Source organism: Pteropus medius, unplaced genomic scaffold (genome assembly GCF_902729225.1).
Source record: "Pteropus medius unplaced genomic scaffold, Ma_sr-lr_union100, whole genome shotgun sequence".
Lineage (NCBI taxonomy): Eukaryota > Metazoa > Chordata > Mammalia > Chiroptera > Pteropodidae > Pteropus > Pteropus medius.
The window spans coordinates 14,178,787-14,250,875 of NW_024352786.1; positions in this window are offsets into that span (position 1 = coordinate 14,178,787).

Here is a 72,089-nt window from a genome sequence, read left to right on the forward strand (position 1 = left end):
TCGGACCAAGACAAAACTGTGCTATAGTTTGAATTGCATACAGTAGGTCTTTCCATAAATATGGCAAAATATTTTACAAAGGCAAAGTTTAGAGAATGCCTTTCCTTTCATCTTTGCACATTATTATTATGTCTGGACTACTCAATAGAACATAAATATTGACTTGCCTTTGTTCCTGTGGTGCCATCAATGTAATTTTTACACTTTTTTTTTAAAGTAAAAGTTCTTTTTTTGCTACCTGCACAGAATATCTGACATTTAACATATAGTATTTATTGACTTCACTTAATCAATATAGTAAATTAAACATTGCAATTTCCAGTGTAGTTTTGGAGAAATTAAGCAAAAATGGAGGATTATAAAAATATATACTATTAAGTTTTAATTTCACTATTAATAGATCACATTTTTGCATGACCTAATGTTCTGACAGACTGATAAGTAAGATTAATAAGTGTGAGGATAACTACCACAATTCATCAATGTTTTGTTTCCAGTTGCTTTTCTAACTTGTATCAGTTCACCAGTTTGAACAGATGCTTACAAATGCTGTTAATTACTGTACATACACAAAACTACACTCCTTCACATAGTTTGGATACATCTAGAGATTTATTTTAAATAAAATAAATATTAATAAATATTAATGATATTACAAATTATTACCACATAAGGCCAAGAGAACAACCTAGTTAAATGAATTTTTTCCTTTTCCACCTGCTAATTCATGGGAAAAAAAAAATTGATTGATAAAAAAAGCCATAACCTAAAAAGTCTTTCTTATGACATATGGATTTGGATTTTCTTGGGACTCAAATAAGAGGATCTTGAAAATTTTAAAGAAAAAATGTTCCCTGGATTGTAAATCAAAGCTACACTTGGTTTATATGGAATTTTCTTTTCCCAATCTGAGAAAGTTAGGCTTGGAACTTGACTCTCTAGAGGTAATGTATTCGAATGTGCTGTTTTGTAGGAGCTTCACTGTAAAGAAAAGTGTAAGTGTTCAATAATCATGTTAGCACTACTGCCTTTACCTACCTGACCACTGACAATTGATAAACTGTCAAAGAAAGAATGATATCTGTTTTGATTATGTTACTATGAGGTGGCTATGGAAGTAGAGATATTCTGTAGGTAACCGAAGAACAAGATCAATCAAAATCATTTTGAAAATACAACTTCGAGAATCATAAACATGTATACAACAATCAAAGTTATTGGAATGCACAAAATGTTTAGTGTTATACCGAGGACTAAGTTAAAGAACCATGGACTTATGCTGTAGTCATCTGTTTCCTTGATAATACTTCATCATCTCCAGCCCACATATTAAACAGTTGGACTAAGCCAGAGTTAGGTTTTTCCCAAATGGTTCCTGTGAAAATAATTCAGAATCAATAATGAGAGAGGAGTGATTCAGCTAAAGACCTTTTAGAGAACAACTAAAGACCTTTTTAGTGAAAATGGTATGGAGTTGTTAAAAGAAGAGGATAACAGAGGAGCCAAGGGCTAGAGGTGTCAATTAATTCATAGACCAAATGTTTTGAGACAAATTAGGTATGAAAGTAAAAATTATTTGAAGTTATGGTCATATCGTAGTCTGCAATTGTAAACTCAGAAGTAATACACTTAAAGGCAAAGACCAGGCAGAATTAATTGCTGATGCCCTTCCGTTGTCATGGTGATCTGTACTTAATTCTACCCTAAAACTTGTTACATTGTATAGTAGTTGGTTTTATGTGCCTTTCTTCCTGATGCCAGTGGAAGTCACTTTAGGGCAGGGAAAATTTCTTTGTCCTACCTATTTGGGGAACATAGGAGGATTTATGGTATAAAATGGATGCCCAATACCTGCTTCAGTTTCTTGAATTGAATTAATGAACTACCAGCTCTTAAGTTTAATAACACTGTGGTGATGTGGGTGTAGGTGTATATTCATGCACACGTATGAATATGTGTGTTATAATTGAATGCTATTGAATATAGCTAAATTTGTTTTCTATAAATGTTTACCTCTATATTTACTCTTTGGTGCAGTCATCATATGCTTTCTAGAGTGAGGTGATACTTGCTTTGGGAATTTTTGCATGGTTCAAAAATATGTTTATTGTCCTCATAGAATATACCTAATTAAAATATACCTAATTTAAATTTTAAATAGATTAATTTTTATATTAATTACAGATTAGAAATCAAAAGATTATTGTCAGAGAAAGACAAAGGAGAGTTATTGAAAAATAGTGGATGTAACCAATAAATACGAAAAAGAAAATTCAATGTGTGTGTGTATGTGTGTGTATTGGGGGAATCTGTGGTTTACTGGGACAATAATATTTGTGTTTCTTACAAACATCAAAAAAAACCAACGGTATACATAGTTGTAATCCATAGGATAATGCAAAGTGTATAACTTGGCCCCAGAACTGCAATGTTGCATTAATTTACATAATGTGTATACATATGGAAAATGGGCTATACAAGTTTAATTTCACTATGGCTTGAATCTTAAATATGGATCATCTTCTGTTTCCCTTTAGTTTTACTAAAATGCTTCTTATGATACTCTCTCCCAGATATAAAAATGATCTATTGGAAAGTGAAAACTTTGATTAATCCAATAATTGTATTAAGGTACTACTGAAGTAAATAACATTTCTGTCCTTTCTTTGGATTCCACTCTCCTTTAACCACATACACAAACATCCTCTTAATCATTGCCTCTCTCTCTCTCTCTCTCTCACACACACACACACACACACACACACACACCAGTATCCATTTATCTCTGTACATGATTTAGAGGGGTAAAACTAATGTGACCATAAAAAAGAGAATTCATGAGTCTGTTAACACAAGTCTGTTAACACAGCTGTTGAGGCGATAATGCAGAGTACGTGGTTCTTTCCACAGTCCTGCATACATGTGATATATCTCATTGTCCATCCCTGACATTCAGATATCACTGAGAATATTAGCATGTGCCCATAAATTGAGCCCTGGTCCTGGACATTGCCTTTCTCTTATTTGTCAGTGTCAACACTGAAATGTCTTCAAGTGTAGTCATGGAGAGTGAACTTTGGCAGCAAGTTCTCTAAATGGAAAGAAAGAATGGGATGGCACTTCAATGGCTTAATTTATGATTACTTAAACTATGTAACTTTTGGATTCTCAGAAGTAATTGAAAGGTATTTTACAAAGGGGCAATGCGAGCTCTAGCGAGAGAAGACCAATAGGTAACACTCTATTGCAGAATATTTTCCAGAATGCAGAAAATGCTCCTTGTACTGAAAGTTCTTATTTTTATCACCATCAGTTTACAATTTCATATTGGATAATTCCAAAACAAAACATTCACATCTTTCTCATATTTCATCTCTCCAATTCTCATAATTACAACTATGACATCATTTTTCTCCATTAACAGTGACCATTTTTTCCTCTTCTAAAACCACATGCTAGCTTTGTGAGGAGGTAAAAGAAAAAGAAAATTGTTACAGCCAAATGTGTTTCTTTTTTAAATAAGCATGTTCCAACACTTAATTTTTTTCTTTCATTGTTTACCCTTTAAAAAAAAGCCAAACAAACAAGAAAATATTTATTAAGTTTTGAGATTTCAAAAAGTATGAAGACAATACAATTGGTTTATTTTAATAGAAAATTAGAAGAAAATAATTTTCACTTGAATACCTATGCCCTGACATGTTAAACAATGTTAAACAAATATAGTAAGTCGTTATGAAAATTTAGATCAAGCTTTTGCTTATAACTGTCTGTGAACAGACCAATTGAAATGAACCAGTTTGCCTGGAAGAAAGGCAATGGAGTAGCCAAGATGTTCTAAAGAAACCCTTGCTACTTTATGTTGTTTGCACTTACGTTTCTCATGTGAAAATAGCATAATCATTGTCTAACAGCATACAATAAAATGATATTACTTATGAATCTGAATTGAGTTCTTCGAAAAGCAAGGGAAGCATTTATATGTTGTGCTCATATTCCAATAATGATATATATGGATTTGATAAATATGTCAATTTCAGTTTATTTCTCAATTATGATGTATAAATTTGGACTTAGCAGTAATAATAGTAAACTTTTTTGTATGATTATTACTATATTTTATGACATACAAGCAGTATAGATAATTAGTTTAAAATCATTCAACAACAAATATTCTTCTAAATATTCTTCTAAATGACACAAATAGATCTCATTGAGCAAATATTACAGTGCAACTAGATCATTATTTCTGACATTCAGCAGTCAGCTTCCAACATCATTGCCAACGATGATTTTCACAGTAGCTAAACACTTGAAAATAACAATTGTGGTATCAGAGTATTCATGAATAACACATGAAGTTGGAATTTACATTTTTCATTAGTAAAGCAGACTGTTTTATTCTAAAATATCTTGTTTACTTAGGTAAATAATACAAAGACATTGCCTTTATATAATTCCTATGTAATTGGAAAGTTTCAGTAATTAACTCCTTCACCAGCGGATCTGAAAACCTGAGACTAGATTACCAACTGGCAACTCCCTTCCTTCTCCAAATCTAATTGTTACAAATAAAATGAATGAAAGAAAAATTCCTGTCAGTCAATATACTATAGAGATGTATTTGTTAGCATGGACTGCGTAAATACCCCTTAAGAAATGACTGCTCTCTGCTCTAGCTCTTCTCAACTTGGCCGATCACCAACGAGTATAAGTAATTTTTCATGGTGTCTACTACTTCCTGTGTGTAAGTGGAGAAATTCATGAATATTTATAAGTACAAATGATGAACATCAACAACAAAAAAGCCACAATACTTCAGTGTTAATCTGAAATTTCACAACACTTTCTAGGGCATTTATTTTTCTGCTTACATTTTTTTCAGAAATATTCACAGTGGCTCTCCTTAGTGTGTCAAAACCAAACACCGTGTTGAGGCCGTTTACTATTTAATCTTCTTTTAAATGTGTTTTAGTAAAAATTGATTTCTTACTCCAAAGACCACTCTCTAAGTAAAAATAATTATATTATATTTAAATAAGGCTATCGTGACTGTCTTATATATTTATAGCACTGAAGAAAACCATCTTCCCATAGCACTATTGTCCTTAAGCTCTGATTTGCCCATTGGTGCTTATCACTCTTGTGCTTGGAAGCAGTTAATGACTCCCCTCTCCTGCAAGATAGAATTTTATGTCCCTAGTCTGTCACATAAGTCTTTCTTCCTCTTGTCCCCAGACTACATCAATCCTGTTTCTTGATATTTCCTTCTATAATAATAAAAAATAAGGGCTGACAATTATCGAGAAATTACTCTTATGCCAGACAGTGCTCTAATTTTTATGTGTTAGTTTACTACGCTTACAATAACTAAGTGGGGTTTCTCGACCTCAGTATGACTGAAATTTTGAGTAAGTTAATTCTGTGTTGTGAAGAGCCATCTTATGGATTACAGGTATTTAGAAGCATCTACCTGCTAAATGCCAGTAGTAGCCTCTCCTCAGTTGTGACAACCAAAGTGTTTCCAAATATCTCTGAATGTCCTCTAGACAGCAAAATCCACTCCATCCCAGTTGAGAACCACTAAACTAAAGTTATAGATGTTATCATTATCCCCATTTTACAGACAAGTAAATTGAGGGGCAGAAATGTAAATAATTTATTCATAGTCACCTGGCAAGCAGAATCAGGACTCAAATGATGCTGTCTTCAACTTCTGCTCTCTTAACTGTGACTGTGCTTTGACACTTCTAAATGCAGCAAGGATGGGTTAAACTTACAGAGTTCTGGGTTTCTTGAACAAGTTTACTGAAAATAACTAAAATAGATATTCTGACTGGTCCAGGGAAGAAGTTAAATGTACAACTTTCTTTGAAATTAAAGCTTAGATTTTATCAGTTTATATTAGTAAAAAAGAAAAATGAAGAAAAGGAAAAAATATGCAAATATCAATTTAAAATAAAAATGTACATGTATACTTTAATTCAGGCAAAAATTAACTGCTTAATAGTGTACAAGATACAAAATCACTGCTCAATATTATGTCTTCTTAATGCGTGACCACTGCTTTCTTTCCCAGTAAAGCTTATCTTCACTATTTTCTATGCAAATATTCTTTCCAGAATTCCCAAAACCTTATCCCAACTTGGGTGACGATATTATCATTGATGAGACAGCCTACTCGAGGGGCATAAGACACAAGTCATACTACTGGAGTTTAAATCTCAATACCCTCATTTATTAGTTGCATGACCTTATGCAAGTAACTTTAACTCTCTACTTTTGCTTCATTATCTATATAATGGAAATGAAAATCATATGTAAATTATAGGGATATTGTTGGGAATAAATAACATGTAAGTATTATAAGTATTTAGTAAATTAAATATATATACATATTATATATAATTAGTTACATAGTGATGCTATGTTATCTTTTAAGAATATCCACAGCTAAGATTTTTTTGACATCATATAGATTAAATATAAACAAATATAAGTATAAATATATATATTTATATAGTCTATCTTTATATGCACATATATATAGAAATACAAACCTATGTAAACATTTTAACTATGCAGTTGGTTTGTATTATCTTTTAGTATCACCATGGCCTAAAATTTCATGGTATTATTTTAATATTTTTCCTCCATAACCATAATTTCACAAATGACTATGCCCTGACTGAGGATTTTCAGATCCCACCATCCTAAAAAGCATCTTTTTGTAATAGCTTGATTTTCTTTGTCTCTCTTAATTTTAAGTTTGTCAATGAAAAGATCAGTCTTATTTATCTTTATTTACCCTTTTCCCAGAACAGTACGTCACATACATATTTTAAATATTCATTGAGTGTTTCTCGGGAGTCCTGATTTGCTAGTATTAAAGAGCACTTGGAATGTTCTATTTTCAAAGTACATATAAAAAGAGTGACCTCTCCACATATAAATACTTACACATATCTTACTTTGCTGAGAAGTAGTATGTAAGGGCTTTAGTATGGCACAAAACTCTAGGGATCTTTCAAACATTTCTGAATCCTTGGCATAGGAGTTCTTTTTGAAAAGCTGTATAAAATATGTTAGTGGGTCATTCTTACCAGTTGACATCTCTGAAGTTCATGGCATTATCTCTATGAGTGAGAGATAACTGAATGCATTACTTAATGAATAACTAAATGCAGTAGTAAGTGAATTTTTACTGATTTAAATCATTAAAGCTACATTCAAGAGGGAAATAAGGAGCCTAAGAACTTCTCATGTAAAAAAAGTTTATATTATTATGCAAACGAAAAAGAGAAGCCAGACATTAATAGCATTTGTCTGAATTGAACATTTTGACATGTTGAGAATAGGCAAAAAACATCAAAAAGTCAGAAAAAAACAGGCTAGGAACTGAATTTATTCACAATAATGTTATGCAGATAGAAATTACATAGAGAATCAGTGATCACACCTTATGCCCACTCTATCATAAACTCCAATGGAAGGCAAATTAAAGTTCAAATGAACTGTTCCAAAACTTTCTTAATAAAATATCAAATAATTCTCAGGTTTCCTCTGTGATTGTCAGCTATATTTTTAGTTTTCACAAAGATAAACTACTTGATAAATACATGGTCGCTTGTATGTAAAAAGAAAATATCATTTAAAACTATCTTTTATATTTTATGAAAATATATTATGTCACTATAAATTAAGATCTCCAATTAAAATGACCTTTGATTACTCTAAATTCCTATTATTAAAACTAAGCAGTAAATTCAATATTCCATATTGTCATTTTTATATTAATTACGGTCACATTTATAAGAGAAATAAACATATGTTAAAGATATATTTACTTTCCTTTTCTCTTTTTAATTAAACATTCTCAACCCAATACATAGATGAAAAAAAAAAAACGATTAAATAATTAACTTTTCTAGTCTTTGGAGATCCCTGTGCATTTTAATTTACATGTTGATTATGTAGTCAGGAAAACTCTCCCAAGTTTAAATTTGATTAAGCATGGCAGAAAGTGCCTTAAAATGAATAGATAGTTGAAACTGAGAATGCATTTTGTCTCATTGTGTTAATGAACTGTCCTGATGAGACTTGTCCCCTCTGACCTTTTGATTAACTGTAAAACAGGATACTTCTAATATCTGCAGAATTTTAATCCATTTTTTTCAATGTTTAAACCAAACATTTATGCCACTTAAATTCTTTAGAAAAAAAAAAATGCAATGAGTAAAAGAACTATGCAATTGTCTCAGCTCTGAAGTTCCTGCTCCTTGTTCATTGCAAAGCTCTTCATGTTGAAAACACCAGTGCTTTTGAATTACTTCCTTTGTGTCCCAGATTAAGGTAAGCATTGACCCAGGGTGGGTGGGGTTCCAGGCAAAGTGTAAGATATGTGAGACATAATGTGTGTAAGGGCTATGACTTATATACTGGAAACAAAACAATATCTGGTGATAAATTATAATAGTATAATCTAACATGAGTGGAGTTCATGTGTCACAATTTTCCAAATGACTCTGATGGCTTCAGATTAATAAACCCCACCAAGTGAGACATGTATTGTGTATCAATACAATGCATAATATTCCTGTGTCACAACAATATTTAACTTTTACACATATAATTATCTAGTACATTGAAAGAACAGTGTAGCTACTTAAAAACTATTAAAACTAATTTATTTGAACTAATTTATCTTGTGGATAAGTGGTATCTCAAACGTGTATGTGTATTTGTGCATGTCTGTGTGTTTTTAATATTACATATTTAAAGAAAGGGAGCCTCCCAAATGGATGGAGGACATTTGACAAGAATTCAAGTCATGCTAGTCCCTTTATATTGAAAAGGTTTTCCCTGCCATAAATTACAATGTAATATGAAATAACTTTGTATAATTTTAAGTAAAGACAATAATCAATGGACATCAGTAAAATGACTTCCTGTAAAGTGAATGATGAAATAATTATTGCTCCAAAGCTGTAATGTTCAAAAGAGTAATAGTTAAATAGATTTATCCATACCATAAAATAATATTACATTGCCATGAAAATGCAAAACATCAGTAAAGGAGAAAAATATTTTGAGGTAACATTTGATGTAATTTTGACCTTGAAAAAAATACTATATTAGTGCAATCGTGAGTTTGAGAAACTAAAATATATCTATATATTTAACTATTAGAAAACAAAATCAAAAATTAGCAATAGTAGTCTTTGAATTATGGGATTACAAAGTCATTTTTTATATATTTTTCTATACATTTTATTTTCGGAAATTTCAATAGTGAACCTTTATTTTACTATATTTATTTAAATACATATTTTAAAATCAGATACAGCTCAATACAACTCCTTAGTAAAATAATCATCAAATACAGGGTAAATTTTTAACAAAATCTTTATACTTATGTTTAGTTCTATAAATTACTTTTATAAATTTTAATAATCTACTCATTGGTCTATTTTTTATGTCTATGAATATTGAGCAGTAATCAGTTAAAACTTTGTAAGCTATTCATTTCTTACAGTTCTTCACACTCCCCACTTCCAATTTTAAGTATCTGTCACTTACACATTTACATATACATAATAAGTTGAGATTAAAATTATTGGAGTCTTTGCCTAAAAAGTATATTTCCAAGATAGATCACATATGCATTCTCTTTAATAACTGAAGCTAATTTTCCATGCTGTTTGTGAAGGTTTATTCAAAAGTTGTTTACATTGAATGCTATCTATATTGCTTTTACTATGTAAATATTGCTATTGCAGAACCAATTATATGTTTGGTACAGATTGCATCTTATGGTTCTAATTTTACAGTTCCTACGGGACTCAAAAAGAAAGACCCTAAAGTGTAGGTTGAGCATATTTTCCTTTATTATATAAATTAATTATTTGATTAATCAAATAGTTATTGAGCACCTGCCATGTGACAAAAGCTGTCCTCATTCCTTAATGTTTTGAAATCACACCATATTACAATTGGCTTCATATTCGGGCTATACAAATTCTTTTACTTCTGTTTTACCCAGCATGTTGGATTTTTTCATTGTTGGAAAAAATTATGCATGCTTGCTTCCCTATTTCTTTAATATTTTATGATTTATTTTCATACTACCTTGAGCTTGATACTTTGATGAGACAAAAAATTCATAATATCAGGACAGTTATGTTTTGCTTGTTATTTAATCTCTACTGCTCACTTAACAGAAACTGGTGTATTTTAGATCCTCGACAAATATTTTTATAATGAATGAATAAGAATAAGGAATAATATGGTTACCATTTTTTTGTATTTCCATCTCCCAAAAGTTGGGTGTGTAAAGACTAAGTATCTTACAAACCATCAGGTTTTATATCTTAAGAATGATTGTTTCCAGTTATGTACCAACTGAATGTGTTCTTGAAGGATGCTAAAGTAGATGTGTATTTATTCTATCAATTATTTATCAGATTTTGATTAATTATGAAAATAATTCCTTGCACTAAATCTTTGAGTGATTTTAGTCTGAGTGAGATAAATTTAGATCCAGCTATTTAAAAAAAAGAAAAGAAAGAAAAATACTAAGACACTGAAAAGCATTATCTTATTTAAATACTTTAGTTATTGAAACTGATTTCATGTTTTACATGAAAGGCTAGATTTAGTACCTATTTAGTGGCCTCTTTCCATTGCCAATGAACAAGTTAGGGGTTCCATGACATTAACAGCAATGCTGTAATGTTCCTGCAGAGAATAAAATGCTTTCATGGTGAATCTCTAGAAATCTTCTTGATGTGAGAGAAAAAGATCCATTTTACCAATATTTTTAAATGTCACAATATAAAGATATAGGTCATTAACTGGAAATTTCATTTTCTTCCACTTATTTATCTGTGAGCCAGTCCTATTCATAAATGGTAAAAATTCACCAGACCACATTTTCCTTACGCTCTTCTTACCCCCTTGTTGAGCTTCACTTTCCCCCTTAATGCCTGCATATTTTTTCCTATCTTCAAATTTCCACTCTTACTTTACAATGAATTCTTGACGCCTTAGTGCTCCTTGAATGTATTTCCTGAGAATTAAAAATGCCTTAATCCCCTCCATTCCTTCTCTACTCAAACCAAAAACTTTAAAGATACTATCTAGTCACACGATTTAACATGAGATTAAGATAAAAATATTGGAATATGATTTGATATCCAGCCAACACCGGATACTACTTAAACAGGTCTCGGATAGTTCAATCACTGCTAAGGGAATAAAAAAATAGTCTAGTTAATATACGACTGAATTAACACTGACTGAGCTTTCACTGAAAAAAAAAGTAAGTTTGTATAATTGAGTATGTTTCAGTGTCCTAGTTATTTTACTCGGTGATTTAGAATTTTGTTACAGTTATCTTTGGTGTTCATTTTTTAGTAGCTTAGACACCTTAAGGTTTCTAATTTTTAGGTCCTTTATTCCTCAATTTTTTTCTCTTATAGATTTAGCTAAGAATTTATAGATTTCAGTATTTGTACCAAGATTTCTACCTGTTTACTTCAGCAGTGGTGACACTAAACAGAAGAGAACTCTAAGGGTCCCTAGATTGTGAGGCCTTAAATGAATATTTCTACTATTGAGCTCTCTCCAGCCTCACTCTTTCCTCTGCTTCCCCAACCAAGGTGGAAATCTAAGACATCTCGTATCTTTTACACAATTTACTTTTTACTTGTTTCTCTAAAACTAATTTATTTTTAGGATGGATTTTGCTAGAAAGATCAAGCAATGCAATATTTAAGGAAGAAAAAATATTTTCCATGAAAATACTAGCAGCAAATGCTGTTTCTCTATGTCAACACTGAGCTGATCAAGAAGGGAAGGATTTGGTGGTGAGAAGCCCAGTTGGAAGAATGCATGAGGGACAGACATGAGAATGAAATGGCAGGCACTAACTTTATCGTGGGGAGCGCGCTTCTATTGTGGGGAACATGCTTCTGTTCCAGCCCATTGCTTCTGCTCCATTAAGGGACTTCATGAGCTTTATATATGTCAGAGTACAACAGTGTCATTCAGTCACACATGCGTGATACGGTAAGCTGAATTATGCTTATAGCCCTACTACACTAATGTAGCATTCCAAATCCGAGTCCTATTCCTAGCCATGAGCCTGGATCACAGCCAGACCTGGGACCAGCCAGGCCAGAGACCCACACTCTAAAACAGATTAAAGATGTGAAGCAAAGGATAGATGCATTATTATCTTACCTTTGGAATTAGAAAGGTTAAATACTTTTCCTAAGGTCACAAAGCCAATAATCGTTAATATCAGGATTTCAATCTAAGGCTGTCTTACTTAAACTCTGTTTATTTTTCAATATTTTATGACTCCATTAAACTAGGGAACACCTTAAAGATAATCACTTTCCAACAGGATGAAGAAAACATACAACTTCCACTGCATCTTTTTAAAAAATGGCCTATTAACAACTTGTTTGGGCATTTAACAGCCATCTGTTACTCATTAATTTTAATAAATTGGGATGCTCTGTGCCTAAGTGTCTTCTAACTTGTAGGAGAGCTATATTTCTCAGTGGTTCACTCCTAGCCAATGCTGGATACCACTTAAACAAGTAACCATTTGTATGCCATACATTCTATGCTCTCCATGCCCTTATCTACACAGCTATGCAGAATCCATTATAACTAGATATTATTATATACAACTTGTTTCCTTTTCTAAAATGTTAACAGAAATAGCAATTTCCATGAAATATAACTGAATGAAATTTTATATAACATTCTGAATATCACATAAATTCATGATTTTCAGCATCATTCAACATCAGGGACAGGCATTGTACTCAAGATAGCAATCAGAGTAAAGGAAGGATATGAGAATCAGAAAAAAATGCCAAAGAGATGAGTAAAATGAGATTTGATTGCTTTTGAGAGAAAGGAAAAAACACTGAGTCAAAAAGAACCCACATGTCACACATAAGAAATTTTATTTCATTAATAGATGTGCAAAGCTGTTTACACAGATAAAGTTAAAGAGGTATTTGCAAACTACAGGCTCCATTTTATGTCAGGTACCTAGTGACTACCTCATAGGCTTGTTGTAAAATTAAATGAGAATGCATAGAAAGCACTTATCACACTGCCTGGCTCATTTTAAGCAGTCGATAAATTCTAGTTTTTAAGATATTTTATTGCCATCATTATTCTGGATGTTCGGGATGAATAATTTGGAGGTATATGCATTAATAAATTAATGAAACATATACAGAAATATTTATATCCTCAATTTTTTTTCTTATTGAATCTGTGTGGTGGTTAGCTAGACAATTCAGTTCAGAATGTTCACTGGGGACTGGAATTATTTGGTTTGTCTGTCATACGCTGAGATAATTAGTTGGATAATTGACACATTTCTCTATTCTTTTATACAGGCAGCAGCCTAGAATAGATTTGTAACAGTGGAATCAGTGGACTTCTTTTCTGTAATACTGTTAATTTTAAAAAATCAGGGATATATGTTTTCCTAAAGAAATTAGAAACCTTGTAATGTTTCTTTATTGCCTAGAAAGGAAATAAAGAGTATAAATCTGATTTGCGTTTTAGCTGTTAGTCTTTATAATGAATGTCTTGGAATAGTAAGAGTATATTGATTTTTGTCTGCACATGAAGGTCAGAAGCTTCGAATTGTGTATATCTTGAAAATTGGAGAATGTGGTGAAGAAAGTGTCACTTTTTTGTTATAATTTTTGAATGTGTTACTGATGAGAACAGTGTGGCAGCATGGTCATTTTGAGCATATAGTTATTTTTCTCAGCTGAAATTATGCAATTGCCATTAAGGCTTATGAATTAGTCTCTCATAAAATGAATTTGGTTATATCAGTGCCTCAGGACCTACTTATTCCTAGTGAATTAGAAAATTTTGCTCTCCTATAGCTGGAAAGCTGAGATACAGATTCGGAGTCATCTGTCTAGTAATAGTCCACCCCCCGCCCCTTGAAAAATGGTGAGAGAATAAGCTTCTTACTGCTGTCTACGTGTGACTCCCTTCATGCAAGCTGTAAGCCTGCCAATCACAATGAAAACTAGAACTGAGTGATAGCATCCTAGGTCAGCCGCAGGACTGGAATGTATTCTCTTTGCCGTTATTATAGAGGGAACATGTTGGGCAATTGACCAGCTCCCTGCAGAAAAAACAACTCTCGTCCTACAGAGAAAACCAGGGAAGCGAAAGAGTCTGTAGCCAGGTAAATTGCTTGCAGAGTGGTTCCAGCCGTTTGAGGCTGGAATGTAACATTCCTGAGGAATAGAACAAGAGCTTTTGGCCTGGTAAATTACTTAAGTATTACAAGAACAGAAACCTGTTTTTTTGTTTGTTTGTTTGTTTTTTTTACTAATTCCATGTAGTTTTAGTGCCTCTTGTACATTATTTATTCCTCTTTGTTCTCTCTATAAATTAGGAAAAAGTCTTTAAATATGCAAAGTTGCCTCCAATGTGCTATAGGGTATAAATAAAAATAATATTTTTTCACAAATAGACTGATATTCTGATATTTTTAAGGGAGATTTGTATAATCCAGGGGCCAAGAGACGATGGTGACAAAAGTATTCCATGTGAATGAAACTCAAAAAGGTTTTAATTAAGGAGAGCGAGTTAAAAGTTAATGACTTTCAGTTCAGCTTACCCTCCCAACCAATGAATAATTTATTCAGAACTGATTCTGGTCTTATAAAAAGAGACTTGTACAATTGTTAGGTAGTCTGCCTCTCCACTAGAATTTATAGCGGTTTGTATTTGTGTGTGTGCAACATCTATATCTGTGTATCCATGTTCATGTCAATTGTTTTTAGAAATTATGAGTGTACCCAATCTGTGACAAAATGCTGGGTTTAAATGCTAGTTCTACTCCTCTGGGCTACAGTCTGCATCAGTAAAATTGGAATGATAACAGAATATAACTAACGAGTTAGATAAGAATATTAAAGAACTTATATTTTGTACAGAACTTATGACGGTGCTTGACACAAATAAGTGCACAAGAAATATTTGCTATTATTATTACTTGTAAATCTGTTTAATTATATAAGAACTTTAATAAATTAAGTTTAAGTCAAATTTGTTTACTTATATAAACCTGAAAATACCAAGATGTTATATAAATTCATGTCATAAAGGTGAACATAATTTTTAAGTAAATATAGGATTGTTAGTTTCAGTAATTTCAGGAAAGGAAATTCAAACCAATCTTCTATTTAACAACAACTCTAAAATCAAGAGAGAGAGATTTAAGGCACAAGAAAACTGACAGTGAAAAATTGTGAAGCCAAGAAGTGAGAGAAAATACCAAGATCATGAGCTTCAAATTTGAGGCAAATTTAAGACTCCCTAAAGTCCTCTGCCAATCTAGAACAAGGAGAGGAGGTAGGCAGTGCTGTTGCTATTTTTGCAAGGTTAGGAGTATTAAACTTTAACATCTGCCAGAAAGTGAGGAGACTGGTAAACCTCCATAGTTTAGAACAGGATTCTAAATGGATTACCATAGCAGTAAGTATGAATAAGCAAGAGTCCAGCTCTCCAGAAGCTTATCTTCAAATTATCTCAATGGTTAAAATTGAATTGGATTTTCCAGGAACTTATGGAAGATTAAATTTTAAATCCTCTTTGAAAAATATAACATTATCTTAACCATCCATTATTTTTACATTTTTCTTCAAATATAATTTCCGGCCTCCAATAAAAGAAAAAGAACCAGGTATGCAATAAGGCAAGACTCTATCATTGAAAATCCTGACACAAAAGGCAATTGGAACAGATCCACAAGCGTGTCAGGAATTGAAGTTATCAGAAACTGACTTTTAATTAAACATACTTAATATCTTTGAGGAAATAAAATTCATGTTTAAAGATTTCAAAAGAAAAATGGAAAATTAAAAGAGTGGAAATTGTAAAACTAGCTACTTGATTAGATTTAAAAACATATCTGAGGAAAGAATTATTTAATTGAAACAGGTAAGGAGACAATATCCACGATGTAGCATGGAATAAAAAAAATACACAGAATGACAAGAGGGAATTTAAAAACCTAATGAATAGAGTAAGAATTTCTAGCATATTTACAATTGAAATCTTAACATGAGAGGAAAGGAAGCATAGGGGGTGGTGGTGGCTAAAGCAATATTTAAAAATAGAGTGAATATTCCAAACTTGACAAAGATATCAAGCCACAGATTGAGAAAGTAATTAATATCAATCAAAAAACCCCCACAAATATATATTTAAAAAACCCACTAGGCATATAACATAAAACTACTTTTGTTAAAAAATCTTTAAAACAACCCATTTAAAACAAAATATTATTTTCAAATGAACAAAAATTAAAGCAACAACTGGATCTTCAGTAGAAATAATGAAAACTAAGAGTTTTCACCTTCTAGAAGAAAATAATTGTTAGCATGGAATTTTATACGTAGAGAAAGTATGCTTCAAAACTGAATGCAAAATAAGTGCCTTTTAAAACTAATAAAAATATAAAAGCTGTCACCAGAGACACCTTAAATATAAAGACAAAACAAGAGTGAAAGTAAAAGAATAGGAAAAATAATATTACATCAAAAGCAACCAAAAAAAAAAAAGATCTAGTATGGACACACTAACATCAAACAAATTAAAATTTAAGGCAGCCCTCTAAATCAGAGTCCATAAGAAACTAAATCCTAATGCTATATGACGTGTAACAAACTAATTCAAAACTTCCACATCTAGAAGTTTTTGCTTTCTATTAGGCTGACATATTTTTTTAATTAAATTAATTAGATAACATTGGTTAACAAAATAAAAAAAGACAAAATTAGAAAGATTAAATTATGCACATCTCACTCATGAATATAGATAAACATACTGAAAAAAGTCAGTAGCACATTGAACTCAAGATTCTTTAGGAGGATATCTTTTAAACAAGAACAAGTGGAGCATCCCCACACACACCCAGGCCCACTGGAGGAGCATTACTGAGAGGAAATTCATGGTGAGAGAAGCTTTATTGTCTCAGCTCACCTGATAGAACCAGAACACTATACCCTCATGCCACAGAAGTACCTGACAGCAGCCCTATTCTCTCAGCAAAGTGTACATGATCAAAGGAGGGGTTGGCATAAGTCAAAATCTTGGGTTGATGCTGTAAAATGTGGCAAAGTAGAGTCAAGATTCTTCAAAATGGCATTCATTGTTGGCAAGCGCCTGCCTTTGATCAGATGATGAGTATCTTCGCCTCGTGAATACCCGGATTGGTTGCACTAAGCACTGGGCCACAGCTAGTTTTCTTATAACTATGTAGGAAGCCAATTATTTTGATAAAATTCAATGTCCATTAATAATGACTAATTAATTTAATAATAATAACACTATTATTAGAAGAAAAAGGAAACATCCTCATTTTAATAAAGGGTGGCTAGAAACAAACAAAAATATTATTGCCACCTACTTACTTAATAGTAAAATGCTGAAAATGATCTCTCTGAAATATCTATCAAACATTCCACAGGAGATTTTAGCCAGTACAATAAGACAAAGAAAATAAATCAAAGTTATAAGGATAGAATAGGAAGAAATAACACATTATTAGCAGATAAAATATTTGCTTATGTAGGAAATTCAAATGGAACTGCTGATATTTTAGAATTAAAAAAGGAGTTTAGCAAATATGCTAGATACAATAGCAATACGAATATTTAAGTGCATTTGTAAACATGAGATGACTGTTAAAAATAAATAAAAAGATAATATTTATAATAGCATAAAGTTATCTAATATTTAGAAATACATGTAACAGATATAAAACAAAATGTACAATAAAATTTTACTGAAAGAGATTAAAGATCCACATAAAAGAAAAAAAAGATGGTTTTTCATGGATTGGAAGAGTAGGTATTGAAAATATGTCAATTCCCCCTCAAATTTATCTGAATTCAGTCAGCCCAACCAAAGCCACTGCACAACTATGTTTAGAAACTGATAATCCTATATAAAGTTTTATGTGGAATTACAAATGGCCAAAACTTCAAGACAATGTTAAAGAATGAGGAGAATGAACTTGTTAAAAAGTCAGACAGTGGAATTGGCACAGGATAGACAAATAAACCAAATTAAACAAAAAGAAAATAATAACGGTCCATGTATAAATGGATTTAATTGATAACAAAGGTGGAACTGAAGAGCAAACTGTCTTTTCAATAAATGGCACTTAGGAAATTGAGTATCTCTGTTTAAAAATAAAATGTGGGTTTTTAAAATGATAATCCATAGAGTTGTAAACTTTTATTTTGTGTGATTTTATGTGTATGTCTATATTTCAATCTAAAAAATTGATTAGTTAAAAAAATCATGAGTTATTTTTAGTGAAACTAGAACCATGCTCTAAAATTATGTCGTTAAGCCTGATTATTTAGCTTTAGCAAGAGTAGTTACTCAGTCTACACAATTAACTATTACATAAACAATCAAAAAAAAATTAAAAAGATTTAAGATAAATCTTTTAAAAATACATGATATTAACACCTGAGACAATTTAACAAATAAAAGCTCTTTAAATAATCTTTGTATTTTGTTAACAATGTAATGATGAAAGAACAAGTAAACAGGTAAAGTTCAGCTAACCATCTGTCTTTATCTAAAAAAAAGTGCTAAAACGTAAAAGAACAAAAGAAACTGGTAAATGGCAAATAGTTAAAAGAAGGTCTCTTAGCCCCAGCAGGAGTTTTTTTCAATAGAATCTAACTAAAAAAAAATAGCACAATAGAAGTGATTTGCTTCATTTCTATTCAATTTTAGTCAATTAAGTAGACATATTTTGAGTGAATACATATAAGGTTCTGTGTTAGGTGATATTTTTCCTTAATAGTGACTGACAATAACTTTACAATCTTCCCAATTTTTCTTCAGGCCAATGTTCTAATTTTTACAAGCCATAGAAAAATTCTTATTTTTCTGGCTGTGCTAAGTAATTATACGTGTTTAGAAGAGAGAACTTGACAAGACACAAATTAATCAGAGAGGTTGAAGTGATTATATTGGCAATGATACACATATCTACATAGTATTTCATCTCTTAATAGTTTTCAAACTGTGTGTTTATGTTCTTTTTGAATCTATGTGTATATTGCATTTTAGGAAACCAGCCAGGACAAAATTCTCATATTCATCCGATTTACTTATTTATCCATCTCTTATATTGCTTGTTTTTTTTTTCTTTTTCTTTTTTATCTATTTTTTGTTTTATATTTTTAAAAATATTAGACCAATAGTAGAAGTTTTTTTTTTATATTTTTAAGAAAAAATAATAGATATTATGATAAACGAATAAATATTACTGCAGGTGATGGATACATTTTTGGACATCAATCAATCCAGGAGTAAATTACATAAGTTAATTGTATTCCAAATTTAAAACCAATTACATTATGGAAACATAATAACCAGTGAACGCTTTCTTCATTTATACTTATCAGGTGAAAATGACAAGTCTGTCATGAATGGATAAAGAAATGTGATATATACACATATCCACACACATATACATATATACTAAATAGAATATCATTAGCCATGAGAAAAAAGAAAATGCTGTCATTTGTGACAACATGGATGGATCTTTGGGTATTATGCTGACTCAGATAAGCCAGACAGAGAAAGACAAATACTGTATGAGATTACTTACATGTAGAATCTCAAAAAGCCAAACACATAGAAACAGAGAGTAGAATGGAGAGGGGGTGGAGAATTGGGGAGACATTGATTGAAGGGTATAGTTAAATGATAAGTAAGTTTCAGAGATCTGTCTGCTGAACAGACACTTCTCCCAAGAAGGCATACAAACTGCCAATAGACATATGAAAAGATGCTCAACTTCACTAGCTAATAAGGAAATGAAAATCAAGACCACAATAAGATACCACTTCATACCTGTTAGAATGGCTATTATCAACAAGACAAGTAATAACAAGTGTTGGAGAGGTTGTAGGGAAAAGGAAACCCTTCTATACTGCTGGTGGGAATTTAAATTGGTACAGCCACGATGGAAAACAGTATGGAGGTTCCTCAAAAAATTAAGAATAGAATTATCCTATGACTCAGCGATGTCTCTTCTGGGTAACTAGCACAAAAATTTGAAAACATTTACTCTTAAAGATCTATGCACCACTATGTTCATTAAAGCATTATTCATGGTGGCCAAGACATGGAAACAATCAGTGTCCTTTAATAGATGATTGGATAAAGATGTGATACATGTATACAATGGAATATTACTCTGCCAGAAATGATGAAATACTGCCATTTGCAGCAACATGGATAGATCTTGAGATTATCATGCTAAGCAAAATAAGTCAGACAAAAAGTTGAGAACCATATAATTTCACTTGTATGTGGGATATAAAACCAAAAGCAACAAATGAACAAGACAAACACACAAAAACTCATAGAGAGAGACAACAGTTTAGTGGTTACCAGAGGAAAGGGGGAGAGGGGTAGATAAATAAGGATTAAAAGAGTGAAATACATGGTGATGGAAAGAGATTTGACTTTGGATAGTGAACATACAATGAAATATAATGCGTGATGTATTATTGAATTATACACTTGAAATCTATGTAATTTTATTAACAAATGTCACCCAATAAATTTAATTTTAAAAAAGTTTTGGAGATCTAATGTAAAACATAAAGAAAGAGTTCATAACACTATATTATTAATGTATTAAGCAAAAAGCAAATTATGAGGGGGTGGATGTGTTAATTAATTAGACTAAGTGAATCTTTTCACAAGTTATAGGTATAACAAATCACTTCAAGGTACACTCTATCTTATAATCGTATATGTTTATTATACCTCAGTAAAGTTGAAATAATTTTTTAAGTACAAAATACTTAATTATTTGCAGATTTGAATAATCGTGCAGATTTGCTCTTTTCAAAAGAGGCGATGATAAGGACAAGTTGATCATATAGATTTTCCTGATTTTTGTAATTTTATTGTTTCCTTTTACATTATTTTTCATGGATATATCTATCTTAATCAATAAAGAGAAAAAATTTAAATTATGTAGTTGTTTATTAAAAGTTCAAACTATGGACAAGTAGTCATTTCTCAATACAGAAAATATATATAAAATCCACATTACAAACATGTTATAAAATCACCATTAGATATCCCTGTTTTCTCTTTCTGGACAGAAGTATTCCCTGGCGACTTTTGTGAGAATCATTATTCTATCTTATTAAAAATGCTTCTATATTCAGTTCGAGATACCAGAAATAACCTGTTTATTTTTTTGAGTCTCAGGACCCTGTCCCTGATTCAAATGGAACTCTGCTCAGGTAAACTTCCACAGGCTCTGAGACATGATTCTAACCTAGTCCTTAATGCCTAAGGTAAATTCAAATCTTCTCTTGCTCATTTCTTTCTCTCCCACTAAATATTCAGGTCACTTGCTCCTCATCTGGTTTCTTTATAACTTTCTATTTTATAATTATTTCATTCAGTTTCTGTTTCTCCTCCAAACTTTAGAGCCATTGCCTGTCTATAAATGCAATTTTATTGTTAGTTTAAGTCTGCAGTGATGTAAATATCGATAGTATTGCATAAAAGTTCATAAACAGAGCCATAATTTTCAAATACTCAGGAACTGTATATTTTTTCTAACAGATGTTTTCTAATAGAGAAACAGAACCAACAGGGTGTGTGTGTGTGTGTGTGTGTGTGTGTGTGTCTGTGTGTGTCTGTGTGTGTGTAGAGATAGAGACAGAAGAGACAGAGAGACAGAGACAGAAAGATTTTATGAAATTGTCTCACATGTTTGTGAAGGCAAGTTAAAAATCTGTAGGGTAAACAGGAAGGCTGGAGGCTGAATGAAGAGTTACAGTTTAAGTCCAATTCTGTCTGCTGGCAGAATTCAGTCTGCATTCTGCTAAGACCTCCAATAAGTCCCACCCACATTATGGAGGGCAATCTATTTTACTCGAAGTTCACCTAGTTAAATTTTAATCTCATCCCAAAACACCTTCACAGAAACATCCAGAATAATGTTTGACCAAATATCTGGATACAGTGGTCCAGCCAAATCGACACATAAAATTAACCATCATGATCATGTTCCATCTATGGGCAAAACAATATATCACTGTGGAAGGCTTGTTTTCCCCTCCCATAATAATTGTTACTGATCATGGAGATAAACATGTCAAATTACTATTGTATTTAACAGAGTTTTAGCTCAATGACAGTAACAAAATGTTACTTATTTTGGATATATATTGAAAAAAATATTAAAAAACTAAAATAGTTGGGTGACATTGCCGAGCAATATATCTGTTTTTATTTTAAGATATTATCTATACAATGCTAAAACAAATGTCATGTACAACTGGGCTGACTAAATTATTCACTTCTCAGTCAGTTGAGTTGGAATCATAGAAAACCACCTCAGGTTCTTGATACTCATTGGTTCTGAAAGGACCATGAGTTGCTGCTATTATTACAGTGTCATGTATGTTCTGTTGGAACATACTATAATGCTCAGTGCACATTAACTGTGACATCTGACTTCAGGTGCAAGATATGAATATGAATGCCTGTTCATTAACAGCCTGAAAATGCTTGGAGTTCCACTGACAGTCAGATCCAGAGACTTTTGTGAGTGACAAGATTTTTGCACACATGTTTTTACAACTATGACCAAAAAAAAAAAGTCTTTTTTTATCCAAGAAAAAAAGAATATTGAATCCTCTCCCTGTCAGAGTCAAACATGGACAAGAGTTCCAAAACACTAATTATAACTGAAGAGGTAGCTGGAATTTGCTGAAGGCAGTGATCTGACTCATTTATCCACCATCTACCTTCTGCTGTTGGAGTCTGGAGTGACTGCCAACCTCTCAATCGGCTAAACTTTGCATTCCCAAGAAGGCTTACAAGGCTTTCAGCTCATGTGAGAGCACACTGATGATTTTTGTAAGATAATGTCACTGATGAAATAACTTTTTTGCTTATATTGAGCACCATGGCAGACTTTTGCAGAATGAAAGTGGATTCTCACTGTGTTCAGTCCATCTTAACTTTTGCAGAATGAAAGTGGATTCTCACTGTGTTCAGTCCATCTTAACTATACAATCCACATGGCTTCAGGGGATGCTTTGCTAAAGATCCTCTTGATTCCATGGAATGGCCCAATTACACATCTTGACTTACTGCTCTTGATATTATTTCAGATTTCTGAATTATTGCTTCTTGGAGAATGTTTCAGAAGGAGTTCTCCGCCCTCTGCTAGAAAAATAAAATTTACTAGTTTCTTTACATGCTTGCAAAGCAATGATGTAAACGTTAGGTAGCTAGTCAGAGATGAGCGACATGGGGAACAAAGAATAGGGGCCCAGCCCAGAGACCACCCAGAGAACACCCTATTGGTAGTTAGAGATTCCCTCCTGCATCCCCAGAGACAAAGGACAAGAGGGCCATTGTCTTAGCTGGTCTAATCTGGCTACCGAAGCCTGCACAGAAGGTAATACCTAATTTATCCACAATTTAAGCTTCATTATAATACTATGTTTATGCCTGGAAGTCCATGAATCTACTTATGACAGACCGTATTCTGGGTAAGCACATGTGTACTAGGCAAAGAGTAATATAACAGCCAAGTGTCGATCAAAATGACCTCACTTGCCAATCACCTAAGAACACCTTTGTAACCACCCATCACAGGCCCCAGATGTAACGCAGACTTCTCTCTCCCCCAGGTTTGTTGGTTGTTGGTTGTTATTGTTGGTTGTTGTTGTTACAGCACTGTGTTACAGCCTCATTTGCTGAAATCATGTGCCTCTTTAGAGCGTGCTTTGTCTCTCTAAAATATACTTTTAATAAATCTTTTCTGAATCTCACTGACCTGTGATTCTTCACTGCGTCAATAAGGAAGAATCGAGGAAAAATGCTAACTACACTTCTGTGCCGTTATCCACCCCCACTCTGCCACTGGGGCAACACTGAAGTTCAAATCTCTCCAACAGTAACATAAACACTCTGGGCTCCAATTACTCCAATGGAGGATTTAACAGTTTACATTTTAGCAATCATGTAGAATGATTTTGTTTTGGTTTGGTTTGGATTTCATATATTATGACTGATCTGGTTGTATTTTTAATACTCAGCAGGGTCCATTCTCTATCTATGTAGTTTTTTTCTTAGTAATGAGTCTAAATTTATTGTGCTTCAGTTTAAATCTAGTCCTCATCTCTGAAGTGAAAACAAGAAAATATAATTTAGCACTCTCAAAGCAAATACTGTTTCAAAGAGTTGTATGTCATTGCTAAGTCATTCCCTGAAGATTAACATTGGTAGGCTAGAAACTTTTTAAAGTTGTTTCTTAGAGGGCCGATATGTTTAAACTATTGCTTTTCAAAACATATTAAATATATACAAGTGTCCAAAAAAAGATTATATGCATGGCTTCAACCAATATGTCGAACTTTGAAATATATATATAGGGCTACACCATTAGAATCTCATTTAATTCAAACAAAGAATTTACTGGGTAAAATATAAAGAAAGAAAGAAAGATTTGTCCCACAAATTGTCTCAAGTCCTATGCCCCTTAGTCATTCTTTTATCTACTCATTCAGAGAAAGATAGAACATTAAAAAAAAAAAAATCAGACAAGAGTTTGAAGGGAATTTTGTAGATGACAAACAATAAGACTCAGAGGACACATGGAAGCTTTTTGAATCAGGGAGGCTAACGAGTTGGGGTAAGATTAAGGAAACTACTGAGGTATAAGTATTCACATCGTGAAAGATAACCTCAGATTTGGGGCTTCCGTGGTTACTGAAATACCTTGGGATAAATGACATGCTTGGAGTAATCCGGCAGATTCAAAGGCAGATTATCTTGAGAGGCTGTGAGCCTGAGGAAGTAAATTTGTAAATCATGGCAGAATCTCATGACTTCTTTCTTCTCTCTTGGTAATGATGCTTCCAATTCACAGTACACAGACCTTTACCACTTTCCACTTCCTGACTTCTGAGTAGGAGACTTGGAGGGTACTGGGGATTTGTATTCACACCGACTGAAGGATTTTAGGGATGTCCTTTTACCTTAGAGTTTATGGCATTCTGGAACTGCCACCCACCTCTGGAAATCTCTTCTCTGCAAAGGAGACTTGAAAGCAAGGGGAGAACTGATGATTTTATCCAGATAATGGAGGTTTCTGGAGCTACACAACTAACACCCACCAAATACCCCCCCACAAACACACACTTCTATTACGTATATATTCAAATCGTCTCTATTTATTTTTATTTCTTTACTACTCGATTTGTCAATTTGAAGAAGTATCTTTGTTAAAAACTTCTTTAATTTCAATATATTTCATTTTACACTCATCACATGTTTATATTTAATATCTTCATTTGAAAAATACACATGTATGCACATATTCATATATCAAAATAAAATGACTCCTTTTAGCCCTGCTAAATTTTGTTATTTTAATTCCATCCTAAGATTTGTACTTTACTTCTGCAAAATGTTTTTCTTTTTCCAGGAACCCCTTTTATCCATTTTGATTTTATTGTAAAAAATTTATAAATGTAAATGTCTGTCTCTCTGAGTGAACAATAATACAGTGCTGTAAAGATCATTAAAACAACTATTAAACAAAATGAGGAAGAAATGCTTCAATAAATGAAACGAATTTAGAATAGCCTAGGAGAAAAATTTGGAATAATAGAGTAGTCCCCCCTTATCTATAAGGAATGTGTTCCAAGACCCTGGGTAGATGCCTAAAACCACAGATAGTATCAAACTCTATATATATTATGTTTTTTTTTTTCTATACATACATACCTATGATAAAGTTTACTTTCAAATTAGGCCCAGTAACAGATTGACAGCAATACATAATAATAAAAAATAACAATATACTATAAATAAGGTCTCTCTCTCTGATAACCAATCTAATAACTGAGATGGTTACTAAGTTACTAATGGGTAGATAGTGTGTACAGTGTGGATACACTGGACAAATGGATGATTCATATTCCTGATGAGATGGAGCTGGACGGCATGAGATTTCATCATGCTATTTAGAACAGCACACAATTTAAAACACGAATTGTTTATTTCTGGAATTTTCCATTTAATATTTTTAGGGCCATTGTTGACCATGGATAACTGAAATCATGGAAAGTAAAACCATGAATAAGAAGGGATTATTGTTTAAGAAGATTTAATGGTACCTCTCAAGAGATAAATTATCCATGTTGCTGTTGTAATTATTGCATTTGATTTTATACTGTTACTAGGCCCCCCAAGCAGATCATGTTCTATACAAACCATACTTAAATATACTGTAGATCCCGTAAGCTGAGTCCCAGTTAGCCTGACATTTGAGTATGTAAACTAACTTTAGCTCAGCCAGTATGTGAACAGTTGCCAATAAAAGTACACAATCAATTCATCCGTGAGTATTTTATCAAGGGCTGTGTCTCTTTCACTGTTCAGTTAAGTTCTTGTATCAGAAAGTGTATTACACACATAGTTTCAAATTGGATTCATGGCTGGGTCAGTTAAGATATTCAACATGTGAGTCATTGTATATGTCATCTTTGATTATTTTCTCAAATTTCTTCAACACATGAGCCCAGATAAATAAAAGTTAACTGGAAAAGATCCCAAAATGAAAGTATCAATCTTTAGTGATTCCCATTTTTTACAGCATATTTGTCAAATATGATCACGACACACAAGCCCTCCACCAAATTGTCTTATCTTTACCTCTTTGGCCTTATCCTAGGCAGCTTCCTCCTGATAATTTGTTATTTATTATGGATTATATTCAATCCAAAACAATCATTCATGGTATTGTCCCCTTGAGAAAATAGATCAAATGTTCTAAAAATATGATTTAAAAATTAGTATTGCTAAATTTTATTTGTAGGACTATTTTTTAAATTTTAACTTATGTCCATTGTATATTATATGTTTAAGAATTCTAGGATGTTCTATGGCCTCTGTGTCCATAACCATAATTTTTTCTGAGATCAAAAAACATATTTTGAAAATATTATAATATTATGTATTAACATGATAAGATTATGAGAATCAAAATTGCATTCATTGAAATTTAAATTCCAGCAATGATTATAAAATTTCAAAAATTTGATTACTCTTTATCATGCTTGGTGTATTTGTAAAGTTTTTCAAAGTAGAAATAAGTACTTTCACAACCCTTTTATAACTTGAGTAAGAAAAAAAAGTTAAATCATTTTAAAATTTTGGGACACCTATAGGGAAAATAATCATAATATGTTTATTACTATAAAGAATAAAATAACAATATTCAAATTAAAAAAAAAAGAAATTAAATCCTCAAAGAAATCTGGCTTAAAAGGTAGATCAATATTTAAATTTTTAAACACCAGTCCATTTCATACTTCTAGTGTTAAAATAGCATTAAAACCTGGTCCAGAATTTAACTTCCCTCTTTATAAAATTGAATAACACAAATTTGCTATGTAGAATAAGAACAGGAAAAACTGTTTAAATGAACTAAAATACTATTTTAAAGAATATGAAGCCAAATACAAAGTTATATAAACATTATTTTCAAAATAAAATGTTAGCTTAAACATATAATTGTATGAGATGCATTTGGAAAAGCTTGCTCAGACCATATTCAAAATATGATAAACCACAGCTTAAGCCAAGAGGATGAAGAAAAGTCTCTCCAAATTCCTGTAATGTTAGACAACAGCTTGGACTGCCTGTTTATTTGTTACAGATCCACCCAGATCTAACCAAATAAATCTCTTTTAATAGCACAGTTTGATAACAGTTCTGACAAAGAAAACTGCCATCGACTACTGGCTGCCAAAGAATACTGCATTATTATGAGGTATTGGCCAAATACATGGACTCACAAAAAAGCAATTAATTGGTCTCATATGTCTATTTGTATTTTAATGCTAGAATTAACCATTTAATTAACCTATTTTTTTTTAAAATAGAGCATTCATATAATAGCTTCAGCTTAAGCTTTGGGGCTTTCTTGCACATGAGTGCTGGCTTCTTTTTCAGTAAGTAGGCCCAAGATTATCTCATTATATCTGAATTTATTCAAACTTCAACCAACCCAGATCTCTCTATATATCCCATTCTCAAGTATTCATTTATTTAGCAAATATCCGCAGACAGCTGTTATGTGCCAGGCATCTTGCTAGGCACCAGAGACACAACTGTTGACAGCAGTTGTCCATGAACATTCATTTTATATGTTATCCCACGGTAAAATGTTTCAATGATCAATTTATTTTGAAAAATGTTGTATATTCTACCACATCCCCAAATATTCAGAGCAAAATTTTTAAATTTTGAAAGCACTCCAGAATCTTATAGTTTAAAGCAAAACGACACCTACTAGAATGGAGAAAATCCAAAACATTGACAACAGCAAATACTGGACTATCTTTCTTTGCCGGTGGAAATGCCAAATGGTAAAACCATTTTGGAAGACCATTTGGCACTTTTCTTACAAAAATAAATGTAGTCTTACCAAACAATCCAGCATCACACTCTTTTGATATTTATCCAAATGAGTTGAACACTTATGTCTACAAAAAAACCTGCATACGCATGTTTATAGCAGCTTTACTCATTATTGCCAAACTTTGGAAGTGACCAAAATGTTCTTCAGTAGGTGAATATATAAACTGTGGTACAGTCAGACGGTAGAATATTATTCACCACTGAAGAGAAATGAGCTATCAGGCTATGAAAAGGCACGGCCGAATCCTAAATGCATATTTTTAGAGTGTTACTCTGTCAACTACAGACTCTGGGAGACGTGTCAATGTAGGTTCATTAGTTGTAACAGATGTAACACTCTGGTGGTGTGTGTTGATAGAAGAGGCTGTGTTTGTATAGGTAAGAAGGTTTATGCAAAATCTCTGTCTCTTCTGCTCAATTTTGCTGTGAACTTAAAGTTGCTGTAAAAAATAAAATCTATTTTTAAAAAATATTTTATCTCACTTGATTATGTAACTTGTTTGGCAAGAAATTATTGCCATTTTTTATGGAACTAATAATCTTCATGGAATTAACAAATTTCAGGAACACTTCATCTATGTGATACAAATATGAATCAACAATTTGGTAAAGTCATTAAAACACTCTGAAATTTTAATCTCCACAACAACCTGCAAAGAAAAAAAAGGCACTATAGCCAATTATTTTGGTAAACTGATTAAATCAAGTAAAGTATCTCGTATTCTTAGGAGATAAATCATGAATTATCTCTTGACATATTTTAAGCAAAAATGCAATTTTAACAAGCATCGTTTTTTTCTTTTTAGAGTCAAGAATTGCATCGGTATAGGTGATACCCTACATTAGTTCACTTATTCAACAAACAGTTTTTTAAGCTCCTAACTTGTGTTGGCAAACTTTTTCTGTGGAGGGCAAAGGAGTAAATCTTTTAAGATTTGCAGGCTTCGTGATCTCTGTCACACTACTCACTTCTACCATTGTTGTGCAAAGAGCAGTTAGAGGTAAAATATAAATAATGGGCCTGGCACGTGCCAATTAAACTTTACTTACAAACAAGAAACATGCCAAATTAGGCTTGAGGGGCTTTAGTTTTAAATCTTGGTTTAGATGATAGGGATAAACATTTTAAAGTTTCTGTCTTTAGAAATTTAGAGCCTCGTGATAGAAATATGTTTGTATTTCATTGTTTTAACTGCTGATAATGAAATTGTAAAAGGGGAAGTATTGATCAAAGAAAGAAAATGCACAGGCAAGACATTTTTCTCATGCTTCCTGGGTGAAGAGTGGCTTATCATAGTGCAGGCTGCTATTTTGTTAAATATTTGGCTGCTCAAAAAAAGTTCTGTCCTTTTCTTTGCAGATTATTCTGAAACGTATGGGACTACAGATGATATTCATTAAGAACTCACCCACTCACCTCCTACTTTCTTTAACAACTTATGGTAGAGATATATCAGAAGATGTGATGAAAGGATGTGTGGGAGAGTCAGTAATTATACTCAGCTAAGGACACCCACCGCAGACAAGCAAAACCCACTATTAAAAAGCAACAAAGCTGCAAAACAGAACAACGAAGAATGAGGCCCACAAGTGGAACAATAGGGAGAAGAGTATTTGGTACACTAAAGGAAAGCTGAAGAGATTATAGCATATCCTGCCTCAAGAGTCTAAACTGGGGAGATAAATTGGTCATTGCTTCCAAGATTTAAGCTTGTTAATTTTCTAAGAGGAACTTGCCTGTAAGTTTTCTGGAGGCAATGGTTAAAGGCCCTAAAGTCAGATGAACTATTAAAATAGATTACATAAGTGGCTGAATAACATAAGCCACAAAGTCCATCTTACAGAATTGTTTTTCAAAAATAATAATGCAATTATACAAAACAAAGAGAAGAGAAAATTAAATAAAACTTTAGTATATTTTTGAAGGCTGAATTGGCAATTGAGTTTGAAAAGAATATTTATAAAGTATAGAGTTTAGTTACAAATTAAGAAACATGAACAAGAATGAGAAAATACCTCATCATTTTCAGCTCAGGAATTTCCTGTTCTCATATGTCACTAATTTATTTATTATATCATGTTCAATAAACCACTAAACACTACAAAGAAACTTCACTTCTTTGTGCTCAGTCTATGGTTTCTTACCCCATGCACATTTGATGCCTTATTAGTTTTACCACCATCTAGTGGTAAGACGAGGTGATTGCAAATAAACTCAATATAAGTGGCAGATGAAGGGAGGTATTCCACATCTACTTTATGACAATATACCTGATAATACTTCTTACAGATTTAGTAATTGTAAAAACAGATACAATGATAAAACTTATAAGGAGAGGTTCAAAACAAAAATATTTTGAAGACATTTTAATTTTCTTTGTTACTGATCATTTATATCCTTGAATCAACTTTCGAAATAAGAATACCTGTAAAATTGCTTTGCATTTTCTTAGTTTTAAGAAACACAGGAGGTCTCTTTCTCTGGAAGTAGATAAAGTGAGTAATGTCACTATAATTGTAGTCAAGTGTTAAGAAGACAGAACATGATGGCTTGTAATTCAGCAAACAATACATTGTGAAAGATGGAGTTCAGAACTGGGGGGCAAAACAATTAATCAAAATTAATGAAAATTAATGACTTTTGCTAACAGAAACTGATTCAACTTGTTCCGTAGATTTTTAGATGAGTCTTGAGCCAACATAATCAGGTAAGATGTTGTAAGATGCTCCATAACTTACATGGTTATGGATACTATTAATTTAAAAGAAAAATAAAATAAATAAAATTAAGAATGAATACAATCATAAGAGAGAGATAGAGTAGATATTTTCTTGAGACAAAAGGTTTAATATTCACCTAAAAGAGCAGTGATGATAAAGTGTTTTGGGAAATACTGTGGGAGCAAGATGACCATATGTTAGTATCTCTTTTCTGGGAAAACAGTAAGGACAACAGGTATTTGGGCTTTCTGTGTACACTCATACCAAGAATAAGTTCCCTGGTAGAACTATGTCACCCATGAGATTTAAAAACAACAACAGGCAGGAAATTTGCTATAGTTATGTAATATGTTACTGGCAATGCTTATGGAGAAGCTTCAGTTTTTTTAATCTTTAAAATGAGAGGGTTTAAGGATAGTAGTAATGATAGTAATAATAATAACAACTAATGTTTATTAGCTAATTAGTATTTTTAAGGAATTATATTAAGCACTGAATCTATATTAACTTAAAAGTTCCTTTCGGCTTTAATGATGTATGATTCATTAGTCTCAGCGTGGTCTCAGATATGACAGACCCTAACTGAGGAGAACTTAGAAATCCATTAATGGATGCTATTAATAATATGATGAAATTAATAAAGTCTAAATAATGCCAGGTGAAAAAAATGTTTTAAAGTATCAAGGCCCTCATAAAGGCAAGAAACATTGGAAAAGATTTTAGCAATTTACATTATTTTCTCAGTTAATTTCCAGATTGGTGGAGGACAGCTTCTATAATGTGTCATACCTTGACGAATTGCTCCTGTGAGAGTCATTCGCAGACCTAACATTTTATTTGGTGTGACTACAAGGTGTACTGCTGGTTGAATGAAGCCACAAACTACACAGATGTGGGGAAAAATATGTTATTAAGAAACAAGTTAGAATTAAAAAGCACATTTCTTCTGTGCAGTTCATTGGGCTTTACAAATATTTCATTAAGCTGTATTTACCCTGCTGTCAGAGGGAGGTGACTATGTTCCAAATATTACAGTAAACAGCTACTGAGTGGTTATTCAGATAAGAAAAGAACACTGCACTATAAAGTATGTGCAGCTAAATGAGAATGAGAAAATAAACATATCGACTTACATTAAAAGGCTGTGATGTTGGCATTAGAGCAATTTGAAACCTTGTGAAGGAAATCCCTTTTTGTCTGTCCCTTAAGACGATCAAGTGCACAGCAGAACCACAAGCACTATCATGAATAGTGTCACATGTGTACTTGAAGAGCCATACAAATCGTCTGTAGTGTGATCTAAAACATTCACCTTGCCCACACCTACCTTCCAAAAGAATTTCAAGTAAGTGGAGTTCATTCTGCACAGGAATGGATGCTTTATGCAAACTATTTTTTTGTAGGTCTATCAGATAGCATTCGCTGCATGCAGATCATGCCAAGTTTTACTAGCTTACATGTCAAGCATAAGTGAGCTCATGGTTTGTAGATCAGCTGGATAGTTCTTCTGGTATAGCCCACCTTGGTTGTTCAATGGGCCTCATGTGTGCATTTGCGATCAGCTGAAAGTTGCCTGGGGTCTTCTGCTTGGCTCTCTCATATGTCTAAGCCAAATCTGTGACAGTGCTGTCTGCTTCATGAACTCTCTGTTCTTAGGCTGTTGACTTGCAGTTGTTCTCATTATGGCAGCAGGGTTCTTACAGGAACAGCAGAGGCATAGGTAGAAGTCCTCTTGAGGTCCATGCTCGGAACCAGCACAGTGCCACTTCTACTTCATTGCACTATGCAGGCAGGTCCAAAGTCCTGCCTGGATCCCAGATTTGGGGGAAAAAAGACACTATCTTTTGATAGAAGCTGCACTACTCTCGTTTTAAAGGTCTGAGTCTAAGTAAAGAAAGAATTTATGGCCATTTTTGAAATCTACCATGGTGGTAGAGTGGGCATATGTCATGATTTCGGCACCCAACCACTTTAATCAGAACGCCTTTGTTTAGGGTATTTATCACTTTATCAGTACGACTTTTAGAAAAAAAAAGAGAGAGAGAAAGAGAAAAGAAAAGCCAAAACTTGAGAACTTCCTTTCCCAGCTTTGTTTCAACTCACTCATGAGACTGAGTGATGTGACTCTATCATCTGACCTAGATTTAATGAATCAGATGCACTATTGTGAGATTTTTCACTCAAAAAGAAGGTACTATGAATAATTTATTTTCTCTTGAAGGTGGTAGAGCATAGCAGAGAAACAGATGGTCAACACTCCCACTGGGGGCCTCCCATGTGATCTGCATGGCCTCTGCCAGTGCCACATACAATGAGGCCTCTGTCATGTGCTCCATCCAGGGCAGGCACAAGTTCTGACTGCCTGGACTCTAAACCAGATTCCCTGACCCTCCCAGAGAGTTGGAGGATTAATAATAACCTTAAATAAAGTCCTTAAATTAGCCAGAGTGGTTTTTGTAGATGAAAACTAAGGTCCCTGATCAATATAGTAGAGACTCTGAGTAGAATTCTTCATTTCTAAATGGAAATAATAATATCCATAGAGAAACAATATAGTTCATAGACAGCACTGAATAATGATAGCTTTTATTGTTTTACGTTTTCTAAACATTGTTACAAAACAAAATCCTGTCTTTTCTCAGTAATTAAAAAATGTGCCTAACAACAGTGGTGAGTTTTATTTTATATGTAAGTTTAAGACTCGCCATTTCCCTTAATAGTCCAAATAGCTCAACTTACTTTTCCTTATTTTGCTACAGCAAAGATAATAACAAGTTTGAATGGCATAGTAGAAAGGCTTTTGAAAAGAAGAAGAGAAAGTGAGGGCCTGAGCTCTCACCCTTCACATACAAGATATGTGCAACTTTCTCACCTACTTGGCTCCCACTTCATTTATACAATCGGGAAAGTGGTGCCTTGTTGACCTCAAGCATTATTCTGATACTCATATGAAACATTATAAGCATATCAAAGCATAAAGACTTTTTTGAAACCTTAAAGTACCATGCAAACATAAGGGATTACTTTTTAAAATAGGAATTTCTCATTTTCTCCATCTGTGGTATAAACAAACACAAATTTTTAAATTTTAATATATTCTCAAAATTTATCTTTATTCTGAGCCTCCTCTAACATCTGTTTATATGTGTCCTCGATTCAGATTTAATTTAGATTAGTCCTTTCATATTTTGGATTGAAATCCTTGATGTTAAAATCCTGCAAAATAAATGTAGTTTATGCCACAAGAGGAAAGTTTTCTCCCAAGTCTGATTTCAGAAGTATCACTTTTCTTTCCACTGCCTGGCACACTAACCTACACAAGTAGGTCATAAAGTAATTTAAGGTGATGATGGTTACTAACAATAACAAGACTGAATAATATAGTAAATTTATTGTGAAATACGGTCTTATCAAATAATTTCTTCATGATTCTAGCACACCATATGTTCTTTAAGTATATGCTAAGGGTTTTCCCTTTAAAAATTTGAACTAAATCTTGCTTCTGTATATAATATGAGCCCTCTATTCCTTTCTCAGAGGACTTATGAAGATTACTTTATAATTTACAGTTTTTATTTTCAGCACCTTAAACTTATTCTTTTCTTTTAGGTGTCACAGGGAAAAAAATCACCTCAGCAATAAACAAAGTTGACAATAAAGAAAGCAATGAAATTACGTAATATGAATAAAATTGAATTTAAAAACTGATTACATAAAGGAATAAAACCGATTATTAAAAAATATGCAAACATAATATAATGTTTAAAACCATAAAAGGAAATATAAATACAATGGTAAGTAATCCATCAAAAGTGGCAAATTAAGTAAAAGGCAAGTAAGAAATTGGTTAACCTTCATCTTCCTCTACTTATTTCATTAGTTTAGTTAAATTCTCAAAAAAGGAGTAAACTTTCTTTTTATCATCTGATAATAGTTTAAATTTTTTCTATTTTTTCATTCATGAAATCTACCAAGTTCTTATTTTCTTTTCATTTAGGAAATTGTCCCTTCTAAACTTTAAGTAGATCTCCAATCAGCTAATATCAATCCCTTCATAAATACGTAAAATTCTTCAGTGGCATCTTATACATCTTAAAAAGGTATCCCATTCTTTATAACTACAAGTACTTCCATGAGCTTCCGTTGTCTATATTGTAAAATAATTCTACAAAGACTCTAGGAGTAACTTTTCCTTTAAAGCAGAATATTATATAAATGTAATTTCTCTTGGTCATTCTCATAGAATTCCAACCTATCTTCAGCTTTCTACTGTGAAGTTTTATGTTTATCCTTTCAGCTATTTTAAATGTATTTAGATGCACAGAGATTCTTTATAGACTATTGTAGAGATATTTTATAAACTTTTAAATCCCTTTTCAAAAGTATAGCTTGAGCCAGAGCCAGTAAGATCAGTTTGGAGTTATCTGAAATCTGCCTTCAAGAAATGGGGAAGAGTATGGGTGAAGGTTGTAAAAAGCTTATAAAGTCTGATTTATTAGCCTTAAGAAAAACCTTTAGGGATGACCTATTCATTTTTGTCTACTTCATAAAATCAAGAGCATAAAGATATAAATTCTCATGTTATTTGTATAAATTTTATATTTATTCGTGTTAATTAATATTGACTTTACATGTGTGGAGCCATCAAAAAATTAAAATTATCCAAATGTATTTATTTTAAGTGTCTCTTTAAAATCAGTTTATGCATCAACTACCCCAGAAATTTATTCTCATGATCATCTTATGACAGCCTAATTACTTCTTAACATTTTCATCTAATATTTGAGGAACAAATATTTTTAGGTTACTATTACTTTATTTTTATTTCCATAGAGAGAACAAATTAACAAAAGAAGAGTATTCCAATTTACTAATCTGAAAAACATAAATAAATGCATTCATATAAACATATGTAAATCTCAGACAATTAATTTTTAAATCAATTTTCTGCAAAGTTACTCATATATTAGACAACATAAAGTAAGAATTTCGGTCATATATGGGAAACAATTTATTACTTGTTTATGCATCGCTGTGTGATTTAATCGTGCATATTTATTCATTAATATAGGTATATATTTTTGAATACAGAATTAATAATTTCTCAATAATTGTTGTTCAGTTTTGAGAATGAAGTATACCTAGAACATACACTTCTCCAGTATTTTATCATCTCAATCTACAAAATCTTTTCAATTGTTTTAGGCTCAAAAGAAGGCCAGGTCATCAAATTAATCAGCAATTCCTCAATTACATTTTATACATCTTTGCGTATTTTGTAAGAACATTTCTTTCTCTAAAGAATAGAGATAATTTTATTTTTCTCATATTAAACTTGTTTTATGTTTAGGTTTTCTTTCTCACTCCTTTTCTATTTACTCTCTAATTTTTATCAACAGTTTTGCTAATAGTAACAGTCTCTTCTCTCCAAAAAGTAAGGAGATTGACATATGGTCTTTTATAATACACTGCATGGTTGCTTATCTGTCTACATTATTAACATTTAAGCTTAAAAAAGAGACTAGTAACCTTTATTTTTGAATTATGCTTTAGTATAAATTTAGCTTCTGAGGCTTTAGTATAAATTTATTTTGTAAACTTTATTTGTAACCCAAATACAGATATACCTATACTGTTCACATATTCACACACTCATAGCAAAGTCAACCTATTATATATGAAATATGTTAGCTATATAAAGCCAATAGATTCAAATATATTTCATATATAAAATATGTATAAAAGATATACAAACATATATATGAATGCTATCTAGTCTGCATCTTTAGTAATTAAAATTCAAGATAAAAATTATGGTTGTTTTAAACTCAGGAGGCTGGTTCTCTGTATATATAACATGGAAAATATTTAACCCAAACAACATTTCTCTTACCATAGCCGGCATTCTAAATTTCCATAGATTTCTAAATCCTTTCTTCAAAGCACTGGAACTAGGTTTGATTACTCTTTGAATGTAGAATGGTGATGGTTCAGGCACAGATGTTCCAATTTATGAAGAAAACATAAAACTATAAGTATCTTAAACCAACAATATTTACTTTTTGAAAAAAATTATGTAAATGTTCCATACAGTAAAACCATTGCATATGCTGTACTTATGGTGCATGCAAATGTTGGTCTCTTCCTAATCATCTAGTTGCAGTTAATTGTGGAACTTAAGCTTTATGTAATTAACTGTGATACTTTGGCAATTAATAATTTTTATCGATGACATGCAATTGCAACTAATTTTCCTCAACTGTTCTTACTGGTACAGATTGTCGACCCCATAATAAACTCACCAAACTCAACGTATAATTATGTGAACTATAGAAATCCAAATAACAACAAAATGTTTGTTCGACAAAGGTGATGCTAAGAGGTATCTATTGATAGTGTAGTGTTAGTCCCAAGGGAATTTATTACTCTGGTAACTTTAACAAGTCTTTATACTCAGTCTTTCACACTTATTAATTTTTTTGTAGGCAAACTAAAAGTATAGCCACATAATCAAGGACAGGCTCATGTTAATCAAGTTTATTAGACCGATATACAATACTAAATGTCAACCAATTAATTTTCTTTAAAAATAGAATTATCCCACAAATTGAAATACTCATGTTGACATAATATCTAAAACCTAAGATATATTATTGACATGTGCTGAGGATCGTCAAATGTTTTGAGTGTCTTTGAAGGCATTGGGGCCTTCTACAAAAATTCTACAATTGCACATAAACATAGTTTTGTGTTTACGATTTCCTTGAGATGAATAGTCAACTGCATCTCTCCAATTGCTTTTACCAAGGGACTCCTACTTCTAGAATAATAGAAACTTATAGAGATTAAACAGGAAAGTTAAAATAAAAGAAAAATATAATTTAAAAGATCTTGGTAAAATGCATTTAAGCCATGCAAACTAAGGCAGGACCCAGGAAAATTTGGTCTAAGATATTAGTTTGACTGGCATCGTTAAAACTGGAAAATGAGAGAAGATTGCAATTTCTGTCATCGAGTAAAGGAAAATCTTGGGAATATAAAATATACTTACAGCATCAAGTGGTTCCTAGGGAAAATTATATTGTTATTTCAATGCGTTACATATTATTATTCTATAGTGAACGGACAATGCTGAATTTTACCTGAGCCCTGTGTTCCTAGAAAACAGTTATGGTTAAGAAATTCCTCACCATTCTTACTGCAAAGAAACATCCTTCTCCAAATAACTTGGTAAAACTCACAAATGCCTCCCTGGTTTATCTATGACAAGGCCAGACAGAGATTTTCCAAATTCCTATTATTTGTCTCATAAATAGCTGAATTGCTGTCAGCACTGATCAGTCAGAAAAAATGCTATTAGCCAAACTTTGGTTAAATTTATTTACTTACTTCAGACCCTAGAACCTCGATGAAACTTCAGCCAGCATACAATCCCTTCCTAACAGCCCTTCCTGACAATAGATTGGTTTCAAGGTAAAATCTTCTCTGATCTACCATCTGATCACCTCACTCTTTCATTCTACTTTTGACACTGTTTTTTCCAGTATTGTTTACTATTTCTTATAGAAGAAAAAGATATCTTTTTGGTATTATGTGAGTGGTACCTATATCACTAAAACATATTAAACATCATCTTTGCTATCCATCAAATAGGATATCAGAAAATATCAAGTGATTTTTTGGTGATGATATTTGGAAAATATCAATTCACATGATCAAAGATTTTAATTTTCTAGACTTGACAGATATTTAAACTTCCATTAGAGAAATATAATCTGTTGCTTGATTTAAACAAAAAGGAAAACAAAATTAAAAAAATTATTTTTATTTATGGAGTTTCGGAAAATGAATTCTGTAATTCTCTATCTGAAACAACAATAAAGGGGAAAAATAAAAATCATTAGTTGAAAAACAAAAAAAATTGAAAGGAGATCAAATCATGAAAGTAGATAATAAAGGGATGTATAAATAGGAGAGATAATAGAATTGTTTCAGAACAAATTATCAAGGTAAACATAATTATTTAATACAGCATGTGTCTATGCCCATAACCTAACATAAATCAACCCACAATGTGGATTTATTGAGATTTCAATGAACACAACATTCGTTATAAATATTTGACTACAATGGAATGTGTAAAACAGTAAAATAGATGATATTAGTCACAACAAAAGAAATTCATTAAAACAAAAAATGCTTTTCTTCCTATAAGAGACTATGTGAGTACTAATTACTAATCAAAATAATAATTCTTCCACCATTTATTTAGTTAACTTCACTATATTAAAATTAGAAGAGATAGCCTGAACTGTAATACAGACTTTGCATATGGGCTTCTCCATATCTTTTATTTTATTCAGCTTATGTCTGTACAAACAAGAAATGAATCACTCAAATAATAAATTCCGATCAAACAAATCAACAAAGAAAATCAATATAGCTAGAAGAAAAAATATCATCATGAGTGATTCAAGTGGAAAAAGAAAAACTTTTAATTTTCTCATGAAGCTAGTTGACAAACAGCATAGATTCCAGTGTGTTTATTGCCTAATTTCACAGAGAGAGGGTAGAGAATAGAATATTCCTACTACTGTAGGCAACTACCATTAGTTTCTTGGGGTTTTTAATTGACATACAAATCACATACCATAAAATTGAAACTTTTAAAGTATATAACTCAATTTTTTTTAGTACATTCATAAGTTGTACAATTGTAACCACTACCTGATTATAGAAATTTTCATCACTACCAAAGAAATTCCATTCCTATTAGCAGTTACTCCCTATTCCCTCCACCTTCCAATTCCAGAAAACTACTAATCAACTTTCAATTTCTATGCATTTGTTTATTCCAAACATTTCATATTCATGAAATTTTTGAAAATCACCTTTTGTGTCTGATATTTTTCACTTAATGTAATTTTTGAAGGTTTATCCAAGTTATTACATGAAGTAACACTTCATACCTTCCTATAGCCAAATAATATTCCATTGTATGCATATACAGTAAGTCTTCACTTAACATTGCTGATAGGTTCTTGGGAACTGTGACTTTAAGCAAAATGACATATAACAAAACCAATTTTACCATAGGACAATTGATATAAACAAAAGTTAAATTCCTATGGCATATTTCTGGTCACAAAAACATTATCAAACTTCTAAATAAAGACCCGAAACATTTCTAATATTAAACATTGAAATAAATGCAAGCTATCAGTACATTTTAAAAAGATTAATAAAAGCAAGGAAGATCATTCTTTTCTAACTCTCTATTCCATTTCATGGCCTTGGGTAGCCTATCCCTCAGCCCAGGGCACAAGGTGGAGACCAACATTGGACAAAATACCATTCTACTGTAGGGCTCACTCGCACACATCCCCTCACTCACTCAGACTAGGACGATTTAGACACACCAATTCACCCCACATGCACATCTTGGGTATATGGAGGAAACCAGGGTCCTCGGAGAAACCCACGCAGTCATGGGACAACGTGCAAACTCCATACAGACAGTGGCCCCAGCTGGAAATCAATTTTCTTTTTCTCGTTGATGTTATTAGGGAACAATGATAAAATGATATTGTTTGAGGACATGTTATATCACATTTAGTTTATTGATTCACCACTTGATGGGTATTTGGGTCATTTTCACTATTTAGTTATTATAAATAGTGCTGCTATGAGCAATCATGTAAAAGTTTTTGCATGAATATTTGTTTTCAATTCTCTTGAAATACATCTACAAATGGAATTGCTGGCTAATATAGTAACTCTGTGTTTAAATTTTAAAAAACTGCCAAAATATTTTCTAAAATGGCTGTACCATTTTTATTTCCTCCAACAATGTATGAGGATTCCAATTTTTCTATAGCCTCAACAACACTTGTTATTTATTTTCTGATCTTTTGATTATAGGCATCCTAGTGGAGGAGAAGTGACATATTATGGTTTTGATTTATATTCCTAATGACTAAGGATGTAATGCATCTTTTTATATGTTTATTGGCTACATCTTTGTCTTGCTTCGAGAAATGTGTATGCTTAGTCTTTGCTGATTTTGTAATTGAGCTGCTTGGCTTTTGTTACTGAGTTTCAGTAGTTCTTCATGTATTTTGTATTTTAAATTATTATCTAATATGTGATTTACAAATATTTTCTTCTATTGTATAGGTTGTCTTTTCACTTTCTTGACGGGGTTCTTTGATGCACAATTAAAAAAATTATGAAGTCTAATCTATTTATTAGTTCTTTTGTTGCTTGTCTTTTCGGTGTCATATCTAAGAATCCATTGTTAAATCTAAAGTTATAAAGATTTATTCCTATGTTTTCTTTTGAAATTTTATATTTTTATTTCTTATATTTAAATGTTTAATCCATTTAAAGGATGTTTTTTAATATAATGTGTCATAGAGGTCCAAATTTATTCTTTTAAATATAAATATCCAGTTGTCCCAACACCATCTGTTAAAAAAACAAACAACAACAACAAAAAAAACCCACTGTTTTTTCCACATTGAATAGCTTTGACACTCATGTCAAAAATCAATTGCCTATAAATGTATGGGTTTATTCTTAGCCTCTCAATTCTATTCCAGTGATCTGTATATTTATCCAATGTCAGTATCACAATGTCTTGATTAACACAGCTAAGTGATATACTATTGAGATTGGGTAGTGCAAGTATTCTAACTCTGTTCTTCTTTTTGAGGATTGTTTTCACTATTTGAGTTTCCTTCAATTTTCATAAAAAATTTATGATTGGCTTCTCAGTTTCTGCAAAAGTATTAACTAGGATTTTTGATAGGGATTCTATTGAATCTGTAGGTCAGTTAAGGGAGTATTGTCATCTTCACAAAATTAAATCTTACAATCCATGGAAATGGGATGTCTTTCCATTTATTTAGCTTTTCTTTAATATCTTTAAGTGATGTTTAATAGTTTCCAAAGCACAAATGTTGTCTTGTTTTTGTTAAATTTACTCTTAAATATTTTTCTTTTATAATATTGTAAGTTGAAAGATTTTTTAAATTTAATGTTCAGATTGTTCATCGCCAATGTAAAAATTCAATTGCTTTTTGCATATTAATCTTGTATCTTGTGACTTTGCTGAAATCGTTTATTAGCTCTAATAGTTTTTGTTGTTGTTTTGTGTTCTTTTTATATATCCTGTACAATTTTTTATATACAATGTGATGTTATCTTCAAATAAAAATAACTTAAATTCTTCCTTTCTAATACTGATGCCTTTTAGCTCCTGGATTTAAGGAGGAAGTTCTCAGTCTTTCAAAATTAACTGTTTTTCTACAGATGCCTTTTATCAGGCTGAGGAAATTGCCCTTTTCTTTGTTTGTTTAAGTGCCTTTATCATTAAAAGATATGAGATGTTATCAAATGCTTTATAAGCATCTGTTGACATGCTCAAGTGCATTTTTTCTTTATTTTATTAATGTAGTGTATCACATTGATTGATTTTCGTATGTTGAACCAACATAAATACAATAAACCTCCCTTGATCATAATGTATAATCCTTTTTATATGTGGCTGAGTTTGTTTTGCTAGCATTTTGTTGAGAATATTGAGAAATTTCACATTCATATTCCTAAGATATATCGATCTGTAGTTTTCTTTTAAATTCTTTATCTGGTTTTTGTATTAAGTTAAAACTGGCCTTCTAGAATGAGTTGAGAAGTGTTCCCACCTGTTTTATTTTTTTGGAGGAGTTTGGGTAAATTGATACTAATTCTTTTTTAAATATTTGATAGAATTCAACAATTAAGCTCTCTGGTCCTGAGTTTTCCTTTGTGGATATTTTTATGATTACTAAGTCAACCTCCTTATTTGTTAGGTCATTGCAATTTGATCATTTTTTGTTGAGATAATTATAGTAACTTCTGCCTTCTAAAAATTTGTCCATTTCCTTTAAGTTATCTAATTCATTCACATGCAATTGATCATAGTCTTTCCTCATAATTATATTTATTTTTTTAAGGTCAATAGTAATGTCTCATCTTTCATTTCTGATATTAATAATTTCAGTCTTCCCTCATTTTTCATGATGTCTAGCTAAAAGATTAATTAATTTTGTTAATATTTTCAAAGAATGACTTTATTTGTGTTGTTTTGTTCTATCAATTTTTCATTCGCTCTTGCATTTATTTTCACTCTCATCTTTATTAGTTCCTTCTTCTGCTTGCTTTAGGTTTATTTAGTTTGATCTGGTAGTTCTAGTTTCCTAGGGTGGAAAATTAGGTAATTCATTTAAAATCTTTTTTCTTTTTTACTGTGGGAATTTACAGCTACAAATTTCCCATTGAGAACTTATTTATCTGCAACTCACAAATTTTGGTATATTGTACCTTCATTTTTGTACATCAAAAAATATTTTCTAATTTTTGTGATTTCTTTTTTTTGACCCATTAGTTGCTTGAGTGCATTTAGTATCTACATATTTGTAAATTTTCCACTGTCTCTCTTATTGATTTCCAATATTATTCCATTGAGAAAATACTTTGTATAATTGCAATTCTTTTAAATTTACTGACACGTGTTTTATGCACTAGCATATGATTTTATCTGTAAAATATTCCATGTGCACTTGAGAAGAATGTTAATTCCGCTATATTTTGTTTGTAAATATCTGCTAGGTCTAATTGGTTTATAGTATTTTCCAAACCTTCTCTTTCCTCATTAATCTTCCATTTAATTTTTTCTATCCATTATTGAAAGATGAATATTGATGTATAAAGTTATTTTTATTAAATTATCTCTTAAATTCTGACAGTTTTTATTTCACGTAATTTTGAGCTCATTTGTTCGGTGCATATAAAGTTATATTTGCTATGTATTCTTTTGGATTGACTCTTTTATTATTATAAAATATTTTTTTCCCCCTCTGGTAACAAATTTTGTCTTTAAGTCTATTTTCCTCATATTAGTATAGCTACTCCACCTTTCTTTTGGCTACCATTTGCATAGTATTTTTTTCATCCATTTACTTAAAACTTTGTATTTTTGGACCTACAGTATCAATAAGTATCTCTTATTGACAGCATACGGTTGTATAATATTTTGTTGTCTTTTTTTCTAATCCATACTGACAAAATTTGCCTTTAAATGGAAGTTTTAAATTTGTCTACATTTAACATAACTACTGATAAGGTAAGATTTATAACTGCTATTTGCTATTTGATATGTGCGTGTGTATCAAATGTCTATTTTTGTTCTTCTATTTCTCTGTTACTGCCTTCTTTTGTGTTAAATAGATAACATTTATTTCTATTATTTCTTTTACTATAATTTTAGTTATTTCTTAATGTATATTATAATCAAAATCATAAATTTCTCATTCAGATTAATACTAACTAAAGTTCAATAGTATACAAATTTTTTCTCCTATATAGTTCTATTTCCTCCTCCTTTATTATGTCATTTCTATACAAATTACATTGTTATACATGTTGCCTTTTAAATCAGAAGAAAAAAGGGTTAGAGAACAATATGTTTTTACACTCTTTTATATTTATATATGTGGTTATCTTTACTGGAGTTCTTTCTTTCTTCACATGGCTTTGAAATACTCTCTAGTATCCTCTCCTTGGAACCTGAAGGATTTTCTTTAGCATTTCCTTACCGTTGGTTTGCTAGTAACTAAGTCTTTCAATGTTTATCTTAGGATATTTACTTTTTTTCTTAATTTTTGAAGAATTATTATACTGGATACAAAATCTTGGGGGGACAGCTTTTTTCCTTTTAGCCCTTTGAATATGGTTTTTTACTTCCTGGAGTTTATGTTTTCCGATAAAAAATTAGCTTAATCTTATTGATGATCTCATATGTATAATGAGTCACTTCTGTTTTGCTGCTTTCAAAATAATCTCTTTATCTTTGCTTTCAAATTTTTGATTATGGAGTTTTTAGGTGTGGATCTTTTTTAGTTTAAGCTACTTGGTATTCAGTAGGATTCTTGGATGTGTTAAGTAATTTTTGAAATTAGATTTAGGACGTTTACAGCCATTTATTTTTTAAATATTCTTTCTATCTTTTTCTTATTCTTATCTACTTCCAGACTCACATTATGATCATGTTGGTATATTTGATGATGTACCATCGTCTCTGAGGCTCTTTTCACTTTATATATATATATATAATATAATATAATATAATATAATATAATATAATATAATATAATATAATACAATACAATACAATACAATACAATACAATACAATACAATACAATACAATACAATACAATACAATACAATATAATAAATATAATATAATATAATATAATATAATATAATATAAAATATATAAATAAATATATTTTTCCTCTATTTCTCAGACTGGATAGCCTCAATTAAACTTCTTCATATTGTTGTCTAATACTTTTCTTTATGTCTTTAGAATTAGTTTCCTTTAATTCTCAGAATATATCTTTAAAAGCTGACTTAAAATATTTTTCTAGGAAGCCTAACATGTGGGCTTCCTAAAGGACAATTTCTATTAATAGCTTTTTTCCCTTCATATGGACCATATTATCTTGTTTCTTTGAATGCCTCATGATTTTTTTGTTGAAAATCAGACTTTTTAAATAATATAGTTGGCAACTCTGAAAATCAATCAGTTTCTCTCCTTTCTCCAGAATTGGTTGTTGTTGCTCTTTGTGGCTGTCTTTGTTTTATTTGTTTAGTTTTGTTTTCATTTTGTTTGCCTTTTTTCTTGACATTTCTGAACTAATTCTTTAAAATTTGTATTCTTTGTTCTGTGGCCACTGAAGTCTCTGGTCAGTTCAGTGGTCTGCTCTGTATTGGACAAATAAGCAGCTATTTCCTTACTAAGTCTCCTAGTCTTTGCTGAAAGACTCTTTGCATATTGGAGCATGCTTTCAAGAGGCACTTGACAACACTGCCTTAGCCTACACTTCCTGCTTCCTCAGAAGCAGGTCATCCAAAGTTGAGAATTTAGGGCCTCCTCAAATTTTTCCTGAGCATATGCAAATCCCTATGCAGTGGACATTCTGTTATAATAACAAGAATGTCTTAGAGTTTTTCAAAATTTCTATGGACATCTCATTCCCTAGCTTTTCATTTTAATTATTTTGCTTAATTTGCTTTTGGTCCCAACTGTTATCAACTTCTTCAGACAGCTCTAGAAGGTAAATAGTGACCTCTAAATGTTTTCAACACACATCTTCAGAGAAAAGCCTTTCACTCTGAGTGGGCTTCAATTCAGGCCAATTAAAGATTTTGCAGGTAGGATATTACAGGGAATGATTAAATAGCAATCATTGATTCTCTAGGGATGAAACTTTGATTCTTTGGGGATAAAATTTCTCTTTTTGCCGGCTGCCAGAATGGTGAATTTCACTATGTTTGCAAGCTATTGGTTTTTAAATCTAACACGAGAGAGATGTAGTAGAAACATAGCAAGTTAAAATGACAAAATCCATTGTTCAAACTGAGATTTAGCCATTTTTTTTTTTTTGGAATATACAACTCCTCAATAATTCTGCAAGTCTTTGCTTAATTTCCAGAAGCCTGAAAAAGTTGATTCTGCCAATTTTTCCAATTTTTTTCTTGCTTTTAAGGGATAGAAATTTTGGAGTTCCTTAATTCACCATTTTTTTGCTGACATAACTATCTAGCCACTAGTTTTGTAAGACACTCTCTTAGTTCTCAGCCAGTTGCCCCACATTACAAACATTTTCAGTGAGAAGATGAACCCTGGTATATTGCTTCTTTTCCCATCCAATGCGGAGGTTTTGCTATCAAGAGCTCTTTTAATCAATTTCCAACTTTTTACATAAACCATCAAGAGAATATATGTTCATCATCAAAATATCATAAATGCATTTGTTCTCCTTCATTCCCTAAGGTTATATAAATCCAAATATTTTTATTATAGTACTTAGTAGTTTGTTTGGAGTCAATGGCTTAGAATGTGAAGCCGGTACTACTGCTTAAGTGACAATAACCAATTTTGCTTAATATCTACAAGGCTGTTTCCTCAAATGTGACATGAAAGCATCCTGGTTATTACTTATATTTGCTGTTGCTTACAAAAAATAAATTATTTGTATAAACCATATAAGCCATGTGTAAGCCCCAAATTCAACATTATTATTATTATATTCCTTAAATTGTCCCACTGCTCTTTTATTCTGTTTCCTCACTTACCACTTTTATGATTCAGTTTGCTCCTCTGACCAAGTATTTGAAAAAGAAAACTTTTTTTAAAAAATGTATTATGTTAAAGACTTTTTTCTACTCTGAATTTTAGTCATTTAAATGTCATGAATGAAGAGTAAAATTACTTTGCAAAGTGTAGCTAAATGGCAACCTGTTACCTTTTTCATAAATTTCACCTACGTTTGATGTGTTATGCACAAAGACATAAAGAGAAATATAATGAGTTGTTTTGCAATCTCATTTTCTCACTTAGAACCATTAAGGGAAGTAAAGAGTTATATTCTGTATCAGAAAGAATTGCATTTATATTCTTTCATTTCTAAAATAGGTTTCTCTCTTTGAAATGGAAACAGTTTCCCAACTTAAAGTACGTAATTACACACTCCATTAAACAAGTAATTAACAGATTACAATTTGAAAAAAAAGAAAAACTTGAAAATGAGCAATTCGGCTTCTGAATGTGAAGAGTAGTGCTATAATTAGCATAAATACCTTTAGAAATAGATTAACAAGTACACAATAAAAATGAAAAAAAATATATTTTCTCCATACAGATCATGCACACACAAAAATAGTGTTTCATGAGTCAAACAGGACAGTTTAAAGAAAACTTAGTCTTAGAACTGTTCCTATATCACTCTAAAATTCAAAAAGATTAGATTTTGATGTATAAATGTTTGCTATCCTAAGACACTGTGACTCTTCAGACTCAATGTTTTAAATTGTTTTTCAATAATAATTCCCTGAGGCAAGTGGCCATTGCTAGCAAGCTCAACATGTGTAATTCAAATTGATAATTTGAAATTGTAAAAAAAAGACAGGCTCAGTGTTGTATATGTGTGATTCATGTTCACTGCAAGGTTAAAAACATGTATAAAGGGAATTCAAAGGAGACATGCACACTGTCTCTGTTATCTTGCATTCCAAGAAAAAGAAAAAGAATGTATTCTAAACTAGAAGGGGGACCACTCTTCTTGCTAATTTACACTTAAAAAAAAAAAAGACAATAATTGCAGGCACTACAACTTCTAAAGGTAGTAGTAAAATAAAAATCCAAGTAATAGCTAGCCCTGTGGTAAGATGTTTCTTTATTCATGCAAAATTCTGGGCTAAACTCCCTACTCAAATCACTGTAGCAAGGAAAACGTAGAGATTTCTTCAATTCGGATCTTCTAACCAAACTTCTTAGAGGCTCTTTCTCACTTTGAAAATCATGAGAAAGGCAGAAGTGTGTCATCAAGTTTGAAACCTATGCTCCTAAGATCTGAATATGATCTCTTTTCTGAAATATGAACTGACTCTATGAGTAAATTTCACTTAAAGCATTTTGAAAAAAAAAATGTCTATCAATTGTTTCGTTAGAACTCATATGTTCTTTTCATTCCATGTTGAAAATAAACAAAATAGATCACTATAAGAAAAAAAAAAAAAAAGATTTCCTCCTACACAATTACTAAAAACAGGCACACAGTAAGTTCAAATATGCCAACATGAAGATGCTACTGAGAACGTCAAAAAGTTATTGACTTTTGAGTCATTGTTTTTACCTGGTAGTGAAGAGAAACTGCTATTGCATGTTATTTTATTTACCTTACAATATTGATTTTCTTGGTGAAAAAAAAAATACTGGTTTGAATTGTGACATCAAGTGTTTTCTAAATAAGAGTTAAATTCAGGTCAGAATAACTTAGTTAAGAAAGTTAAGAATTTCTACTTTTATAGCCATATTTTTACCTTGTTCCAATCACTTTATAAACTTCTTTTTTGATCCTATGTTAACCCCTAACTCTTATTTATTTATTTCAACATATATGCAGTGTTTTTTCTGAAAAGTTTTGTTTAATGGGTACTTCCATAAAAGTCTATAACTTATGCTGGTGCAGATTTCAGCTATTGTAGCATATCTATTGTAGGCTTCAATAATAAAAAAAATGGTGTGGAACAGGCTTATCAACTTTAGTGATTACTCAGTGACATGCCACTTTGTCTTATTTTTAAAGTAGATAGGCAGAGGGTGGTTAGTAGTAGGGCACATTCAAACTGAGTTTTCTGCCTATAAAGAGTGACTTTTTTTTGTAAATCGGATTGCATTTAAAAAAAAAAAACAGATGACACATCATTATGAATGTCTTCTGGACAAATTCAGGATTTGTTCACAAGAAATTGTTTCTTAAGTGCTATGCTTCATGCCTTAAGCATTGTGTCTGAAATTAAAAACAGAATTAGAAATATACTAGACTCTTAGCTCTTGAGCATAATTCAACAATGGCAACTACTTTTCAAAGATCAAGAAAACTTTGAAGTTGTATTCTTTTTACAGGACAAATTCAGGTTAAAAACTTCCTAAATGTAGAGAATTTACTACTTTCTCTTTTAAATCATCAATTTTAGCAATCACACATCTTTTGATATAGAAAAATACCCAATATTTTTCAATTATACCTTATACCCTTAAGCAAATATTTGGACTTGAGGATAGTGTTGATTTCTAAGTACTGACCCTCTGTAGCTGATTTTTGATAGTAACTACTGGTTTACCAGGTTTACAAGGTTTACCAGGTTTCTTATTTCTCAGAGTGTGCTGTGTTTATACATAGTCACTAGTACTAGTGGATCACTGCTGGGCAGGAGTTTCTATGACACCTCAACCCATCTTGAACAATCTCCAGTCAGACTTAGTGAGGGTTTACACAATGCAAGAAAAGATATTCTGAAAGCTTCATGTCTACACTGTCCTTCATATAGAAAGTGCTCACTTTTGTTAGTGTCTATGGAGCTTGTGATCGCTAAATTTTAAGTGTCAACTTGGCTAGGCTATGATGTCCAGTATTAGTCAAACACTAATCTAGATGTTGCTACGATGCTACTTTGCAGATGTGGTTAACATCTACAATCAGTAAACTTTAAGGAGATTATACTCCATAATGTGGGTGAACCTCATCTAACCAATTGAAGGCTTTAAGAAAAAAGTTGAGGTTTCCCATAGAAGGCAAAATTTTACCTCAAGACTGTAACATGGATCCTGTCTGAGTTTCCAAGTATGCTGAATTGTCCTATGAATTTGGGATTCAAGACTGCAACATCAACTCTTGCCTAAATTTCCAGCTGGAAAATCTACTAGCTCCCACAATCATGCGAGCCAATTCTTTAAAGAAAATCTGTTATCATGGTGATACATATATCCCATTGGTTCCATTTCTTTGAAGAACCATGCCTGATACAGAGCTATTCCACTTTTATAACTGAGATCAGAAGTAACCGATATACAGATGAGCTCATTTAGTAATATTAATATTAACATTCCATAAAATAATTCTTCCTAAATGACTGGACTCAGCTGAAAATAATTAGAAACATCTCAATAGATATTTATTAGTAATTGTTCACTACAGTATTCATCTGCTCCAGAGGTAAAAAAAATATATATATTATTTGTGTTTAAAAAATATGTTGTTGAGAGTACTTCACTTATGTTCAATACTATGCTAAATCTGATACAGATCTGAAAAATAATTAAAAATCTATGTCGTTTTTAGTCTAGTGGGAGGAATAGATGGTGGGAAAATGGGAAGGATGTCCAGAACCATGTTCCAAGCAGAGCCAACATCATGTACTAAAGACATTTTGAAGAGAATGAGATAATGAGCTTGACAGTCGTGAAAATAAATGTATGTTGAGAATATATGGTGCATATGTAGATTATTGCTGAGGAGCTGAGATTGGACAATAGACCACAATTAAAATTTCTGAGCTTTATTGTCCTTATGTAAAGTTTTGTTTCTGGGCAAAAAAAAAAAAAAGAGAGAGATTGTTTTAATGGAAATCAAATGAGCTTATTTGTAAAGTGACTATAAAATACTATTCACTCCAGAATATGGTAGCTTTTATTGTTAGCAGTGTTGACCTTATAAAGTATGGTCTGACAAGTAAATAACATCTGTCACACAAAGACTATTCAGTGCATGCCCCTCTCTCTTTACTTTTGTGTCACTTCCATCAACTACTATTTAAGCTATCGTATGTCAGGCAATTATCACTGTGTCTGGTCCGTAGTAATTGATTGAATATTAATAGATGGCTTTAAAAATGCACACACAAATCTATCTTTTCAATCAACTACCAAGAACATAAGTGCTTTACTTGCTAATATTCAAAGTCTGGAGTCTATTTACTTTGACACAATGCCATTACCCCATGCTAGTCACATCATAAAACATACAGCCAGGTTTCTGATATAATAAAAACTAAATTCAAGAATATAAAAAAAAATTATTTGGAAGTCGATAAACCCTGGTTTGGTAAGAGGACCCCTGGTTTGGTAAGTGGAAGATCTGAGTTTTAGAGCTAGCTATACTACTAAGTAATTATTGCAACGTTAGATAAAGTGGTTAAATTTTTTGAGTTGCAATTTCACTGTCAAAATGCACAGGTCGCATTAAATGATTCATGAGGTTCCTTTTGGCTCTAATACTCCAAGATCGTAGATGTTTACATTCTGTGATTCATATGTATGCATGTCTCACCAAAAAGAATTCTAACAAATACTGTTAAATCACTGATATCCAAGTAATGAATGTGATGAGACTTAGTTATCTAGAGATTATAGTATCAATAAAAAGAAACTAATGTCTGATCAGATTTGGAATGATGGTTGCACAAAGATGCTTGGATATCTGAATTTGCTAATCTAGAAGTGAAACAATTTTGAATGATCAAGGTCATTATCTTCCCATAACCAATAATCAGCTAATGCTACATGCTGTTGTAAGTGGATTGACCAGCTGGTTCTGTAGATACTTCTCTTCTTTCGAGTGTTGACAATAAGTTCTTTCTTATGCATTTTTAGCTATTAACCACTTCTCTGAGTAAAGCTCTCTTCCCAAAAGAAGTAGTTGATTTATTCCACTGTCGTTTTTGTTGAAGCACCAAGATAATGGCTCGCAATGCCAAGAAGTAGCTATGTTCCCAAATGTCAGTTGTATTGTCATAGCCTACCCTGACATTTGATGTTAAGTATGGTGTGTAGGTTAAGTGTGTAGGTTGACTAATGAAATCTGTCTAGTAACCAAATGTGATAATAGTCACTTGTGTAGTCTCAAATCCTTGAAAAAATTGTTTCCAAGGACTAATATTTCTAAATTTCTAAAAAAATTTTGTTATCTTCTTTAATCAATTTTTTTTCTCCCAGAGAATAAAACTATATCCCCCAAATAGCATGAGGATTATAAATAAAATTTGTTTTGAAAGTAGGCACATATTTTAATCATCAATAACGAAAGATTTATTACATTAACTGAAATATAAATAATTTATTTACAGGTATTTTACCTTAAAAAAAAATTTCTAGCAAATGAGAATCAAGAATTCATGTGATTTACAATTTGATGTAGAAAACTGAACTTTCTCATAAAAAATTCTATCTGATGACAAACATTTGAGTGAACCCTAGTATAATATTAGCTATCCAGATTATTTCCTACTTGATAGATACTATACCAGGTATTTCACCATGGACACTCAGTCATATCTTCAAATGAATTAAAACTTAAGAAAGATTTATCTTTCTATATTTAATTGACTTTTTAATTTAAAGTAAACTTAGTTCTCAAAATTAAGTCATCTACATAGATCCTCTATGTTTTTTTGCTGTATTTGCTTACCAGCCATACTGTTATTCACTTAGTCATTTTATATTATTTTTGTCTAAAAAATGCATTAAGTATGCTTTTATCACCATTGTAATAATATCATTATATAAAATATTATTAAATGTTAAAAAATTAAAATCAACAAAACTAACCATTAATTTATCAGTATATTAAATTAAATAGAATGGAAATATCTTTACTGCTCAATAATCAAGTTTTAGATCCTTAAAAATTTAATTAAAAATCAAGATAAAGCTTAATTTGACAGGACATCTTCATTGCTTTTTATATTAACCAATTCTGAGAAATTCAACTGAAAAATATACATATTTGGAAACTGGAAAAATTATTGTTTTGCTTTTTGTGACAAGATCTGATGCTGAGAATTCATTACTAATCAAAATAAGAAAAATTTCTTTGAAACAGACTTTTGTTCCAAGAGGTCATCTGAGGTGTTCTCCCAATTCTGTTTTTCTTCTAATGTGTCAAGTAATCTGGAACATTTGCAAGAACAGGGATGAAAGCATTTCTTAGTAATACAAAAGTGATGTTCAATTTGGGAAATTATTTGTGAAAATTTATACTTTTGCTATCCTTCAACAATGTCTTGATAATCTAACATACGATGATCAAGGCTTGATGGTCGATGCTCCAATTTTGCCATCAATGAGTTCAGTCTGTTTTGCATGTGAAATACTGACAGATATGGATTTTGTGAGGATAGAGTAAGGCTGTTCCACTGAGCTTATAGATCTGCGAAACATTCTATTTTGCAAAGGCAGGCTCTATTGATGCATACAGCATCATATGTTAAAGGTTTTAACTATAAAAAAAAAATACTAAAATTATTCTTTTGCTTTAGTCAAGAAGGAAAAGCTTTCGAAATAAAAGAAAATACATTTTAGTATGAAACCACCTTTGTTGTAATTTCTTGATTTTAGACAAATGTTTGAAAACATTTAAAAAGTTCAGTGGCCTGTATTCACAATAATTGATTATTTTTAACCATTTTATGTAGGCCCCTATGTCTTCTGCACCTCTAGGCTTGTGTGGGGTGAAGGACAGAGGGTGTAGGATATGGGGCATTACTTCCTGTGATACAGTTTGACAATGTGGAACAAGTTCTTATTTTGAAGCAACTGTGACTTTAGTACTCTTTATGCTTATCTTTATAAATCACTTCCAGACTATGTTATTAACTTACCAATATGTTTTAAAATCTCTACTCCAGGTGTCAAAGACTGGCAGAAGAAAAGGTCTCCATGGTCGCAGGATTTAGCTCATCTATAATATGTAACACACAAATATCAACTAAAATCACATCAGAGAATTATTTATTTAAAGTGAATAGATTTTATTACAGTTGTGGCAAGATTTGCTGCCTTAAGTTTTTAGCTAAATCAGTAATTTTACAAAGAACTATTTTATTTGACAGAAGCATCCTCTCAGTTTCTTTGTTTATATTGTTCCTGCTTATTATTTAAATCTTTTTGGCATCGAATATGATAAGTTTATTTGCAAATTACTCTAGCAAATATAAGTTTTGAAAGTAAATAAAACATGATAAATGAGTATTCTAAAGTTTTAGCATTTTTTCCAATTAGAGTGTTAATAAGTTTCTAAAATGCTTGAACATCTTTCCACTTTGTTTTATTCTTTGGAAGTTGCACAATGATGTTTGAGGTCAGATAGTGTCACAAGAGGATTTGGGAGCACCTCCAAACCTACAGAAATCAGTTTGTTCTTATTTATAGTTTCACTAAAATTTAAATGAAAAATATTTTTATAATATTTTCAATATTTATTTTGCAGCTAGTTCTTCTGCAACACTAACTAAAAATGAAAGTTATTAATAAGTCTCTGAAGAAATACACAAATTTCATCACAATCAAAACAAAAATATTAATAGTAGTGTTGTAATAATAACCACAACTTAATATTTGTACTGTGTGCCTGGTACTGTTTTGAGTACTTTACGCGTACTAATTTTTTGACTCTTTCATTAATTATATTTAAATAACTTTGATTTTTGTGTATTAACAGTCTCTTCTTTGAATCACTGATCCTAAATAGGTTCAATATAGAAGAAATCAACACACATACATACACAAAAACAGAGCACAAAACCAATTCCAACTCATGCTTACTTTATTTACGCATAATTGGCAAGATTAATATTAAATTTTTGAAATGGAGTCCCAAAAACCTGATGAAAAACTGAATAATATACATGTCAATTCAGCATATGAAACCATGCGCCTGACATATATCCTCTTACCGTCCATACTTGCTAACAATAATGGTAAAACATTCCATTTTAAAGGCTTATTCTTTCTGGACTTCCTGAGCATCACATCTATAATTCACTTGGTCATAGTAATACAGATTACTTTGCCACTATTTACTTTAGCTGCATCATAAAGCAGCAAAATGTTACATTTATTAAATCAAGCTTGACGTGTTGCTTAAATTTTCCTAATGCACATTAAAATAAATACTCGAATATTAGAATAATAATTGCATGCATGTAAGGCTTATGTTCTCATAAAATATACAAGTTACTTGTAAAATTCTTCTAATAATTTTATGAGCTCCTTTGGGCTCAGGGAATATAATAATTTTGCTTGATTTATACATATTAGTGTGATTGTCAATAGTGCCTTTGGTCATTGTTAATGCTTTAGTAATCTCTTTGAGAGTGAAAAGAGGATGAGGGGCAGTCAGATTTGAAGGACAAGAGATGACAGAAAATCCCACACTCATATCACAGGAAAAGTCTTTTTTAAAAAATCCACAAATAAGAATATGTGAATATTGTAGCTTCTAGCTCCAAGACTGATGACTGCATAGAAAAGATTGCAACAAATGAAGATTTCATTGTCTCTTCTCTGACTTTCTAAAATGACACGGAAGCTTGCATGTTCTGGGCGCCATTCCCAGAAGTATAGCCTCCTCTCCAAAAATCCACAGATGCTCTTCTGGGAACGAGGTGGCGGCACTGGCAACACAGATGAGCTGACAGTGTGCGACCATTCCTGGAAGCTCTGCCTTCTGGAGATGAGACTTTCAAGAAAAAACACCAAACTTAATTCTGTTCTGTTCTTTACATATTCTATAGATTTTTAAAACTCACAGATTAATATTACGTGGGAATGAAAGACAAATTCGTGGTTGTTTGCAGAAATCACTAATATGTTTTTTGGAGACACGGTGATTTGAGTTCTCAAAGACTGGAGTTTCTGAGGCACCATGTAAAGAGAAATTGGAAAGGGTCGCTTAACACATCACCAACAAACCAATGCATTATGCTTTGTCTGGGACTACCGCACTGTAAAATACTTACTTTTAAAATAAAACAGTTGCTGACAATACAGATGTCCTGCATTATCACAATTACTTAAATTAGTTGACATTTGATTGCAAGGAATGAAGTTTTCTGATTCACAAAGTTTTTGTTTTTAGATGCATAAGAAATAATGCAAAAATCAATCAAGTGCCCTCTGATGTTCTTTTTTCAATATTAGTGGGGTCATTCATGATGTAAGGAGTGTCATAAATCATAATACCATGATTCATTTGGTTCTTGAAGTTCTGGTGTAATATTCTGTTTAAATGTCAGCCTCTCATACATGGTATCAGAGTGATCAAAGGTAAGGGTCACACTCTCTTTATCTTTAAATGTGTAGTTCCCAGCACAGAACCTACTATATACTAGGCTTTCAGTAAATGTTTCGTGGAAATGAATGGTTCTGTATGTATAATCATGAAAAGAAAGAGCCATTGCATTTCAGTAATTACTTCAAAATTAGACACAAGAAGCTGAGAAAAACTGATATGTAATCTCAGTCTGATACCACATCTTAAATTTCTTTGTCGACTTGGACATTCAGTTTACATCAAAATTTTTGAGCACTTTTATGACACAAAGCTCTGTAACCTCAAATATTTGTTTCTCATTTATTATGTATAAAGAATAGTCATTAAAGATCACACTACGAAATGATGGAATAATATGGCTACCCAAGTTAATTAGTTTTTCACTATTTTAATTTCAACATATGAGTTGCTTGTTAAGAACAAACACTTTTGGCAGTTTTGTAGGACTTGATTATTTTCCACTGCAGCATTCCTTTCATTCATTTTTTAAATTTTTCCAACACTTTCAGTATATTTATTAGAAGATAGAAAAGAAACTAGACTTTCACAAATCGATCATTTCATTTATTTGCCGAAATGGTGCTGACTATATCACGTTATGTCCAAGCACAGTGGTTTCTGATAGACAATATAAAAATCAGAGCAAATGCATATTAGAAATATTCCTGTACCTTCAGTTGCCTTACTTGGAGCAGATATGTTTGTATATTACTTGGCCAGTATATTAAGACTTGACAGAGTACTTCTATCTCTACTGATGTCATGACTAAATAAAAAAAAAAAAAAAAAAAAAAAAAGCTTCCTTTCTTCTCATGATTATATTTGGCAGAACTCCTGTTCTGTGCATTTGCAGGTAGCAGTCACTCAAATATAATGATCTAAACAGATTCCAAATATTGATTTCTTGGCAAAGATTCTCCTACTGTCCTAGGAAGAAATAATCATATGAAAAACCATTATATATTATCTGTGTTTTCTCATTTTGTATGTGTATATGTCTGTGTGTGTGTGTGCTGGTCCAGCATATTGCTCATTTTCTTTCAAAACACAATGATACAAACCTGCTTGAATAAATTAGCATGCCCAAATCTACCAGAATTTTTTAACTATTAAAAAAAGTTAATACAATAATGCAAAGAGAAATAAAGGAAAATAGAATCATAGGAGGGGCAAAACATATTATTATTTCATGTGAGTAATAACATGGCTTATTTTATGAAAGAAGGTTTACTTAATCTTCATAAAGCAAGCCAGAAAAATGTCCAGAATGACTAACGTTAAAAGGCATGGTAGGGCTGCAAATCATATGTGGTAAAAGTTTTTATTCCTTAATTTTTTGAATTACCCATTCAACTAATATTATTGAGTATCTATTTGGTACCAAGTACTCTTGGTGAAACTAAAATATATATCAGTAAATAAACAGGTAAGCTTACATATTAGTGGATAACGATAGTAGATAAATTAACAAATAAATATGTGCTTTGTCAGATGATATTAAATACTATAGAGAAAAAAGAAGTAGATAATACATAGTCAAAAAAATTGTAATAACTTTATACGGTATTCTACAAAGACTCAAAGTAACTAAATTTGCAAGGAATTGTGAGGTGGGAAAGGTTATGTGGAAACTGTGATGTGTGGATGATCACACCAAGAGCATATAATTATGAGTATAGTCTGATGGCATGAGTAGGCAGAATGGTGGAACAAAGACCAAGAAGTGGCTGATTGAGGCAGTAGGAGAGAAATGTGCTACCACTTGAGAGCACCTGCAGGGAGATTCATCTTTCAGTTAGAAATAAAAAAAGAACGTTCAGTAAGGAAGTTCAGAATGTGTGGGGTTTTGCTTCAAGGCTACTATTTTATCCACTAACCTATACAAAACCTACATATATAGAATTGAGGCTGTTCCCCAATTATTCCAGACAACATTAACACCTTGTGTATTTTTGTATTGTAGGAGGCAATGCAATGTGCTGCAGATATTTGATTTTTTGTTTGTTTGTTTTTGGTTAGCTGATTAGAAATGCTTAACGAAATTACTTGAATTGGTGACTATATATCTTGCCATGTAGCTATAATTAGAGGCACAAAAAAGTTAACTGCAAACAGAATATTTCTACACAACACAAACCACATACAAAATTATTTTATTTACCCGTGAGAATTCAACCATGCAAAAAACACATGAAAGAATGGTTTAAATCGCTATAACTTTAAAATTATTATTCAGTGAAGTTGGAACTTTCATTAAATGTAAAAACTTTTGAAAGGAAACACATGCTTTTGCCCTTTTCATAAATTGTTAGATTTGCTTCCAATTATTTCATACTTTATCCTATCTAAAAATCAGACAAAATTTCAAATACTCATTATAATTTTACAAAACGAACAATGACAAAGGAAAGTTTACTGTTCTACTATTTAGTAATGATTATAACTCCATAGTTCCAAGACAATGTTTTGTCCAGTTTCTCGCTTCTTCTAGTTATACCACAATAGGCTATTAGCAATATTTTCCAAATAAAACTACTATTTCTATTAACTCTTCTTTTTATAGAATCTTCATTACTTTCCAAAACTTGTGTTCTTTTCTTCCTGGAAACAACAAGATTGCATTTTCTAGCTTCATTTGCAATTAGTTGTAGTCAGGCCATGTGACTAAAAAATTCCCAGTGGGGGGAATATTGTGAACATCTCAAAGAGTCAATGAGATCATGGGAAATTTGAGTAAAAAAAAAATTTAAGATTGAGTTGTAGTTGAGAATAATGTTAATAAAGACAATTTCTGGTGACTATTACAGAAGTAGAACTATCAGATAATGGTACACAGGTGGAAAGAATATTTACCACTTCTAGGTTTGGCCCATTTAAAAACTCCAACCTGATTCTCAGCTTTCTCACTGTCCCACTCTGTGAGATAGATGCAGAGAATTCACCAGGCATCTCTATGTCCCTGGGTTAAGAAGTTTCCTTGAATCATAACATGTAGAGTCATCCACAAAACATCAGCATTGCTTTGTTGTGAATGCAAAATAAACTTCATTAGCATTAATCACTGAAATTTTTGTGATATTTTTTTTCTATAGAAAAAAGTATTCCCTGATTATATACTTCTATTTTATCTGATAGTTCTACTTCTGTAATAGTCACCCGAAATTGTCTTTATTAACATTATTCTCGACTACAACTCAATCTTAAATTTTTTTTTTACTCAAATTTCCCATGATCTCATTGACTCTTTGAGATGTTCACAATATTCCCTCCACTGGGAATTTTTTCTACATACATAAAACATAGCTAGTCGTCTAGCTAGATAAATAGATACGAACTATACTTAAAAGCAAATGGCTCATTTATCACTTTCTCCATGAGGTCCTCTCATAATTTCCTTATTTATAATTAACTTTTGAATTTATTACAATTTATTACAAAATAAAAATTTTCGTACTATATCAAAGTATTCTAATAATAATGGGTTCTGCTTTTTTTTTTTTAATAGGACTGTATCAGATGTCTATTGCTATATAATAATTTACCATCAACTAAAAAAGTACTCACTTATTACAGCACAGTTCTATAAGTCAGAGTCACACAGGCATGATGGTTCTCTCCATTTTATTACACAATTAAAATAAAAATGATTCTCAAACTGAGCTCTTATCTTGAGGCTCTAGGGAAGAATTCACTTCCAATATTCTTGCTGTTGCCAAAATTCAGTTCCCTGTGGTTATAAGACTGAGGTCCCATTTTCTTTGCTATGTAGACCTCCTTTTTCAAAATATTGAATCCTTTGTGTACTTTTAACCTCTGCTTTCCCCTTCTACCAACAGCTGAAGAAAATTTTGCTTTTAAAGGGCTCATATGATTAAGTTAGGCCTTCTTGGATAATCTCCCTTCTTAAAATCAGTTGTGCCAGGTAACATAATTGAATCACAAAAGAAAATCCAGCATATTTATAGACCTGAGAATTATTCAGAGAATGTATATAAAGGGTGGGAAATCTTGGGAGACATATTAAAATTCTATCTGCTATAAGGATCTTAAAAATTAACAAACAAAACAAACAAAAAAACAAACAATAAATTCCACAAGCAATAGGTCATTGAACTTTAGCTTCACTAAATATAGGTTAGGTGTAAAAGAATTATTACCATCTCATAGGTAAGTAATGAGAGATTCAAAATATTTGAGCAACTTCACCTTATTCTTGTAGTAGTAGTGGATATAAAGAGAGAGTTTATAGAAACATTATGACTTCAAGTTTAAGATACTTTTCACAACACTTCATAAACTATATTTGGACTTGTATGTCTATTATCATCACTATGTTGCATATTACTTGATTATAAAATGCAAATGCTCAATTATTACATTAGTAGAAAGTTAGAATTTTCTAAATGACATATATTAATTTCTCTCTTTAATGTAGTCTTAGAGAGCAGGGGGCCAATTTATTTATTCTCCACATGTATTTAGTATTGTGAGTTGTCATAACAAAATACCATAGACTGGGTGCCGTAAACAGCAAAATTTTTCTCACATTTCTAGATGCTGGAAATTCGAAGTCAGAGTAACACCAATGTTGGGCTCTGGTGAGAGCTCTCTTCCTAGTTTAGGGATGGCTACCTTCTGGCTATGTCGTCACATGGCAGAGAGAAAGAAAGAGAGAGAAATCTTTTCTTTCTTCCTCTTTTTAATAAGGCCACAGATTCTATCAAATTAGAACCTTACTCTTATGACCTCATTTAGCTATTATTACCTCCTGAAATCCATATTTCCAAATACAGTCACATTGAGAGTAAAAGTTTCAACATGCATATTTGGGAGGGGGACATAATTCAATCCATCGCACCGCATTATCAAGCTTGGAACATACACACAACAGTCAGAGAATGAATATTTATTGATTTTCCTTTTGAATCAATCAACTGATACCTGGTCAAGCTAGAATCATGATAAATCAGATAAAAAATTGTATATAATTCAACTCACTCTTTTTTAAAAAATTAAATTTATTGTGGGTGACATTGGTTAATGACATTATATAAGTTTCACGTATACAATTCTGTAACACAGCATTTGTATATTGCATTGTATGTTCACCATTCATAGCCTAGTCTCCCTTCGTCACTGTGTATTTGATCCTGTTTACCCTCATTATCCTCTCCGCCCCTTCTTCTCCTCTGGTAACCTTTGTACTGTCCGACTCACTCTTTATTCTGATGATTAATGCAAAAATAATTATAGAATAAAAACTGCTAAAACTTTATTTAAATTCCCTATAGTTATATATAGATACAACTTTTATAATTAAAACCAGAATGGTTATTAACTCTCATTTTGGCTGGAAGGCTTAGATGATTCAGAACTTGAAAATCTCAATGCTTCAATAGTTTTATATAAATTATCTCTAGTTTAAAAAAATATTGATCAGAAAGAAAACTGATGCTCAAGATAGCCATATGCATAATTTGTTGGAATGTACTCAGTAGCATAAAATTCCTATATTCTAGTCAATATTATTTCAGACTTATAGTGCTTAATGTATGTTTTGGCATTGGGAGCCAGAGTGGTAATACTCAAAATTCCTCTACAAATAGCATCACAGAGTCAGGACATAGTTTGGTATTATAATAGAAGTCATACTAAGTACTCTTCAGCCATTAAGCTACAAAATATACTGATTCCAATATGGCATTATTATGATAAAGCCAAAATGGGAGAATTCTAAACTCATTAACTTATAGAGAGATGATATTTGTTTTCACTTTGCTAAATCAAGAAGTGATTAACCTTGAAATGTTTCTTTTGGGAAAAATTGACCATTGCTTTGACCTACTTTGGCAACTCAGCTGTTCTTATGCAAATGCTCCTGTGAAACTATGGAAAATACATTGAGCACATTGTAAAAATATGGGGGAAAATCTCAAAAAAAATTAACATTCTTAAGCTATTAGATACAGTCATTAACAATATTCAGAAATATTCTGACAGCTTCCACTACGATTTCCTCTTCTTTTGTTTAAAAAAATTCCACTCTAAAGAAATACATTCAGCTAGGTTATAATTAACGTGGCTGTCAAAAGGTATTACATATCATCAGCTGCTTAGCATCCTGAGGTAGGCAAAGAGTAGCAGTACTATTGTTTTCCATCTTATCAGGTCAAAGCAGTGGCAACTTTAATTAGAGTTATTGTCAAGACACTGCTTAAAATCTATAACAATAAACTGTCATATGTTTGCTCCCACATCTTTTATTTCAAACCTTATTGAGGGAGGGGGAAATTTTTGATTTATAAATTGGCAAGCATCTTCTTATAATAGTCACCTGACTAGCAGCTGACCTACCAGTGCTACCGGAATGTTAACAGTCTAATCAGTTTATTTTAACTATTTATCTATTATGTATTTAATAATGTATCAAATAATTGAGATTTCAAAGCATAAAAGTCATGAGAATCAGAACTAAATTATTTGCTGAAGGTTTTTCCTACATAAATTACCATATTGCAGGGAAAAGATGCATTTTTACAAAAATGCCAAATAATTGATTATAAAAATGATTTGAGCTTATTACTGAAAGCGTCATGTTTGCAAAAACATTTATCATTTAAACTACCTTGAACATAAACTTTGTTCTGATTTCTCTATTGTTTTTAAAGTGTGGTGCATCACTTTCAACAAAGAAAATATTTTATGTGTAATAAATGTTATTTTGAGAAAATTATAGATAGATCTGTATTATTTTTCAATAGATTGACCTCTTACATTTTCATACATTCATTGTTCCTATACAATTTTGCTTAGAGGAAATATAAGAAGCTTATCTTAATACAGATAAATTCAGTTCATGAAAATAAGTATGAATTATTTTGTCTTTTTTAGCAAATGTATTATTTAAAAATGAAGAATATTTGTTTTTACTCTGGCTGCTAATTTATTCACTTGACTTATGTTAATTTCCCAAGAAATTATGTTTACATCTTTAAGGAAATATTTCTTGTTATATACTGACTTCCAGGTCATGGCATATGCAATGTAAGATAATAAGACCAGCAATTACTGTTCTATTTTGACATACTACTCCAAGAACATTATGTTGCATTTAATGAAGTAGGCCATTGCTGCCTTTAGGATGCATTCAGGCAGTCCTTGACTTAGTTGGCTTAGTTGCCCATTACAGACAAATAATCAACCAAGAATGACCAGTGCCTACTGCAAAATCTGTTTCCCTTCCACAACAGACTCTTTTCCACTATTTCTGCTTACTCTTTCTGCGAGACAATGCCTGGAGTGATCTAACTCCTCTCTTCCAATGAATACTCTTTCCTGGATGATTAAGGCCTGGACTGATTGTCAGAAACAAGAAAACGTAAAAAAAGCAGATAAGCTGCATCTGCACTATTTTTCCACTCCTGCCCTTCAGTCCCATCTGAGGACTCAGCCTCCTGAGAATGTCCTGGGCCCTCAGGACATCCACTTTATGCCGAATATTTATCTTCATAGAAATTTGACAAATATTCATTAAGCACAATGTCTTTACTCCAGAATTCGAAATCCTAATTCACATCTTATAAAAAATATTTAAGATAACCTGAAATGTTAGAGAAAAGAGTGAGATGAAAAGGGAAGAGAGAGAGAGAGAGAGACAGAGAGAGCGATTATGCTACTCTATTTCTACTTTGATGCAAATTCTGTCTGTCAATGAGAGACACGTCCAAAGCTGGTAGAAAAGCGAAGTTAGCCATTTCTTGAGGTATTCAGTAGAAGGAACATAACATTATTACATGGTTTTGGGGAAGGCGTCATGATCCTCACTGCTCCTTCTCTACCAGTCCATGCTCCTGGAGTCTACTCTTTATCATTCAGCATTTTCATTAGTCTTTCACTGTCTTAGACCTACCCTCCTAAACCCCTGCTCCATGATAAGAGGCATTGGCACCAAGATTGTTATTCTCCCTGACTGTGAGTGAGGGGAGAAGTGGGAGAAATGGGAGAGATCTTGATTTCTTAGAAGTGCATAAATTGTTTTCCTTGTGCTCAGATTCTATAGTGCTGTGTGAACAGCGCTGTACTTATGGCATTTAGGAAGATAAATAGATTTCTGTGGGCAAGTGCAGGAACATAACCAAGACAGATAAACTATTCCTCCAGGCAAAATGAATTTTGAATTTCAAACACTTAAGCTACCTATAAACTTTTGGAACAGTTTATGGTTATAAATCGGGTTCTGTTTTTGATTCTGCCGAAGAAATACAGCAGCAACAAGTTTATTGAGTTTCTCTGAAACTCAAACTTGCTCATCTTTGAGAAAACTTTGTCTGATAATAGAGAGTCTGGAGAAGAGAAGTAGAAGCAACACAAACCATAGTTTAAAATTCTCCTTCTATTTAGCTCTTTTCAACACGGAACCCTTCACCTTTTGTTTGCTTGATAACCCTTCTTAAGCTATATTCCTGGTCATTGAGATATATGTAATATATATAATATACATATGGTAGAGGGACAGGCAGTTTGTTAAAAAGCAGTATAAGTAAGTTGAACTTTGTAAGCTTAAGTCCTTTGAGCAAGCATTTACTTCAGCTAGAGCAACAAAAGGATTCTGCCGTTAAAATTTTTGAAAAGCAGTAGCTTAAAGTATTATATCTCATAATGGAATACACATTTGAACAGAGATCCCAAGGATCAAAGCCTTAAAGCCAGAGGAAAGAGACTTTCTATCAGGTAACAGATTAGGAAATTCTTAAAGACCTGCAGAAAATACTTCTGCAGGTGAGGGAAACACAGTTAATATTGAATGCATTTGCAAAAGTGATCAGGGAGCTATACACATGAAACTTATTCCTTCATTTTTCAATAGGTATTTACTAACCACCTATATGTCCCTAGTGAGCAGGACATTAGGTATGAGGAATGCAAAGATGAATAAGATCCAGGTCTAAGCCTGAAAGAATTTAAAGGCTATGGAGAAAGAATACAGTATGATATTGTAAGATGTCTAAGCAGAAGGAAAAATAGAATGTTAGAAAACTTAATTATGGAAGTTAGGATGGGGTAGAAGAGTAAGGGGTTGGGTCCTAGAACTTTTCACAAAGGAGAAGTCTAAGCACTTTGTCTGTCTGTTCAAGTCAATTTACAGCAAACCAGAAAAAGCTCTTCTTTCTGTGGCAGAATCTGTCTTTCTCTCTTGCATCCTCACCATGGTTTTCTTCCCACACAATGTAGCTCATATTCTGCTTTACACTACAATATTATACTTCAAAGTCTAGCCAATAAATATCACTTTTTCTACTTAGACTTTCAAGGCAATATGTCTCTTGAATGAACACTGGCAAACTTATATTTCAAAACCTCTGTATCACCGGGGAGCTGTCTGTGAGCCATAAGATACATTCGGGAAAAGGGGAACTATCTCATATGAAAATGGCAGTTAACCTGAAGTCCTTCAATAGCACTAACTAACGCAGTGACAGCGGCATAGCTCTAGGTGGAAGGTCCTGTTGATTTATGCTCTTTGCAGAGAGGTTGGTGGCAACAGTTCTTAGCCATGGAAACATTAAAAGAGGCTAAAATGGTTTGTTTATCCAATGAGACTACTACAAACAGCACTCACTCCCCCAGCAAGGCAAGTTACATGGAGTGGTTTGGTTCTCAGCAAGACAACACAGCTCTCATAAGCTTTCATTGGCACATTTTTATTAGGAACAAAAAGCTCCAGCAGCTCTAGGAGCTCATCTTCCCTGAGTAATTTGTGAGTACTTTCCCTTGCTTTTTCATCCTTCCCTAGGAACACTCGAGCATTCGAGTTGCTTAATTTCATTTCAAATTGCTGCCTACAGGTCACTCACGACTCTCTATTTTGGTGGAGAAATGAGAGAAATAAGATATGAGGAGTATTTTTGACTCTTATTCCTTTGCCTTAAATAAGCATCAGGGCTCAATTTTTGCATGAATCCTTTGTTATAGGAATCTGGCTCTATCACAGCTCTTCTTTCTGTGGCTGAATCTGTCTTTGCCCTCCTGTATCCTCACCATAGTTCTCTTCTCAAGGTAGCTCATATTCTGCTTTATACTACTCATTTGAAGCCTTGAACAGAGCATCAACACTTATTTACTTAACAAATATTGTTTAAATACTACAAATTAGGCATTGTGCTTGGTACTTGGGATATAACCATGAACAAAAGAGGGTTCCTGCCTTCAAGGTACTTACAATCAAGTCTAGAAGGAAGCATAAAACTAATTATAAAATTTTTGGAAGAAGGCAATGAGAGGAAATGGAAATGTTATAAGCCTTGTAGACTTAACTCTACTTCTTTCCTTTTACTCTGTAAAATTGTACTCCCTTAGAAAGAAATAGCACATAAGCCCCTGCCTCTAACTCTATTTTCTGGGGAAGAAATTAAAAAAAAAAAAAAATGACCTCAAAATGGGATATTGGGATTGACTTCTCTCTGTTCTGATGGATATTATGAAATGACTCAGTGATGTTTGGTGCATGAAAGTATCACAATGAATGGTTGATCGAAATGAAATTAAGGTAAAAAGTCAGGCATTGGGAAATGTCAACTGTGCCACTTTAAAGACATGGGGGAGAGATCATTTTAAGGAGTTTAAAGTGGACTGGCTTATTCAAACTGCAATAGAAGACCTGTAAGAGGAAAATTATAAGCTAAGGGCTTCTCACTGCCAATTTAGGTAAATTACAAAGGACCACTTTTGCATATTTTGCAAATTTTAATACGACTGTTATAGCCTGTAGCTGCTGACTGTTAAAAAAAAATAGATGAAGATCTTACTCTAAGGTGTCAGAGCTACAAAAGACACTAATCTTGATACACCACATGACTGCTGAGGGAGCCCATCTTGAGCTGGGAATTATGAAATCCACAGAACTATGTGGTTAAGTGGGCACAGAGGTGATTCATAGTACAATAAAATTATATATATTGGGATTAGATCAAAACCATAGTACAATAAAATTATATATATTGGGATTAGAACAAAACAGATCTAGAAGGCAAAAGTACACTACATGAACAGTAAGACATATAACTTGTTAACCATTTCTATTACATCGATGACTTATCTTCAACTCATGCCTACAGCTAATAGAAGTAAGAGTTCTTTTTGGACAAATAATAAAGAACTTGGGCCTGGTTCACTGACTACATTTGGGTAAAGGTTGATGCTAGCTAGAAATGGACAACTGATACCACCTTATAGTATGTGGTGTTGGAAGATGCAGTGGTCAGTGCTTCCAGTTGTGTACTTGATTGTCTGATTTGGGTAGGAGGAGAAGTGACCTGAGGTAGCCATCTTGTTGCTAGTACAATGGATCCAAGAAGAGTTTATGCATAAGCAGTTATACAATAAACCCAACAACAAGGGCTAATTTTTCTCGCTCCTGAATGTTTAACTTTTCAGCAACCGAGCCTGACACAAAGCCCTCTTTATCACCTTTTCTTGAGAAAAATAACCAGGCACTTTGTGAAAGGTAGATTATAGCAAACATTTCACACTCTGGAGGAGACAGATTTGTCCTTACTGAGATTAACACTTATTTCATCTATGTGTTAACTTTGTTTACCACAGTAACCATGCCAGGAACAAAATCTGGGGCTCAGATGTCTTTGCCACCAATTAAAAGATTTTTCACCAACAAATTGTAGTCAAATGGATTCAATTATATCATCTATATATAATTACTGTGCCTAAATGCTTTGGTAGCTTATTTCTGATAGCATCTGATCTTACCTTGTGTTTATAGCTCTGAATTAGACAATCGCTCCATTTAGCTTTTGGCATATACAGTTTTAATAGACAGCATGATTCTATCTCCTTGGCTCATAGTTGTGCCTTCCAAAATGTTTGACCTTATAATATTGCTTCATAAGAACTCACCCATGGGCTTATTTTAGCCCTGTACTGTTTTACTCTATTTATATTACTACAGGCTAATAATTAAACATTTCAAATAATGTTATAAATATAATAAATATTCTGCTTCCATTTTGAAAATATAGTATAAACAGTTTCCTTATCTATGAAATGAAGAGTGTTTATTGCCATACACATTAAATGAGATCACTCATAAGATGTTCTTAGAAGAATGTCTGGCATACATAGCCAAACATAAGTATTATTATTCATGTGTATCACATTCATAAGGAACTCAAAATATGAATTCTTGTACATATACCAGAAAAAGTAAATCAACAATGAGCTTCAAATTCAATTTATCCACTGAGACAGAGCTATAGTAACCACTAACAGATAGACAGAAAGAGAGAGAGAGAGAGAGATGTCTAGCCTTCTATGAAACTGCTATGAACCTTACCTGCTGCTAATTTTTTTTTCATATACCCCATAGAAATGAATTATAATGCAGCTGAACATGTGCTTAGATGTCAGCCTCGGTATGATTCCTAATCAGATGAAATAACTCCTAGTTTTCTTGCCAAGAAGAGTTCTTACCTTTTTAAGAACACCACTTAATCATCTGGCTACAGGTTATAGATCACTTTTCTTCCATGTAAGTAGTAGACTTTCAAGTTGAAAAAGAAACTGCTGTATACATGTTTTATGGCTTAACATTATCATATACCAAAGGACATATTTTGCTCTTAACTCTTTCTAATTGATAGGTGCATGCAGAAAGGTATTAAATCTTTTAATATCCTAGGGTATTCTTAAATTTTTCATGCTTTCAAGCCTTTACATATATTATTTCCTCTTCCCGTAGTATTTTAAACTGTTTTTTTTCCAGACTTGACTCAAATGCCACTTCCTTATAAATGTAAGTCCAAATTAACGAGTGAAAATAAAAATCTTTTAAAAAATCTTGCACAATCTGACCTTAACCTTAATTTCTGACCTCTCTATCCCTCAACTCTTCATATTATCAGATCTTTACACAAATATCACCTTCTCAGAGAGTTCTTCCAGGCACAATTAGCAATAGTTTCCTGTGGCTGCTATAACAAATTGCCACAAACTAAATGGATTAAAACAATAGGAATCTATTCTCTCTCACTTCTGCAATCCAGAAAAACCCAAAATAAACTTTACTGGGCCAAAATCAAGGATTTTGCAGGATCATATTCCTGCTGGAGTCTTAAGTGGGGGAATACATTCTTTGCTTCTTTTACCTTCTGTTGGCTACCAGCATTCTTTGGCTTCTGGCTGCATCCTTTCAATCTTCAAAGCCAGCATCTTCAAAAGTCTTCACATTGCCTTCTTCTGTGTATGTGTGTGTCCTGCCACCTTGCTTTCATGACGTTATCTATGAATGTGTTTAGATCCTATCCAGATAATTCAGATAACTTTCCCATCTCAAGATCCTTAATCACATCTGCAAAGTCTTTGTCATATAAAATAACGTTTACAAATCCAATGATTAGGACTTAATACCTGTGTGAATAATTACTCGACCTACTACAATATATTTTTTAAATGATGGTGTGGATTACTACCTGTTCTGGCTAACATTTCTTATGCCCCTTCTGTGCTTAATTCTCCTGCAAAGAAGCTATCGTTATCTAAGATATTATATGATTTACTTAGTAATCTTATTTTATTTTTGTTCACTCTTCTAGAATGTTAACTCGACAAAATCAAGTGTTTTTATTCACTTTTAGACTATAGACTCATAGCCCTCATTTAATAGTTCTTCTAAGAATATTTTTTAAAGAATGAAGGAAGGAAAGAAAGAATAAATAAATAATTATATTATAAAATGTACTCTTTTTTTTTTTTTTTTTTAGTTATAGAGTATAAAATTAGACCCTATAAGTAAATACTACAAGAGTGAATTTTCTAAAACTAGAATTGTTCAAAAAAATCTTGTACAATTCTTTTCTGGGAGTAATCTCAAAGAATTTGTTTACTCAATAATGATTGGATAACATATCCTTTCCAAGTCTATCTGAGGTTAGTTAAGTCTATTATACAATGTTAAGCTATTTAATATTCTTGGGGTCGCATAATGCTACTTTCCATTTCATCTAGATATTATGACTCTGACTTAAGAAGTGAGTGATATTCTATGAGTCCTGATTCACTAACTCCCTTACAACAGTTATTTTTCTGTTTTTAGTAATATTCACTGCAGAGATGAAGCAGGCAAAGGGAAGACAGAGAGAGAAAAAGAGAGAGAAAGAGAGAGAGAAAGAGAGAGAGAAAGAGAGAAAGAGAGAGAGAGAGAGAGAGAGAGAGACCTAAAGATTAAAATTTAATTGTGCACACTGGAGTTGATGGGAAAAGAGGAGCCAGGATGCCCCAGAGTCAGGTGTTGGAGCCCAAGCAGGGTAAAAAATGTAACTGTTCAGAAAAGATGCCTGGTGTCAGATGTCACTGTTAAATGGCAGAGCAACTGAGCACAAGATATCAGAGCCTGGGGCGGGCGTGGGCGGTATGGAACAGGGGATGAGTAAAATGTTTCCATATGAACTGAGTAGAAAGAACATCCAGGTAGGTAGAAAGGAATCCAAGTGGGATGAGGAGAGTTCCTTTGAAATGGAGTTGCCTAACACAGATTTCGAGAACACAAAGTGAAGAAGGTGTCAACACTTGGGTCTTGGTATGGATTATCAAATCCAAGGGTAAAAAGGGCCTTCAAGCAACAGAGAGGGCAGCATACTTATGTATCCAGCATATCTATGTTAACATTACTATATATCAGTTATTGAGGTTTACATGCAAATTATACAGAACTATAAAAATTAAATTTAAAATTCTAGGGGATCTTATATGTAGGATATGTAGTAATGTAGGATAATAGTAATGCAAATTAACATTGTTCTCTCCAGTTTATCACGAAACGTAAATGATTAAGTTTTAGGCCGAGTTTAAGCATTTAGTATTTCTAAAATGTAAGCTATTTGGTAAGAGGATGCAAAAGTTTATGGCCTTAGGCCTTGATGTAATCATGAAATCAATGGAATTAAGTTAATGCAAAAAAAAAAGAGAATTAGAAAGAAGAAGAAAAGCTCACATGACATCTATGGCAGCCATGAAGGTGAATTACTCAGTTACTCAGATCTTCCATCAAAAAATTTGATATTCAGCTGCAAGAAGTACAAATAGCTAACACCTAAAACTGGAGTACTTTCAGGATCTGATTTAGCTCTCTAACCAAATACATGTTCATCATGCATAGGTCCAAGTCAGTAATTGAGCTGTAAATATAATGGACCCAATAAGGGAGATAAGAGACTATATATTAAAATAGCTGCCAGCATTGGCCAGTATTAATATAACTTAACAAATTATATTAACTGTA